The sequence below is a fragment of the Pongo abelii genome, chromosome 12 (assembly GCF_028885655.2).
Source record: "Pongo abelii isolate AG06213 chromosome 12, NHGRI_mPonAbe1-v2.0_pri, whole genome shotgun sequence".
NCBI lineage: Eukaryota > Metazoa > Chordata > Mammalia > Primates > Hominidae > Pongo > Pongo abelii.
Genome location: NC_071997.2, coordinates 39,300,963 through 39,372,442, shown reverse-complemented (window position 1 = coordinate 39,372,442; position 71,480 = coordinate 39,300,963). Strand labels below are relative to the sequence as shown.

General features: G+C 48.3%; 1 protein-coding gene across 1 annotated transcript; it reads left to right on the top strand.

Moving 5' to 3' along the window:
* Positions 1-33,571: 33,571 nt before the first annotated feature.
* EDAR (ectodysplasin A receptor) lies at positions 33,572-70,252 on the top strand. Its single transcript, XM_002811754.3, has 11 exons — positions 33,572-33,622; positions 34,336-34,458; positions 35,198-35,379; positions 41,193-41,278; positions 51,944-52,030; positions 53,641-53,766; positions 53,863-53,937; positions 54,181-54,253; positions 56,707-56,866; positions 58,359-58,419; positions 67,497-70,252. Exons 1-11 carry the CDS (start codon positions 33,572-33,574, stop codon positions 67,817-67,819), a joined length of 1,347 nt encoding a protein of 448 aa, XP_002811800.2. The 3' UTR covers positions 67,820-70,252.
* Positions 70,253-71,480: the final 1,228 nt, after the last annotated feature.

Genomic DNA, 71,480 nt, shown 5'->3' with positions numbered 1-71,480 from the left:
GTTAAAAGATTATCCTCATTTCAGTCACTGGTGACTGTGGTTTGGTTGGGTTTTTGGATTTTGTTGGGGTTTTTTCCCCCAAAGTACCTGATTTCCTCTTAGAGTAGGGACTTTTATTTCTCATATTTTGGGTTTCCTCTTCAGTTTAGGGAAAGATGAACACCTCCATAACCTGATCCCTTTTCGTCACAGTTCCCTGTTGGTGGGACTGCTTTGGGGCCGTGGCATCATGTGGCAGAGACTGAGACTTGAACTGGAGTCCAGATGACATGGCAGGGGCTTCTGGCTGTAGCACAGGTCACCAGTGGGACCTCAGAGAAGTCCTGGATCTCTCAGAGTCTCAGTTTTCCCAGGAGTAAATAAAAAACATGCCCCATCTATACAAGCCTGGATGTTTTTAATTAGAACATTTCAGGAGGTGGGAGGGATCTGAAAGACTATCTTCTGTACTGCCCAGTGGGGTAGCCACAGCCATACATGTCTGTTTAAATTTAAATTAAGTAGAATTCATTAACATGAGAAACTCAGTGCTTCAGGGGCACTGGCCACAGTTCAGGCTCGGCAGCCAGAGAGGCCATAGTCCTGGACAGTGCCAGGCTCAGCTGCCTCAGCTGATGGTTGAGGAAAACGGTCCAAGAAGTGAGTCCAGGATTGGCCCATGCTCCAGCCAGAGCCGACCCTACTGGCTCCTCAGTCTATGGTCATCTTCTTCTGAGTGTGTGGGTGTCTCTCCAGCGAGCTCGCACTTTCCTCTTTCTGCCTCATCTTCCCATGAGAAGGCAGAGTCTACAGATGGAAGGGTCCCTCTTTGCGGGTTGCAGGCCCCAGGCCAGGCAGTCCTGTGGTACCCACAGCCTGGGAATTGCCCAGAAATGGCCGCAACATTCTGCAGAGCTCTCAGGTTCATTCTTCTGTTGAAAGGGCTCCTGGCTCTTGCAGATCATGGAGTTTTATAAAACGGAGTCTCTAAAACCCCTCTTGTAATTGTCTTCTATCTTGACTATATTGCTGTCCACACCTGACTACTGTGCTGGTGCCATCATCCTGTAATTTTACAAGACGAAACCATTGGGGTACATTGGGTAACGGGGACATGGGATCTCTCTGTATTATCTCTTACAAGTGCACGTGAATCCACTTTCAAATAGAAAGCTTAATTTTTCTTAAATGTCCTTGTGCAATTTTTACAACTCGAATCTTCTTAAATTTTAGAACGTTAGCTCTAGGCATCCTAGAAACAGATTTTGAAGGGCTCTTGAAAGCAAATTGAATTCTTTTCTCATAGTTGCTATGAACAGTTTAACAGTGTGTGGTGCATGATCATTTTTACTTACGCAGCCGTTTTACATTGGCCACAGAGTTTCAGATAAGAATACATCATGTAAAACTTCAGATGTATTTTCCCAAAACTGGAATGTGTCTCTGCTGTTGAACTCGTGCACACACTCAAGTGGTTGAAGTTAGGGGTGTACAGCAGTTTGCGGCCTCTGCCGGGCTGGACTGGGGACTTACAAGTGACAGTGAGTGACCTTCACTGACGCAGAGCCACCGGATTTTGTTCAGTTCAATTGATCGCTGGTGCAGATGTCCCTGGCAAGGGTAAGACAAGTGCACAGTCAGCCCTCCTGTCCTTGGCATCTCTGTAGCTCTCTCCTTATCCTAGAACAACACTGGGATTGTCTGCAGATCTCTTGTTTGTAGATCTTTGACAAAACCATTGAAGAGTGAGGATCTTTGGATTTGTGCTTTTAATTCAGCGTCACTCTGCTCAGTCTCTTGGACAGAATGGTACTGCAGTTGGTTTTGAAAAGGGTGTGTGTGCCATGGTGTCATGCCAGGAAGAGTTGGCCTTAGCATGGGAGGCCCTTGAATTGCGCTCCTTTTCCTTTCTCTTTTTCTTTTTTTTTTTTTGAGACGGAGTCTCGCTCTGTCGCCCAGGCTAGAGGGCAGTGGTGCGATCTCGGCTCTCCGCAAGCTCCGCCTCCCGGGGTTCATGCCATTCTCCTGCCCCAGCCTCCTGAGTAGCTGGGACCACAGGCGCCCGCCACCATGCCCGGCTAATTTTTTTTGTATTTTTAGTAGAGACGGGGTTTCACTGTGTTCGCCAGGATGGTCTCGATCTCCTGACCTTGTGATCCGCCAGCCTCAGCCCCCCCCAAAGTGCTGGGATTGCAGGCGTGAGCCACCGCGCCTGGCCGATTGTGTTCCTTTTTCATCACTTATTGGTTATTAGAGCTTTGACAATTATCCCAAACTCTTTAACCCTCCATTTCATTATCTGTAAGACACGGACAACACAACCTACCTATTTCATAAGATTTTCCTGCGAATGAACTTTGGTTCACATGTGTGAAAGGCTGTGAGAGTGTCCTAGCATCTCAGCGCAATCTGCAATGCACCATCTGCCATCAGGCAACCCTAAGGAAAGGCTGGGGGGCTGCCTAGACAAGGCGCCACATGCTACCTTACCAGAGTTCACAGTCTCACTTGGACATCTTTGTGGATTTCCTTCTGTGATTTACACAGGGAAAAAAGCCTCTCCAGGATTTTATCCAAACTGTTAGATTCTGGGAGAGGTGTTGGGAGAAACAGCTCATGACTTATCTTACAGCTGCGCTTCCCCTCTTTGATTTCCCTGAACACAACTAGAGTTTTGCTTACAAATATTAACTTGGAAAAATGAGAGCTGGCCCAGCTATGCTTGCTATGGACTCACTGCTTCCATTCATTTCCAGCAGGGGCCATTAGTGTGAAGCAAGGGTCTCTCTCCCCAGGCTCAAGCCATGAGACAGCAACAGCAGGTTAAAAGACCCAACACCTGGGCCTGATCACTTCTCACCTCTTCCAGGAAGCCTCCCCCAGGCTTTTCCGCACCCACCCAAGGCTGAGCTGAGCCCAAGGCCCCTTGCATTAGAATGAATGTGTTCTGACCACGGAGTTTCAGAAAAGAAAACGTAACAATAACACCATCTGCCAATGAGTGTTTTTTTAATGTAAATGTCTGTTTTTGCAGAACGTCTATAACCAAAAGAGCAGTTCAACCTTCAGCACGTAAATCTGATGTAGGCAGCGGGAACCAGGAGCTCTACCTCCCTCTGAAGAGGGCCTGGCTGTGAGCAGGGCAGGGCAGCCAAGGAGGGTGGCTGGTCCCAGAGAAGCTGTGCTCCAATGCTGGCTCCTTCCTGCCTGCCTCCACTGGTGGTGGGTGCGCCAGATGCTCCTGAGTGAGTGAGGGGAGGCCAGCCTAGACTGGTGGGTCCTGGGGGGCAGAGGCCCCCAGGCTGCAGTGTGTCTCCCCCTCTTAATTATTTAGGAGGGAAAGGGCTGGCAACTGTTCCCTTTCTTGAATCTGTTTCTTTACCCTTTCATTAAAAATTATGGTCATTCTTCTTTTTCTGTCTGGGCCTCCAAAACCCAGTCAAGTCCAGGCCCAAAGGCTCTGCAGCAGGGGCCACTCTGCAGGGTCTGCTCCAGTGCTGGTGGGGAGGTGGCCGAGCATTTCTGCATCCATGCGTGCTCACCTACCACTCATTTATACGCCTGGCCTCTGACCCAACAGTTCTACCACTGGGACTCTATACTAAGGAAATAATTAGAAGTCTATCCACTGTGTCTTTTATGTACGTTGTGGCATTCATTATAATAGTGAAAAACTTTGAAATAAAGTTGAATGTCCAGCCTTAGGTACATCCACATTGTGGAATACTATACAGCCATGTGCTGTATAGTATTTGAAGAGTATTTCAAATCAAGAGGCTCATTAAATCATTAAGCAAACAGGATACAAAACTCAATATACGATATGACTCCTAATGATGTATCTGTATATCTATACATAATAAAAGGAAATATATCAAAATCTCGATAATGTTTCCATATGGTAGGACCAGCAGTGATTTTTAGTTTTCTTCTTTATACTTTTACATTATTTGAAAACTTCTTTACAATTATTACTGTTTTTACAATCAGGAAAATATGAAAAAAATGTAAAAACCTATCAGTGACTGAGCCAGCGTGGTGGAAATTGTTGTCCACTTTTCTGCTGGCTGACGGGGCAGCAGAGACAGGTGTGCACCCTGCCCTGGCTCTTCATGCCGCCACCTTCCAAACATTCCAGATTATACTCATCCTTTGCCTGCTCTGAGAAATTCTGGTATCCTGTATTTTGGGGGAGCACCACAGGTGAACCCACAGAAGCATTCATCAGCAAGAGCGTCTTAAGAACATAAACCACCCTCCACTAAACATTCTGAGGCAGTGATCACTTTTTTTGTTCAGACAATCTCCTAGGAAAGTGTCAAACCAGCTCCTAAAAACACAGAGTTAAAACCCTGGGAGATCCTCAGTTTGAGGCTCTTGTGGACAAATAGAGAAACTGCAGCCCCGGGAGAACTGGTGGTTGCCAGGACGCCCAGGCCAGACTGAGCCAGGGCTGGGATCCCCACCCCGCTCCTCTTAGCACCCTGTCCTATCAGTGGACCCAGCCACAGGGTGTGCAGGGTGGACAGGCCAGCACCCAGCCTCCCTCTTCGGAGGGCACTGCTTTCTCAGAGCCACCGTGGCCACGTTAGTGCATCGTGACGTTGACTGAGTGGCTGCAGACTAGCATGTTTTAAGTGGAAAGGGACCATGTAGTATAGCACTGTGTAACATGGTCTAGGATGGAGAATGTCGTGTAGGGCAGGTGTTGGTTTCGCTTGGATATGTGTGTGCTTGTATGTATGTGTGAGTATTTTTAGAGAAGGCTTGAGTTTCTTGAGAGACCTGTGGAAAAGCTGGTGTCTCAGAAGACACATCTTTCTCATTTTCAGCCAGCGCTCCTCATCAAGCTCCTGAATCCCCTGCAGACATCTGGCTCTCATACGCTGGGGAAAGGCGAAATCCCCACTGCCCACGGCCCCAGCAGCCATTCACCTGGCATCCAGAGCTGAGTCCCAGGGCACACGCCACATCCAGCGCTGGCCTGGCTGGAGCCCCAAGGGTGTGTGAGGCCCCAGCTCCCCTCAGCCCCATGACTGCTGTGAGAACCAGGTCCCTTGGAAAGCTGACAACCTGAGTCATCTTGGCACAGGTTTTAAGTATCACAGAGAAACAAAGCACTGAAAGATGCAATATTCTCCTCATGAAAGACCCAGGAGGACCTGAACTGGCTTGGATCAGGGAGAACCCCAAGTCACAGCACAGCGTTCCCTGCATTACAGACACTGGGGAGCTCTGATTTCTCTGTTGCATGTCTTGCTCTTTGGGAAAACAAATCTCCAACACCAGGTCATCTCTCCATCCACCAGGCTGTAAGAGTTCCCAGATCCCGGACCATAGGGCTCCATAGGCCATCATCAATCAGCCCCTCTGCACAAACTTGGCCTTGCAATGGCCCCATCAGCTTTACTGAAGCCTTGGCTTCCCTCGGGCCACCTGCCACCAGCATGCCCCATGTACGCTCCATTAGTCACGATTCTAGCTGTTCCAGAGTCAGGAATTCATGGGAAGCCACAGAGAGCTGGTGTTGATACACATGTTTTTCTGGCTCTAACCCACTCTCTAAGCATGATTTTGGGAGCACAGTGTCCTGTTCTTCATGGGTGTCAATTCCAATGGCCTCAGCCACTAGCCATGGAGGCCACTTCTTGAGGACTTGCAGGGAAGTGGCATTCCATGATGTGGATGTGGCTCCCAGGTTCTCTCATGAACTATGTTGTCACCTGCCCCAAACTTGGTGCCTTTTCCCAGCCAGCCATGAGCCTGGAGAGCCCACTATCTCTGGCTGACACTTCCAAGTGGCTGTAAGGTCACAACATTCAACAAAATCAGAAGACTTGCTCTTGAGCTTTAGGTCTCCTGGGCCAGGTATCTTGGGGTATTCCAACAGAAGTCACCTGCAAAGGCCTGAGAGCTGGACTTGGGCCTCTTAACTACAGAGACTGACTCCTGGCTCTGCCATTGCTAAGGGAGCTGGCTGTCCCGAGCAATGGGGCGGCCATGGGGTGCCCTCCCACCGTCCTTCTGCCCTCTGTACTGTGCGTTCTGGGTCCAGGGTCCTGCCGTGCCCCACGGTTCTGCCCCCTGCCTAAGCAAACCCACCCTTGTGAGCCTTCTGCCTCAGCCCATGGAAGGCACTGCCCTGGGGTTTTTTTGTTTTTTATTTTTTGTTTTTTTTTCCTGCTGAAGGAATGACTATTTCATGGTTATTAATGAAAGTGATAGCAATTCCCTGTGTATTTATCTTAGATTATGTGGTCGTTACGAGCTGAAGTACCTCAAGCAGCCAGTCTGCGGTTGATTTGAAACCAGGCGAGTCTCAACAGTGAGCTTAAGGAAAGGTGTCAGGTATAAATCTTGTCTTCAAACAGCCAGGGTGCATTCCAGACTTCAGAGACACTTCTTTGTATAAAGGCCCTTTTTTTCTCTCCCGCCTTTCTTTCTCTTGGGCCTGGAGGAGGATGAAAGTGCAGGGGTGTGTGCGTTCGTTTAGTCTGATAATGAGGGTGAGGCTCACGGGCATGGTAATTTGGCAGCTTTGGCACTTCCTGTAACAGTTTTGATTTTTTTTTAATCCAAAGGGCTGCTTAAAGACAAACATTTTTTGTTAAACTGCTGGTAGTTCATTTTCTGCAGGAACTGTGCAATTAATCTTGTTTATATTAAAGAGACAGGTTGCTTTTGTCAGCTTTCCTGCGCTATAATTAATGAAGATCAAAAACATTACAAAAACATAATATTTAGCTTAATGCAGATGAGGCTAGGCAACAGCTGCATCAATTAGAGGAGCAAAAGGGGAAAGAAATACCCTTTGCTTTGGAATAACTCGGATGCATTAAAAAACATGGATTGTGAGGCTTCTCACCTCCACTAGCCTCACCTGGTAGGCCCGGTGAAGGATGGGGTTTGGACATCAAATAGTTTGTAAGGCCACATCAATTATGTTGTAGATGCAGTTGGAGGCACCTACACTTAACCCACGTTTATCCAGGTGTGTGGCTGTGGATCAGAAGCATGGAGCCTGAGGATCTCTGCACTGGAGGAGGGTGAAGAAATCGGATGGCAGGCAGAACCTGATAGAACCATCCAGCCCCCTGGGGGGCCTCCATGAGCCCGGGGCGACTTGATTTATAGCCCTCTATTTGAAGGACTGTCATTAGAAACCAAAACAGTGATTAGATATGCCCAAACAGATGTCATTACCTGCCCGTGACTTCCTAAACCAGTGACTAAGACCTTTGGCTTCCACATGAGAGTTCAAACAGGGTCATCTCGTTTCCAGGCTTTCATATGTCTCATGAAGCGAAGGTGAACAGCCACCTGGGAGCCCACCAGAAATTTGGTGGAGATGCAGTGTGAGGGCTGGAACTGGCTGTCAGTGGCACCCAGGCCAGTTGCCTCACTTAGATTTCAAGGAATTGAGGCCTGGGGAAAGTGTAGAAATGCAAGTCCCATAGTTAGAGAGCCTTCGCCTTGGCTGGGCACGGTGGCTCACGCCTGTAATTCCAGCACTTTGGGAGGCCGAGGCAGGCAGATCACCTGAGGTCGGGAGTTTGACACCAGTCTGACCAACATGGAGAAACCCCGTCTCTACTAAAAATACAAAAAATTAGCTGGGCGTGGTGGTAGGTGCCTGTAGTCCCAGCTACTCGGGAGGCTGAGGCAGGAGAATCGCTTGAACCTGGGAGGCAGAGGTTGCGGTGTGCTGAGATCGTGCCATTGCACTCTAGCCTGGGCAACAAGAATGAAACTCCATCTCAAACAAACAAAAAAAAAGAGACTTCGCCTTTCCTGCTGAGCTTCAAAACTTGGGATCCTAATCATAAAAGTCCAGGACAAGGAGGGATATGCAAAATGAATCATAACCCAAATATTTTCAGCAAATTCTGGTGGCATAAGAAGGTGGCTGAGCAGATGGAAGAAACTGCCCATAATCAAGCATCTATGAGGGAAATTTCACTGTCAGTCAACCATCTAACCAGAAAAGCACCCAAGGGAGCCTTATGCCTTGCCAGATTTCAATGCCATGTGTAGTTTCTTGGCTACCCAGAATGGACTGGTAAACATCAGAACCTGCTGATGTGAGAGACTCTTGGTGCAGTGCTAGTGGAGGACATGGAGGGATTTGAGTGGCATCAGGAATGCCAGTATTCTAAACCAAATGGAGTTCCTACCTGAAACCAAACCAAAGTCATCTCCAAGTTTTAGATGACACCTCTACAGGCATCATAACACTCTCGTGCCCTTTAACTTCTATTCTTCAGAATGTATAAAAAGGGTATCTCCAGCCAGGCACAAAGATGTTCATTGCAACTGTATTTATGATAGTGAAAACTGGGAACCAGCCTGAAGGGCAAATATTAGGGGATTGGTTGATTTAATTATGGCTTGTTCATTTGATGGGATACTTTCAATCCGTTAAAAAGGCTGTTGTTAAGAATAATTAAGACAATAGGGAATGAAACAGTCAAACCACAAGTAGCCCGAACAGTGTTTTAATCTAATTTTATTTTATTTTATTTATTTATTTTTTTGAGACGGAGTCTCGCCCTGTTGCCCAGGCTGGAGTACAGTGGCACGATCTCGGCTCACTGCAAGCTCCACCTCCTGGGTTCACGCCATTCTTCTGCCTCAGCCTCCCAAGTAGCTGAGACTACAGGCGCCTGCCACCACGCCCGGCTAATTTTTTGTATTTTTTTGGTACAGACAGTGTTTCGCCGTGTTAGCCAGGATGGTCTCAATCTCCTGACCTCGTGGTCTGCCCACCTTGGCCTCCCAAAGTGCTGGGATTACACGCATGAGCCACCACGCCCTACCTCTAATTTTATTTTATGTTATTGTATTTATTTATTTTTTGAGACAGAGTCTCACTCTGTCACCCAGGCTATAGTGCAGTGGTGTGATCTCGGCTCACTGCAACCTCCGCCTCCTGGGCTCAAGACTCTCCTGCTTCAGTCTCCCAGGTAGCTGGGATTACAGGCATGCACCACCACGCCATGTTGGCCAGGCAGGTCTCAAACCCCTGACCTCAGGTGATCTGCCCACCACAGCCTCCCAAAGTGCTAGGATTACAGGTGTGAGCCACTGCACCTGGCCTAATTTCATTTTAGAAGATATATATGTCTCTACAAATAAGGGACTGAAAGAAAATGCCAAAACCCAAAATTGATGGGTTATGATTTTATTTCTTTATATTTTTCTTTTATTTTACAATTCTTCCATAATTGGAGAATAATTATATTACCTTGCATTCATTAGCATTTACTATTGTAAATACTTTATACACATCATCTCATTTAATTTATCTCATTAATCCTCACATTCTGACCTAGGTTCTATTAATACCATAATTTTACTGATGAGACAACCAAGGCACAGAGACATTTAGATTACTTGCCCAAAGTTGCATAGCTAGTAAATTAAGCCCAAATTTGAACCCAGGAAATCAGACATCAGAGTCCTGTTCTTATAATCACTACCCTTTAATGCTATTATTAAAATTAGTTGTGAGCGCTTCCCTGGGGGAGAAGTGCCAGTCACTCACAGCCTGGTGGGAGTTCCTGTGTAAGATTATCTTCCTGGCCAGGTCCGGTGGCTCATGCATGTAATCCCAGCACTTTGGGAGGCTGAGGCAGACGGATCACCTGAGGTCAGGAGTTCAAGGCCAGCCTGGCCAACGTGGTGAAACCCAGTCTCAATTAAAAATATATATATATACAAAAATTAGCCAGCCATGGTGGTGGGTGCCTATAATACCAGCTACTCAGGAGGCTGAGACAGGAGAATCGCTTGAACCTGGGAGGTGGAGGTTGCAGTGAGCCGAGATCACACCATTGCACTCCAGCCTGGGCAATAGAGCGAGACTCTGTCTCAAAAAAAAAAAAAATTATCTTCCCAGTGACAGATGCTTGAATAAAGGTCACTGAGGGAATGGGACAGAGGAAAGCAGACAGAGACATAGAATTCAGGGACCATACATACCAGGCACAGGGCTGGGTGGGATGAGCATTGACTAAGATGAAAAGAGCAAAGCATGTGGCTCACAATTTTCACAAGGGAGCCTTTTCCAAGGATAGTTTCAGGACTGGTGGCCACATAATGGGATAACCACACCTATCCAAAGTTAGCAGGGCGAGAGAGGGCAGGTTGGCTGCAGAATGTCTGTGAAATTCCTTTAAGTAATGAGCTATTCAAATGATAAACATATACATTAAGATGGGAAAATGGCAGCCCATATATCTTGGGGTATAGGTCTTGATGTGTAGCTATCTGCCCACACACCACAATCTGCTGCTGGTCTCTGGAACAGGATCTCCTGTTCTGAAGAGAAAATGATCTAGGACACAGCATGGAAATGCCATCTATGCTATCTAGGTTGCCATAACTGCAGGATTTTATAAGAAGGTGGTGAGGGAATTGGTGGATAAGGTGCGTTACTTTTCCTCACTGGATTATCTGAGAGACCATAGCAAGAAATCGTAGAGGGGATAGGCTTATACAGAGAGAGGGGCTCCTTTAATTCTCTTTGTCTGACCCTAGAAGACTTACCATGCTTTTCAGGAACAACCTAAGAAGTTTTAGAATCTTGGTAATCTTCAGTGTCTCACTCATAATATGTAGAAAAACATTATTTCAAAGGATATCCATATTCTTGATCCCTCTTACCTGTCTGGTTCAACTTCACTTGACTCTTGGGCACACAAATGGTGTTAAAGAGCAGAGGAAAGCCTCAAAGCCTCAGAACCATTTTCTTCTGCCTAACGGGCCTCTCCACCTGCCAGTTTTCTGGTGCTTCTTTTTTGTTTCCCTCACCACCAGCCTACCTTAGGTCCTTGTTCACATAGCTACCTCCAGTGTCTCATCAGTCACATCCATCCGACAATGACACCACCAAATTAGTCTTCCTAGAAAATCATCTGGTTGTGTCCTGGTCCACCAAAAACAACTATAGAGCCAGACAAGTATGGGAGGTAACTGCAACTGTCATCAGGCATTGGACAACAAACAGCACAGGACCATGAGCCTTAAGAAAAGTAAAATATACCCATTCACCCCGGCTTCCTAGCCAGAGGGAATTTGTAGACTGTAGTGAGGCCAAGCAGGGAGGATGTCTTCATGAGATGAAGAGGCAGAGTTTAGAGATAAAGTATCTACAATTTGTGGAACAGGATACCAGAGAAGAGAGTGCTGCATAGAAGAAAGTCCCAGAAATCAGCATGAAGTTTACCTGTGGGTCTTGGCCAAGACTCGGCACAAGCTAGCAGACAACAGAGAGCAGCTGTTGTGGACAGCAGAGTTCAGATGCCTCACAGGGATAGGCAATTCTGAAGCATCGGCTTAGCCAGAATGCAGAAAGCTCAGCCACCACTTTGAGCTTTCAGTAGAGACTCCAAGAACACAGATGGAATTATTTGTAACACAAAGGATAAATGCTTGAGGGGATGGATACCCCACTTTTCATGATGTGGTTATTACGCATTGCATGCTTATATCAAAATATCTCATGTACCCCATAAATATATACACCTACTACATACACACAAAAATTAAACATTTTTTAAAAAAGACCTCAGAAAGTCTATACTTCAGGAATCAGGAACTAAAAGCAGAAACATAAATAGACCAACCCTAATAAAGAAAAAAGTTAAGCCTGACAGGTTTGGGAGGATCTTCCAGTAATTTGACACTTGCCCAGAGTAAAACTCAGTGCTATTTAAAGTAGATTTCACATATCATTACGATGTCTGGCATATGATAAAACATTACCACACATACGAAGAAATAGGAAAATGTGACCCATAATCCAAAAATAATGAATTCAATAGAAACAGACCCCAGGATAATCCAGATGTTGGAATTAACTAATACTTTAGAATAACTCATATTAATATGTTCAAGGATTTAAAGAAAAAGTTGGATTTAATGAGTGAACAGATGGAGAATCTCAGCAGAGCAAGTGAAAGTATTTTTTAAAAAGGAAATCCTAGAAGTGAAAAGTATATCTGAAATGAAAAATTCATCAGAAGGGCTTAACAATGTATTGGAGGCTGTAGAAGAGAGAAGCAGTGAATTAAAGTCAGATCAATTGAACCTTCCTAATCTGCATAATAGAGTATTTTAAAAATTTCATCGTGTCCTCATTATTCAGAAACCCTCCTCTCCTATCTTGTGTACTTAAAGGAAACAAAATCCTGATATTTAAAGTATTTTGCAATTAGTCACCAAACTACCTTCTACCCAATCTCCCAGTCCCCTTCACATGAACCCATTGTTTCAACCAAATCAATCAACAAGCTGCCCCAGCACCTGTACCTCCCCACCTTGGCCCTTCCACACATGCTCACACCTGAAATTCTCTCCCCTCTTTCAGGTCCTTGAGATGATATCAAATGCCACCATTTCAACCTTCTTCAATGTGCCTAACTAGCAATGTGATTTCTCCCTTTTGACCTTCCATCAAACAAACAAATGAAAAAACAAAGCAGTAACAAGAGAAAAAAACATGCTTTTGCTTCTTTGTGAAAATATTCTTGGTCCTGCCTGCATGGTCCTTTGTCTTGGATCTAAGCCCTCTTATTAGACTCTAAGAGTGTCAAGGGAAAGTCTATGTCTTACTCATCATTGTACACCATTCAGTACCTCAGGAGACCTTGGGAAGATCATAATGTCTGCCGAATTAATTGGAATATAACTGTGATTTGAGAAGATAGTCCATAACACAGGCATTGGTTCTGACATGGTGTTGCCAAGAGCTTTCACTGCATATCCTAGATCTAAGAGAACCTCATGGACTCGCAGAAATGGAAGAACCTTTAGAATGATCTAGTATAAGACCCTCATTTTACAGTTAAAGAAATTGCAGGCTTTAGTGAAGTGTCTTACCCAAGGCCCCATCCTGATCCAGTGCCCTTCCCTGAAACCATATCACCTTTATCCCTGTGCCAATATCTATACAGGATTGCATATAGGATTTGGAACAATAAATTTAAACACACATCTAAATTTTGACAAGAATAAGCCCCTCCCATCAAGCTGTGCTTTATATTAAATTCATTTCAATTTTCCTGGAGTTCAGTACCTACTAGTACAATAATCACATAAGACATCCTGGCCTTTCTGGTCGAATTCTTGTACGACCTTGGACACAATGCTGCCCAGCTAACAGAAATAACTGACGGTTCAGTTCTTTGTGACCATTTGCTAAGTTCAGAGTTTCTTCAATACCTTTACAGTAGTGTGGTCATTGGAATTACATGGCATTGGCCTGGACAAATGCAGGAGACCGATATAGAGACCCTTCAAGACACAGCTGCTATAGGAGAAATTGAGCTCATATAACCAGGAGAAGGGGAAAGATGGGTTTCTGAAAAAAGGCTTCAAGCTACATAGAACCCTCTCAGGATGCTGAGAAACTCCCAGGGCAGGTAGTTATCAGCCTGGTGAGCAAGTGCAAGAAATAACTGGATTATGAGAGGCATGCCTCACAAGTGGCCCCTTCAATACAGAAGCATCAGTGCTCCCAGATGCTGGACAATGGACGGCAGACAAAGGCTGCAGCCGAGTCCCCTACCTGGCAGTTGCCCTTGGGTGAAGAAGCCTGCCTCATGCAAGGTCACACCCCTTCCTGGGGGCCTGGTCAATGTGGATGTGTGAAGGCCTGGATCCCTTGCTCCAGTTCAGGACAGCTCTGTAGGGCCATCACTGTGCTGAGAATGTATTGCCCCTTCTGCCAACAGTGTTGATTTCAAAGCTTTCTGATAAATATCTTGCACTTACATCTCCAGCCCAAGGTCTGTTTCCTGGAGAACTGGACTCATGAAGGGAGCAAGGGCAGGGATGTGGAGAAGGCTGAGGGCAGCTCCAACAGAGCAGAGGGGACAGCATATGGCTGTGTGTCACATCCAGAATGCAGACTTGGAGCCTTGTGGTGTTCAGGATGAGGTCACACACTGTCCAGCTTTCAGCTACATCATGTCAGAATATGAACGAATAAACAATCTCTTGTGCTTCCCTGGTTGATCTGGCCCTGTCTGGCTCATGTGCTGTTAAACACCATCAGCCCTTATAAACAGAAATACAACATGCTCTACATAAAGATATCACATCTAAATTAGCCAGAGACAGTGGCATGCACCTGTAGTCACAGCTACTCTTGAGGCTGGCAGGATCATTCGAGCCCAAAAATTTGATGCTGCAGTGAGCTATGCTTGATTGAGACCCACCTGTCAAAAAAAGAAAAAAAAGAAAGAAAGAAAAATAAAGAAAGAAAAGGGATGGAGGGAGGGAGGGAGGAGGGAGGGAGGAAGGAAGGCAGGGAGGAAGGGAGGGAGGGAAAGAAAGAGAAAAAAGACATGACATCTTAGATGGCTGTCATCTCTTCTGCCTTGTAGGGCTGAACATGTCCCTATGTGTGCTGCATTCACTCTTCAGCCAGCAGGCCCCTCCTGGGGTCATAAGTGCCCCTCCCCATGGCACCATGCCCAGGCCGCACTCAGTGAATAAACCATCTGACGATTGATTTGTCCAGTTTGCTGCACCCAATCTCCACAGTTCCCCCTACTCCTATATACATTTGTTACTTCAAAAACCTCAGAAAGTGAGGGCATTGGCCTCCATGAGCTCATAGAATCTTTGATTTGGAAGGGACATATTACTCAGAGGTTATTTTCCAGTCACATCTGCTTCTAGGGCACCATGAAGACCTAGCCCATGATAAATCACTGGCTACATACATCATCATCTTAACTGAGTCACTCTTTCTCTTTGGAGTTTGAGAAGAAATAAGGACATGCATGTTCCATATGGCACACAGGACTGGGGTTCAGTGGCCTCTCTGGTTGGGTGATTAGTTCCTGCAGCCCCAAACCAATCCTCCAACCTCAGATGATTATCTTTTATGAGCAAGAGGGAGACATCTCATCACATTTTTAGGAAAAAAAAGATTTTATGATGCAATTAATTGCAAGTCATGCACTGGTTTGGATGCTGTTTTCTAAGGCTTGATGGCAGCAGGAAGTGGATGTCCCCATAGAGTTGTGGGATGCAGTAGGCAACATCATTCAGAGCCAACTGGAGGCTCAGGCCAAACAACTGTTTGTCAGCACAAGGTGCCCAAGCCGTATCTTCCCACTGACTGAAAAGCAAAATTATCAGATATTGTGCATGTGACTATTAATGCATTGCTTTTCTCTTTAGAATAATTAATATTTGTATTATTGCTTTTATTAAAAATAGCCTGTTAGCCAGGCTTGGTAGATCACACCTGTAATCCTAGCACTTTGGGAGGGCAAGGCAGGTGGAACACTTGAGCCCAGGAGTACACCACCAGCGTGGGCAACATGGGGAAACCCCATCTCTACAAAAAACTACAAAAAAAATTAGCCAGGCATGGTGTTTCAAGCCTGTAAATCCAGCTACTCAGGAGGCTGAGGTGAGAGAATCACTTGAGCTCTGGAGATTGACACTGCAGTGAAGCCATGATTGTACCACTGCATTCCAGCCTGGGTGACAGAGTGAGACTCTGCCTAAAAACATATATGTGTTTTTAACTAATTTTGTTTAGTTTTTTAGTGATGGAGGTCTCACTATCTTGTCCAGACTGGTCTTGAACTCCTGGCCTCAAGTGATCATCCTGCCTCGGCATCCCAAAGTGCTGGGATTATAGGCATGAGCCACCATGCCCGGCCAACTCTACTTTTTAGCAGATGATGATTTGTCTCTGTGTCCCCAGCCAAATCTCATCTCAAACTGTAATCCCCACATGTCCAGGGAGAGACCTGGTGGGAGGTGGTTGGATCATGGGAGCAGTTTTCCCCATGTTCTTCTCATGATATTGAGTTAGTTCTCACGATATATGGTTGTTTGATAAGTGTCTGGCACTCCCCACTTCACTCTCTCTCTCTCTTCTGCCACCAAGTAAGATGTGCCTTGCTTCCCCTTTGCCTTCTGTGATGACTGTGAGTTTCCTGAGGCCTCCCAACCATTCAGAACTGTGAATCAATTAAATCTCTTTTCTTTATAAATTACCCAGTCTCAGGTAGTATCTTTATAGCAGTGTGAGAATGGACTAATACAGAGATTTGGTACTGGCAGAGTAGGGTACTGCTATAAAGACAACCTGAAAATGTGGAAGCAACTTTGGAACTGAGTAACAGACTGAGGTTGAAACAGTTTGGAAAGCTCAGAAGAAGACAGGAAGATATGGGAACATTTGGAACTTCCTACAGACTTGTTGAATGATTTTGACCAAAATGCCAATAGTGATATGGACAATGAAGTCCAGGCTTAGGTGGTCTCAGATGGAGATGAGGGACTTATTGGGAACTGAAGCAAAGGTCACTCTTGCTATGCTTTAGCAAAGAGACGGGTGGTATTTTGCCCCTGCTCTAGAGATCCGTGGAACTTTGAAATTGAGAGAGATGATTTAGGGCATCTGGCAGAAGAAATTTCTATAGCAAAGCTTTCAAGATGTGACCTGGCTTTTTCTGAAAGCATTCAGTCACGTGCATTCACAAAAAGATGGTTTGAAATTGGAACTTATGTTGAAAAAGGAAGCAGAGCATAAAGGTTTGGAAAATTTGCAGCCTAACCATATGGTAGAAAAGAAAAACCCATTTTCTGGTGAGGCATTCAAGCTGGCTACAGAAATTTGCATAAGTAACAAGGAGCTGAATGTTAATAGTCAAGACAATGGAGGAAATGTCTCCACGGCATGTCGGTGATCTTCACACCAGCCCCTCCCACCACAGACCCAGAGGCCTGGGAGGGAAAAATGGTTTCATGGGCCCTGTGCAGCCCCAGGACTTGGCATCCTGCATCCCAGCCACTCCAGCTCCAGCTGCAGCTAAAAGGGGCCAAGGTACAGCTCAGGCCGTTGCTTCAGAGGGTGCAAGTCCCAAGCCTTGGCAACTTCCACTTGGTGTTGGGACTGCGGGGGTGCAGAAGACAAGATTGAGCTTTGGGAGTCTCCACCTAGATTTCAGAGTATGTATGAAAATGCCTGGATGTCCAGGCAGAAGTCTGCGGCAGGGGTGAAGCTCTCATGGAGAACCTCTACCAAGGCAATGCAGTTGGAGCCCCAACACAGAGTCCCCACTGGGGCACTGCCTAGTGGAGCTGTGAGAAGAGCACCACCATTTTCCAGACCCAAGAATGGTAGATCCACCGACAGCTTGTACCATGCACTTGGAAAATCCACAGGCACTCAACGTCAGCCCATGAAAGCAGTTACAGGAGCTGTACCCTGCAGAGCCACAGAGGCAGAGCTGTCCAAAGCCATGGGAGCCCATCCCTTGCATCAGCATGCCCTGGATGTGAGACATGGAGTCAAGGAAGATTTGGGAGCTTTAAGATTTAATGACTGCCCGACCAGGTTTCAGACTTTTGCATGGTGCCTATGGCCCCTTTGTTTTGGCCAATTTTTCCCATTTTGAATGGAAACTCAATGGCTGTACCTCCATTGTATGTTGGAAGTAACTAACTTGCTTTTGATTTTACAAGCTTATAGGCAGAAGGGATTTGCCTTGTCTCAGATGAGACTTTGGACTTTTGGGTTAATGCTGGAGTCAGTTAAGACTTTGGGAGACTGTTGGGAAGGCATGATTCGTTTTGAAATGTGAAAAAAAAAAAACATGAGATTTGGGAGGGACCAGGGGTGGAATAAGATTTGGCTCTGTGTCCCCACCCAAATCTCATCTCAAATTGTAATTCCCACATGTCAAGGGAGAAACATGGTGAGAGGTGATTGGATCATGGGGCACTTCCCCCATGATGTTCTCATGATAGTGAGTGAGTTCTCATGAGATCTGGTTGTTTGATATGTATCTAGCACTTCCCTCTTCACTCTCTCTCTCTTGCCACTATGTAAGATGTTTTGCTTCCCCTTTGCCTTCTGCTATGACTGTAAGTTTCCTGAGGCCTGCCAGCCATGTGGAACTGTGAGTCAATTAAACCTTCTTTCTTTATAAGTTACCCAGTCTTTATAGCAGTGTGAGAATGGGAGAATGGACTAATATAAGTCCACTTTTTAGTATGTAAAATATGTGTTTGGCCAGAGAGCCAACTTTTTAAGAATTGTTTGGTGCTGTCTATATTCCTGACACCAGTCCCCAAGGGGTTGTCTTTGTGCATAATTCAGCTCTGCAAGTCTTTACCAAGCCCCATGGTGTGCAGGCACAGGGCAATGCTGAACACATTCAGGTATGTGTTGTCCCAGGTCCTACTCTTGTCACTGTCACCCGTAGGTACTGACATGAGTTTGGGGTGTATCTGAAGAGCCTGTGATAAAGTCGGGGGAAGCTGAGTATACCCAGTCATGCCCTGGTGCATTTTGTACCTGACAGCTCCTCACAGCTGCTGGGACACATTCCGAGCACATCTCACAGGGTGTGGAGGACTGCCAGGAGGAGGGGCTGGTGTGTCCTCGGAGTCACTAGAAACTTGGCAGCACTCCCTAATGTCAGATTCCTTCATGTCTGAGGACTAATGCTGCCAGTACTAGTGCAGAGAATGGAGTCAGAAAATGCAATCAAGTCATTAGTTTGCTTGAACTGTCTTTTACTTTGAGGAAGGGTCAGATGGAAGCATAGGATAAAATAGGCATCTTCGTGACAAAGTAACATGTGCCCCTGGCAACCCACATTCTACTTTCCGTCTCTGTGAATCTGACTACTCTGGGGACTTCATACAAGTGGGATCACATGATATTTGTCCTTTTATGACTGGCTTATCTTACTTAGCAAAATGTCCTCAAGGTTCATGCATACTGTAGCATGTGTCAGAAAGTCTTTCCTTTTTAAGGCTAAGTAATATTCCATTGTGTGCATATGCAATACTTTGTTTATCCGTTTGGGATCCATGACATTTAGAAATAAATAGATCTCAAATTTTTAGAAAGTTAGCCGCATTTTTATTTTCCATTCATTTCCAGTCCTTTTTCCTGGCATTCTTGGTGGCTGGCAATTAAAATGCAGGCAGTGCCAACAAGCCCAGCTTATCCATCCTGTCCAGTCCTCTGCTGGCTCCTGTTAAGACCCAGAGACATTGCCCCTTTTAGTAATTTAATAAATTAGTAAGTCTCAAGGCTTTAAAGCAGGTTTTAATTTTATTTTAGTACCAGCATACTCTAGTTCCAAATGCCTTGGCGTTGCTTGGGGGCTCTTGGCATGGGGATAAATAAATAAATGGCCTTGGAACTGCTGGAGTCGTGAAATGTGTAATGAAACACCTAATAAAAGATGTCTTTAAAGATTACATGCTTGGACTCAGTGGCATAGCATCCCATTGGCCCCTGGAATATACAGTGCCCCAGGACGGGGAGCTCGCCCCCACCCAAGCTGGGCTTGGCTGAGTGCCCTATAGCTGTTGCTCCCCACACAGGATCGAGCTTCCTGAGCTGCCTCACGGACAGGCAGCGCCCACATGCATAGTCACAACTGCTTTGCACATTCAAGGGCAGAAAGCACCAGACTGTACAAAGCAAGCCAGACAGCAGGGGGCAACTTTTTCAAATCACCAGGCTGGTATAATATGGTGATCATTGAAACCTTGCCCTTTGCACCACGGGAAACATCCAAGCAGGGACACCCTAGGCCTTCTGCTCATGTCAAAGGGCTCAAAGCACCTCCCCGGCGTCAGTTCCTCTGGGACCTGCAGGTGGCGGCGACCACAGCTCCTGGCCTGGGATTCGAAGCTTGGCCTCTGCGGTCAGCTCTCTGGCTCAGCCTTCTCCCTTGACTGTGACCTCAGGAAGGTCTGAGACCGACTCTGTGCCACAGCTCCCTCCTCTGCACGGTGGGAGTGCTGCAGCCCCTCCCTCCCAAGCCCAGACACCGGGACCCAGGGCCTCTCCTTGTTTTGCTGCCTTTGCCCACCCTATCCCCCACCCCGGCACTTAGCCCAGCAGGGCTTCGTAAGGTCTGCTGAGGGCAGGAATGTGGGCCAGGTCTGCTTGTGAAGGAGGCCATTATCAATCCAGGAGAGCCTGCTTCACCCACAGCCAGATTAACAGCCCCATGTGGTTAGAGGGAACAGCATCAGCTGCATGGCCGTTGTTGCTGCAGCCACAGTCAAACTATTTTAAATTATCTGAAAGAATATACCATTCCTGGGCCGGGCACGGTGATTCATGCCTGTAATCCCAGCACTTTGGGAGGCCGAGGCGGGTGGATTACCTGAGGTCAGGAGTTCAGGACCAGCCCCGCCAACATGGTGAAACCCTGTCTCTACTAAAAATACAAAAATTTGCCGGGCATGTTGGTACAGCCCTGTAATCCCAGCTACTTGGGAGACTGAGGCAGGAGAATTGCCTGAGCCCAGGAGGCAGAGGTTGCAGTGAGCTGAGATCGTGCCACTGCACTCCAGCCTGGCTGACAGAGCGAGACTCTGTCTCAAAAAAAAAAAAAAAAAAAAAAAAAAAGAATATACTGTTCCTGCCGAACAGAGACAGAGGAGACAGGAACAGAGTGTTTGCTCCTACGTGGCTGGATAGCAATTGCCTGTGTACATTCCTGAGAAACCACAATCTACATCAAGGCTTTTACATTCAAAACACTTCCACATGCATTCACCTCAGTTTACCCTCTGAGAAATGAGTGAGCAGGAAAACCTGTCTCCCTGTTTTGGAAGCAAGGTAACTGAGGTGCAGTGGGTGGAAATGGTATGCAAGGTTATAGGCTCAGAGCAATTCTAGTCTCTGCTCAGCCCCCGGCTGGCATCCAGCCCTCTGCCCCAGCCTGGGGTGTGCTGCGGAGCAACACAGAGCATCCTGGAGAAAGGAGGGGTGCTCAGCCCCATGGATTCATCTCCCCCAAACTGGAGAGCAGACACCAGCCACCAACAAAGAGCCAAGAAAGAATGGCTGCCGTTACTCAACACACCAGGCCACAGAAAATACGCAGAGTCTTCACTCTGGACATTTTGCTGTGCTCGGAAGTCAGTCCTCCCAAGCCCGTGGTGACTGCCCCATGTCACACTGGTTCTGGATCATTTGGACTAGTCACCACCTGCCCCAGCAATCTCTTTTCCAAAAAGTTTGTCCAGGGCTTCAGTAGTAACATCAGCTCTTTCACCTTGGAAAAAAAGGCACAGGGTAGAGAGATGAATACGGTGTGACTGCAGTTTAATCTGTATGCCATTAATACATAATTTAACTATATAAAGAATGAGGTGAGCCAGAAATGAAAGGTTTTACTCTGATCCCCAAGCTCTGAGAGACAGAAAGCCTCCCCTCTGTTTCTCCCAGGGTGCAGCAGAGCCCTTTGGAGTCGGAGCAGATCCGTCTCAGGTGCTCCAGCTAGGTGCCTTTGCTAAGCTTGCCCTTCTCAAGGCCTTCCCGTTACTGTACTTGAAAAGGGAATGACGAAAAAACGAATTCTCTTTCAAACCGGTAGAACAAGACCCTGAGTTTGACAGGAAGGATCCAAATTTATGAGTTATTTGCTTCATGCTGGGACTCGAATGTAAGGGAGGGAAAAAAAAGCCCACTCTGAAAGGGACATTTAATGGTTATTTTTAGCCCTGCACCATCCGAGTCACCTGCCTGGTGAAACGCCATCTGTGCCAGTTTACCTCCACGTCAGCGAAGGGACCGGGAAGGCATGGTCTAATCCCAGGATTAGGAGCAGGCAGAAAATCCATCTATTAAATAGTTCAAAACAAACAAACAAACAAAAGTCCTACCCGCTCAAACTTAAAAGACCGGGAGGCTGAAAATGTTTTTGTTGCTGCTGTTGAGTTTTCTTAGCACACCTCCTCCTGAAGTTCTCAGGGCATGAACCTTCATGAGAGTCCAGATGGCCAGGGTTGTGCCTGGGAGCTAAGCTGGCTTCATGGTAAAAGGAGAGGCGGGAACAGGAACGCGCTGGAACCGCAGGGCTCCCGACATCTTGAAAGGCCTCTGGCGTGGAAAGCAGGTGGCGGAATCGCCCGCCCCATGGCCTCACTCAGCGCAGACTCACAAAATGAAGACACCATTTATGTCTTCTAGAACGGGAGGGAGACGGGGACGCTGGCCCCTGCCGTCCCCATGGTTCATCGTGGTTCACCTGGCCTCGCCAGGAACTTTCCAACTGCCACAGGTCCACAGGGGTGGGATGAAACCAAGTCCATGGATCCACGCCCAGGCCCCTTGACTCACTTGGAACCCTTCCTCCCCTCAGCCCCAGCCATCGCCAGCCTTTCTCTTGGCTCCCAGACCTCTGTTCCCAAAGCTGTGTGGAAGTGTCGAAAGTTGAGTAGATCCGGCATTGTGCTCGGCTCTCCCACCTCTGTCTGTGTGACCTTAGCAAGTCGCTCACCCTCTCTGAGCCGCCATTGACTCCATGTGTTAAGTGGGGAGTAGTGAGTGCCTCCCTTGCAATGCTGGGGAGGTTTAGTGACAAGTCTGGTGCTGGATTGGCCCTTCACAAATAGGCTCAGCAGGCTGAGAGATGGGTCCTCTGCCCCCAGCACACACACCTGCAGCTCCACTTCCAAACACAGGCTCTGGAAGAAGCCCGGCAAACTTTCTCTTAGGCATCTGTGGAGTTTCCATCACATAAGGGGCACCTGAAAGGCAGCCGCCTTCCCCAGCCAGCAGGGAACCGTGGCACAGACAGGCCTCTCTGTGCAGCAGAGCTTTGTCGGCTGTGACCTGATAAGCTCCCACCTGCTGTCGGGCACTGGCCTCCTTGGGCATACACGTTCACTGAGGCTGGAAAGAGGCTGCTGGGACCAGGGCAGAAGAGCCCTTGGGCAGTGAGGGCTTCACACATGGCCTGTTTGCTTCTGCTCTGAGCCAATTCTGTGTGCGAGCATAACACACATCCTAGGAGAGAAGGCTTGGGTTGAGGGTGATTATTTATAATGGCAGTCAGGTAAGACACCATCTTTTGGAAGTGACTTTTTGAGAACTAGTCCCTGGGTGCCTCTGGGCCAAGGAGATCGTTTTCCTTCTCCTTCTACCCTTCCCTATTAGCCATGCCCACAGCTGGAGCAGAGGACCCTCAGAGCTGAGTGTAAGTTACCCATGGCAGCTGCCAGCTGGCCAGGAAGGGTCACCAGGAAGCCCCTCAAAGGGAACAGCTCAGGGTAAGCTGTTAGGAAGCTCAGTGCCTCCGCCTTGCCCTGGTGACTGAGAGGAAGGCTGTGAGCTACCAGGACTCTCCTCTAGCCAGAGCAGATTTAGACAAAAGCCAGGGGCAGCCCCTTTGGGAACCTGCCTCATGTTTGAGTCACCGACATCAAAAGCAAGGTCAGGACTGCCCAGGTCCAGAAAACAACCGAAAACAATTTTGCAAATATAGTCTTAGCAAAAACAAATGGAATGGGCAAATGGAGAAACATTGTGGTTTACAAATGCAGTGGAAAACGATTCGGCAATAAAAAGGACTAAAGTCCTAATTCCCACAACACAGATGCATCACAGGTATTATATTCAGTGAAAGAAGCCAGCTGCCCGATTCCATGTATATGAAGATCTAGAACAGGCAAAATCGGTTTAAATTTACAGTGATGACTGGTGACAGCCCAGGTGGGGCAGATTGATGATCAAGGGCACAAGAGATGCTCTGGAAGAGATGGGCTCTGTATCAAGCCACATGGGGTGTATATACGTTATCAAAGTCTCCCACCTGTAACTGGAAAATGTAAAGCTTATTGCAAGTTAATTGCAACTCAGTAAACGTGATTATTTTAAAAACTATCATCTTAGCAATAAGAATACAAAAATCTGTGCCACTAATCAGGACATCAACTTGTAGGTTCTTGGGGAACATGCAGAGTCTGAGAACGCCGCTCTCATGATTTTGCACTGTTGACCCTGGAAGTCTGCCCCATTCAGACCCACATCATCGTGTGGTGTGACGTGTTGTAATTGCGCTTAGTCTTTGCTCAGAAGCTGCTTCTTTGTTATTCTGCACGTGACTCCACGTTCACATTGTGTGATGACTGCACAGGATACTTGATACAGAGGAGGAGCAGAGAGCCTGGCTGCCCTCACCTCTGCCCCATCTGGGGCTCAGGCACGGCCCAGGGGAGCCCAGAGTACACGGGCCACGCACTGAGATTCCCGCTACTCCCTGGGCTCGTAGTGGCTTCAAAGGGGCAGCTGAGGTGAGGAGTGGAGGCAAGGGCTGCAGAGTAGGAGGCACGTGGGCAGGCTCGGCCATGGAGGAGCCACACGTGCTTTGCCAACCCCCATATGTCCTCCCTCCCTGCACCTTCCCCTTCAGACCATCCGAGCCATCCTGGGAGGCTCAGCCTCCACCACCCATGTGGGCGCCTTCTGCATTACCTACAATAGCCAGCCTGAGAGGGGCAGCAAGCCCTCCGCAGGCCCTCGGGACAGGTAATAACGGCAGTCATCTTTACCACCTGTTCACGTCATTGCCTGCGGCAGCTCTGTACTATTTTAGACTCTATTGATTCTGGTGCCAATAGATGGTTCACCTTCTTCAACTTCCTTAACTTAGAGGCTATCATCTCTGTCAAATTGATGTCTTCTTATCTGGCTGACATAGCTTGGGATTCTAGTAGCATGTCTTTCAATGATTAAGGATTACTTTCTTGTTTTGCTTTTGTTGTGAAGCAGAATCAGTGTCACTGAGACACGTTCATGCAGGAGGCCTTGTCTCCATCACACCACAAATATTTTAAGGTGCCAACTTTCTGTTCTCTAGTGGAGTCCAGATCCAACAGGAATGGCTGGGTCTGGGGGAGGCAGGGCGGGCTGAAAGTATTGCTTTCCAAATATCTCTGAGCTGATGAGAGCAAAGAAATGAAGACAAGAGCTGAGGGAGGACCCAGCACAGTAGCCCATTGGCAGAAAACAAGAAAGAGTTCTTGGTTTTATCAGAATGCAGTTCAGGAAATAACTCATTCATCTATTGCTGAGAGAAGAGGGTATAGCAATGGCCTTACAGGGGATACACTGTGACTGCATTTCCTAATGGGACATGTTCTCCTTCTCCCAGCCTTCACTCACGCTGTTCCCTCTTTCTCTCTACTTTTCCATTGTGATTCCTGGCTAACTCCTAGCCATCATCTCTTCTTGGGACTTGGGACAGTCCTCCTGACCTCCCCACCTGGTAATCTGTCATTAGCACCCATTTTCACATACACATACTCTGCACTAGACACTTGAAGTCAGGAGTTCAAGACCAGCCTTGCCAACATGGTGAAACCCCATCTCTACTAAAAATACAAAAATTAGCCAAGTGTGGTAGCGCACGCCTGTAGTCCCAGCTACTACGGAAGCTGAGGCAGGAGAATCACTTGAACCTGGGAGGCGGAGGTTGCGGAGGTTGCAATGAGCTGAGATCGCGCCACTTTACTCTAGCCTGGGTGACAGAGCAAGACTCCATCTCAAAAACAACAACAACAACAACAACAAATGGAAGGATGAGTGGCATGTGTATTAAAGTGCTGAAGAGTGGCTCCTATCATGTTTCAAGAAAACTTCATGTTACTGTGCTTATATAAGAGTCCTAGAGTGGCCAGGCACGGTGGCTCATGCCTGTAATCCCAGCACTTTGGGAGGCTGAGGTGGGCAGATCATGAGGTCAGGAGTTCGAGACAAGCCTGACCAACATGGTGAAACCCCGTCTCTACTAAAAATACAAAAATTAGCTGGGTGTGGTGGCGGGCGCCTGTAGTCGCAGCTACTCGAGAGGCTGAGGCAGGAGAATTGCTTGAACCCAGGAGGTGGAGGTTGCAGTGAGCCAAGATCGTGCCACTGCCAGCCTGGGCTACAGAGCAAGACTCGGCGGGGGGGGGGGTGGTGCGGGGGAAGAAGAAGTCCTAGAAAAACTTGCATTTTGTAATTTAAAGCAATGCGTCAGTTATGATAACTTTTCTGATTTCACCCTGAAAATGCTTTCCCTCAATTTTGATAAGGCAAAAAAGTAGGGATTTTTTTTTCAAAACTTCTCCAAGCTTGTCAGTTCAACAAGATCCTTTCAGCTCTGAGGCATTCAATGAAACAGAAATGAAATTGTGAACACATATCTTTACAGCAGGACATTGGGATGAGGATAAGTGCTCTCCCTCTGAACTTCTGCATGGATATTTGCAAGCCACGTTATTTTCGTGAGCAACCCTCCAAGAGTGCAGAGCACCCGAGCACCGCAAACTGCGGGAAATGCAGAGAGAGCTTCCTTCCTCTTTGGGATGCCAGCCCCAGTTCTGTGTACAAGTGCACACACACCTGCTTCATAATATAATTAGCATTCTGAGAAGCCCAAACCTAGTCTGATAAGCAGCAATAACCATGTTGGTGTTCAGAAATGTTTTTAGGCCACGACTGTTTACCGCACTTCAGAAATTATCATCGTCACTGGTTTATATGTAGGAAAATAAAGACTAGTGGAAAAAGTTGAGTCAAATAGAAAGATGAGATGTGAACAGATGTGTCCAAAATACTGATTTTCCATGCTTCTTCCTGCCTCTGTGGGTTCTGCTGAAGAGTCAGTGATGCACAGAGAGTTCTGAAGAATTGGACATGCTTATTTGTATTAGTAGTGATCCTTCAGAAGAAAATCTAGAAGTAAATAAGTGTTTCATGCATTATATTTATTATTCTATGTGTGCAAGAATATCTGTTTTCTGAGTATAATCTCAATTCAAATTAACAAAGGAAACTTGGGAACTTGGATTTTAAACTTTCAACTCAAACCAACCTCTGTCCACGTCTTTTGGGAAGGCCCCAGCCGAGGGCTCAGGGCCACTTGGTTTGCCCTCATCTGTGCCTCTCCCCACAGGTCCACTGTGCATGGGGCCTGTCTGGGTTTGCCACATACACACACATACATTCACACACATACATTCATATGCATACACTCATACACAGATACACACACACGTACACACACACTCACACACATACACATCGCATACACATATACTCACACATATAAACACACACACATACACACACACTCACACACACACATCGCATACACATATACTCACACATATAAACATACACATATACACACACACAAACATACACATACACATACAGACACCCACACACATATACACACACACTCATATACAAATACACTTACACACACACATAAGCATACTCACACACACATAACATTCACACACTCACACATATACACTCACCTACACTTACACATGCATACATTCATACACACACATACACATACTCTTATGCACACATACACTCACATATACACATGCATACACACATCCTCACATATACACATACACTCACACATATGTGCTCACAGATACACATACACTCACGTGTATGCACACACTCATACCCACATGTTTGGGGTGGGCAACACCCTTGAGAGACTTAGGGCTTGAGAGAATGCAGGGACACAGCCCACCGCCTTTGAGGGGCTGCCAAAGGTCAGTTTGCCCCTCATAGCCCTGAAATCTTCACCAGGGAGTTTGCGAATGAAAGGTTTTCAGTGCAGTGATAAAGAAGAGTGGCTGCTTGTAAACCCCCGTGTGATGCTGTTTGAAACTCTGGGGCCTGCCAGTGTGCTCTGTTGCCAGTCACTTCTGTTTCAACGTCACCCTCCGCTCCAGCCTTGGGAAGGACGGTGCTTGTGGTCTTGACAAGACGTTTGGCCTGTGCTCTGCAGGTCTGTTCCCTGGCACAGCACTAGGGGGCCTCCCCTGCCTGGCCAGAGAGGCTGGGAACAGGACCAGCTATTTAATTTGTGGGGCCCAGTGCAAAATGGAAATGGGTCAGAAATCACTGAGGACTTCAGGGTGGCAAGGCCAGCAGGACACTAAGTGCGGCATGGGGCAGGAGGGACTCTCAGGCTACCTTCTCTGTCTTCCTCCTGCTCCAGTGAAACTGATCCGACTAAAGCAGAAGTGGAAAGAGAATGCATCCCTCTCCTCCCAATCTAATATTAATTAGCACTACTCAGCTGAGACAGGGAAGATTCAGAGCCGTAAATCACATCAAATGGAAGTGTTTTCAGCTGCTCTGATGGTGACCATGTGGGCTCCCCACAGCGAAGGGAGGTCTGTGTGGGTTGATGGGAAGCGGGGGCCTCAGGGAGGCTGAGGAGCACTGAATCCTGCTGGGTGTGGGGAGGAGGCCACCAGCAGCCTCCCCTCGGGTCTTCCTGGAGGAAGGAGAGCGTGGGAGGCCCGGGAAGGAGAGTAGCGCTGGTGGGCAGGGAGCCGCAGCCAGCACTGTGGCCGCCTCCCAGACACAGGCAGCTGCCAGTACCTTGCCTCCCGCCGTGGAAGAGCTTGTGCCCATGGAGCTGAGTGGGCCGGCCACAGCCTCTCCCCTCCCTGTCCGTGATGCGGTCAACCCAGGCGTGGCAAGCCCTGCTGGGCCAGGCCAGGTGAGCACGCTGGAGGGATGGAAAGGGGCCACAGACAAAAGGGATATCCGCCCTACAGACTTTAAAAGGTAACTCCGAACCATCAGGCCTGCCAAGGCTTCCCACAGCTACCTGGCCTCAGCTGCTTCCCATAGATATGAGGTGTGGCCCTTTCAGGGAGAAGCTTTTGGAAGAGGTAGCACCATCACCGTCAAGGGGGGCCCACCTGGGTGAAAGAACGGGAAGTCCCGGAGGCTGGACCATCTGCCAGCTGAGGCAGTGACTCTGCGTCTCCTAAAGGTGGTGACCAGTAGGGAGGATGGCCACCTTCTTCCTGCTGTGGACACTGTCTGTGCTCTGGAGGCAGCCGTGATGACAAGTGTAGACAGTCAAAGCCACACCTCCAAGGGTGAAGGCCATTCCAAGAGGCGAGCAGCTCAGAGAGGAGACTGAGTCTAGGGGAGGGCAGCTAGGAAAGGGGGCCAAACTTGTATATAATGACGTCTTCCATGTCTGGCTCCCTAGACAGATAAAGGCCCAATAGAGCAGGGACCCTATCTGTCTGGCATCGTCCGTAAGGCCTATAAGATTGCCACATAGTAGCAGCTCCACAGCTCTTTGTTGAATAAATGAATGAACTCTAACAAGATTAAGGGAATCAGTGTCTAGTGCAGAGTCTGTGTGTGTGTGTGTGTGTGTGTGTGAGAAAAGGGGTGCTAATGACGGCATTTGTTCTTTGGAAGAAGGCCAGAACTTAAAGAGGGAGAGACCCAGCCAAGGCTTTCTTCCTGGGCTCCCAGAGGGAATTAAACATTAATTAAACATTAAACGTTCTCTCCCCACCTCAGCAAGATGTTGCTAGGAGATCGCCTAGACCAGTGCTTCTCAAACTCTAATGTGCACACAGACCACCTGCAGATCTGGTGGTCTGCAGATCCCAGACAGCAGGTCTGGGCGGGGCTGAGATTCTGCATTTCTAATGAGCTCCCAGCTGATGCTAGTGCTGCTGGTCCAGGGGCCCCACTTTGAGCAACAAAGTGGCAATGGTGAGGATTAAGCCATGCTAGTGCCTGGCTGGGGTCTGAGCTCAGCAGTCATAAGCTGATGTGATTACAGCTATGTCATCATTCTAGATGGGAATTGAGGAAGGAAGGGCCAAAGGCAGAGAAAGAGCGAGCAGGTCAGGGAAGAGAAGCTGTCAATTCAGGCAGGAGTGGGCAGACCTTTTCCATAAAGGGCCAGATTTGAGATATTCTAGACTTACCTGGTCATGGGGTCTCTTATATCATGAAATGCCTACAGGCACTAGGTAACCAACAGGTGAGGCTTGACTCCAAAAGAGTGTGTTTACAGAACCTGCTGGGTGGCTACTGGCTTCACAACCCCTGAACTAGATCACTAGCCAATTAACTGGTTAGTTCCACAAGTTAAGCAGCAGCCTTGTCTGCCTCGGATGGGAAGAGACATTTCCACGCTGCTTTGGTTTGAATGTTTTCCCCACAGTTTATGTATTAAAAACTTAATCCCTTAATCCTCAGTGAACAGGTTTGAAAGGTGGGGAGGTGATGAGGTCATGAGGCTCTGCCCTCATGAATGACTTAATGTCATCATCGTGGGAGTGGGTTCGTTATCTCGAGAGTGGGCTGTTTATAACAGTGAGTTGGCCCTGCTTGCACTCTCTCACCATGTGATGCCCTCTGCCATATTATGACATGGAAAGAAGGCTCTCACCAGATGCAGCCACTCGCTCTTGGACTTCCCAGCCCCAGAACCCCAAATAAACTTCAGTTCATTAGCCAGTCTGTGGTATTCTGTTCTAGCAGCACAAAACAGACTAAGACAGGTGCTCCCTCTCCCCATCACTGTCACAAATATGGGAGCTCAGTGTGCACGAGGCTGGAGCCCCACCTCAGTTAGCTCCTTGGTCTTATACCCCAGCAGCATTGCCAGGCACTGATGGAGATTGGGGATCCCCAAAGTAAAACAAACAGGAGATCACGACTGGGAGCAGTCGGCCCCCCAGTGCCCAGTGGCCCACCTCCTGCCTGCATCTGCAGTCTGAGAAGTGGGATCCAAACCACAGGCTGCCCTGTGCTCCCCTCCCCCAGACCCCACTCACCCTCTCAGAGAATTGGTAACAATAATGAAACACATCTAAGGCCACAGACTTTTAGCTCTGCTTTGTTTATCTATTTATTTGTTTTTCTTTTCTCTCTGCTTGGGTTTACCTGGGAACGTTTTAATTGTGCCTTTCGATAAGTGCTCCTGGTTGACACTAAGGTGCGGCAGGCCCAGCCCTTCTCAGTTATTCAGGGAAGCCCTCCGAGGCTCAGCTATAATTAGAAGTCAATTAAATTAGAAACCATTCATATGGTTCTTGGAAGGCCTCCAGCCCTGCTGAGAGCCTCTGGCCCTATCCACAGACTCAGTGGAAACCTATTTCTGCTAACCCCACCATCCTGAAGCCAAGTCCAGGGCTGCTGGGAGGAGGAACAGGCTCCTATCAGTTCCCCTTCAGGCCTTTGCTTGCACCCAACCCTCCCCCACCTGGCGGGCTGCAGGTCGCCCTTGCCTCCCTGCCACCCCGAACTCCCGTCGCTGCCTGCCCCAGCTTGCTCTGTTGCTAGAAGGAAAACACCCAGCGAGTTCACCACTGGGGTGGCTGGCTCCTCAATCTTGCCTCAGTCCATTTAGTGTTTTCCAAATGGTAAATGCAGCACTGAAGTGCAGGCAGTGTGTGGGAAAACGCAGTTTTTGAACCTCATCAAGAGGGTCTGGAGACAGAACCCTTCCTTCCCCAAAGCCACCTGGAGGTCTCCACCAAGTGAGACACCTCCAAGGTGACTGGGCCAACAGCTGAGACCCAAGGAAAGACCCAGGACCACTGCTGTGCTTTGCCAGTGACCCTAGTCAGGTCTGTCCTCTGGGATCTCCCCTGGGACCCCCTTCCCCCGCCTATTCTTAGAGCAGCCAGGGACACATGCTTTTTCCTTTATCACAGAATTCATACTCTCTCTTCTAGACCACTCAGACAATACAGACCTGCATAAAATAAAAAGTGAATGTTCCCCGGAATACTCCCTCAGTCTTTGGTCACCCCCACCCGATTGCAGTTACTGCCAAAAAAATCTTTGCTGGAAGTTCAGCAGGCATTGCTCCAGACCTGCTTTCATGCATTTAGAAACTTTACAAATACACCCGGAGGCATTCTTCTATATCACTTCTTTCTCACCCAACAACAGGTGTTACAGCCCTGCTTGGTGTTCCAGGAAACTGAAGTTCCTTTGGATTTTTTGTGGGTGTTTATTTGTTGCAATGATAAACAAGCATACTATCTTAAGGCCCTGCCAAGATTCTGCCCACCCCCTTCGTATGGGAGCAAGGGCATGTGCTGTTGTACTCGGGAGGCAGGACAGGCATGCTCCTCAGGGATCTCTGGAAGGCCAGCAGACTGGAAGCTCCCTAGCAGCCAATTAACTGATTAGTTCCACAAGTTAAGCAGCAGCCTTGTCTGCCTCGGATGGGAAGAGACACTTCCACGCTGCTATGGTTTGAATGTTTTCCCCACAGTTTATGTGTTAAAAACACATACGTACTTGGCATTGGGTGCATCCCCTAAAGGACCATTCTCTTTCCAGAAATCTCAATGAACAAGCCCTTAAGTCCTGGGGGATTTGGAAAAGAAGATTGTGCATGTCGGTCCCCACTGACAGGGCCCCTGGTCTTTTACTCTTCTCCACCGTTCCCTGACTCCTGACTTACACAGCTCCCACCTCCTTCTCCAACTTAATTTCTTTTTTTTTTTGAGATGGAGTCTCGCTCTGTCACCCAGCCTGGAGTGCAGTGGCACAATCTCGGCTCACTGTAAGCTCCGCCTCCCGGGTTCACGCCATTCTCCTGCCTCAGCCTCCCGAGTAGCTGGGACTGCAGGCGCCCACTAATTTTTTTGTATTTTTAGTAGAGACGGGGTTTCACCGTGTTAGCCAGGATGGTCTTGATCTCCTGACCTCGTGATCCACCCGTCTTGGCCTCCCAAAGTGTTGGGATTACAGGCGTGAGCCACCACGCCCAGCCTCTCCAATTTAATTTCTTTATTTCCAATAAATAATCTTTGGCTACTTTTCTCCCTAATGCCTTTAGGATGTTGCAGGACTTTTCCAAAAGAAAGAAAGAAAAGGAGGAAGGGAGGGAAGGTTCCTATGCATCATGGCATATGTTCATCACGGTATTTTTGTGTGTGGTATTGGGAATTAATTGGTTTTCATGACCAATGATGGCTTGCTAAGGACAAGAGAATTCTGAGGGTGAAAGGTCTTGGGGAGTTTGGGTTCCATGGCCCAGCTGGTCTTCTGGTCTGAGTCAGTGGTTGATTCTGGAAGGTTCCTCACACAACCCAGCATCTAGAAGAGTACTTGCTGTTTTGTCGTGGCAAGAGGACAGCGAACCAGAGTGTGGCCACTGGGAAACTTAGGCGACCACAAGAGCACATTATCTCTCTTTGTAGAGCCAGGCTAATTAATACCCAGACTATCAAGTAAAATTGCTTTGAGTCAGAAACACAGGTCTCCATTCAGAAAGTGAAAAAACAAGCAAAAACAAACAAACAAACAAAACAAAAAAAACCCACCTCCTCCTTCAAGGGAGTGCATCCATGTAATATTAATAGTTGGTGAAAAGTATCTGAACACCTCAGCTGCAGCCACGCTCAGTCCCTTAAGTAGCTGTGTGACCTGGGGCAAGTCACTTAACCTTTCTGGGCTCCCACTATCTCAACTGTAAAGTTAGGTTATTGGACTTGTCCACTTTGATGGACAACCTGTTCTTAACAGAGAGAGGGAAGAACATTAAGGTGGGGCTGGGAGAGCATCCAGAGGGGCAAAGACCAGAATCTAATTCCTGGCAGTCTCTCCAGGGGTCCTCCTGTGTCCTGGAGCCCAAAGGCCAGGACTGGCCTGGAGGACTCCAGACTTAAAGCTCATGTAAGGCTAGGTTTCTCCAAACCCTCTGAGCACAAGAAACACAGTCACTAACCTCGGGTTTAACCATGGGCCCTCCATGTGCTCCCAGCTTCCTCTCAGGCTCCCTCCCAGGCATGGCTGCGAGGCTGGGAAGGCCCCAGCGTCAGCCCAAGTGGCATGGGTACAGCTTCAGCTTCATGTCTGCCTTTTCTTTTAAGATGTATAGTTTGCTGGAAGGCACCTTATATCCAGTGGAGTTGGATCCCCGGTTGGGGGGCTACTGCCAGTGCCCAGCTAATGATGCGTGTCTTTCAGGTGAGCCCTTGGGAGAGGATGGCCCATGTGGGGGACTGCACGCAGACGCCCTGGCTTCCCATCCTGGTGGTAAGTGGTCTGAGCCCCTCACCCCCACAGAGCCCTCATCCTGGTGATGATTGGACCGTTTCTTAGCCTCTTCAGCTGTAAAATGGGAAAGCTGATCATAGTCTCTCCTTCACAGGGTTCTTCTGAGGGTGAAATGAAACCAGGCCTGCAAAGCACAGAACTCTGCCCCAGGCTGAAGTTAGATTTCGTTGGTAGCTCCCTTCATAGGGTCTCGTGGATATAAACGTTCTTGAGTGCTTGTTTGTGGTGTGATACACACAGCCCCGTGTCTATGTGATGAGCTCATGCTTGGGGGCCGCACAGCTAAGAAAGACTTGGAAGACTCAGACCCCACCCCCATCCTCCTGGACGCGCCGACATTCTGAGGAGCCGCTGTATTAGAGGCTTAGTGGGGGACGGGGGGGCCTCCTCCGTGACCTTGGCAAGTGCGTTGATGAGAATTCAGAGCAGGCCTTGATGGTGGGATGGGGCTTGGCCAGCAGGGGTGAGGCAGGGTGGTTCTGGTGGGGGCTGGCTGTGCCCAGGGGATCAACCAGGAGCCACTGGAGACTTAGCAGCAGTGAGCACTCACAAGCGGGCACCTTCCCAGACAGAGCCCCCAGCAGAGCCCCCACCGCAGGGCACCCGCTTCGTACGTCAACCTTGGGGTCTTGGGGGAGTCACACGTGTTTCTAAGGAGGTACGGAGGCCACAACACCCCTCTTTGTTGGCAGGTGTCTCTGATGTGCTCGGCCCAAGCGGAATACTCAAACTGCGGCGAGAACGAGTACTACAACCAGACTACGGGGCTGTGCCAGGAGTGCCCCCCGTGCGGGCCGGGAGAGGAGCCCTACCTGGTAAGGACCCAGCCCTCCTGGGGCCTGCTGCGCTCTCAGGGGAGGCCTCCTGCTTATGGCATTGTTGCCCTGAGCCTGCATTGCTGTGTGAGGGGACGCCAGGGTATATCAAACCAGCCGGTCACACTCCCTGGACGTTGAGATTGATGGTGAGAGCGGCCGTGAGCCCAGGAATGGCACTCACCAGCTGAGCATTCGTAAACAGATTTTTCAGGAGTTCTGAAATGTTTTTAATGGATCACTTTCCCACTCTACCCTGATTAAATGAGCGTCAGATCATCTGATTGGAAGCAGGATTGAAACGTTCTCCAGTACTAGCACATTTTTCCTGAGTGCTGCATCTCCCTCCGCCTCTGGGCAAGCTAAGCCTGGCTGTTCTGTTAAGCACTAAGGGAAACCTCCAGGGTTTCAGTGTCCGGTTTTTGTAGCGAGCTGAGGAAAGTCAGACGCCAAGTGCTACCTGCACTGCCCAGGCATTCCAGCAGCTCGCTGAATTCATCTCAGGGAGGCTCAGAAAAGGGGCAGCATCTGGAGCCCGAGAGTGGCGAGGAGAGGGGCAAGCCCAGAGCATGAGCTGGTTCCTGGGGGGCTTTGCAGTTAGGACAAGTCAGGAAACCAAGGCCCGGCAAGAGTAGCTTCTGGAGACAGCTGGCACGTCACTGCCCAAGGACCGTGGGCCGAGCCCGTATGGTTTGGCTGCTGCACTCACCTGTGTCCCCTGTCCTCTTTCCCTGGACAGTCCTGTGGCTACGGCACCAAAGACGAGGACTACGGCTGCGTCCCCTGCCCGGCGGAGAAATTTTCCAAAGGAGGCTACCAGATATGCAGGCGCCACAAAGACTGTGAGGGCTTCTTCCGGGCCACCGTGCTGACACCGGGGGACATGGAGAACGACGCTGAGTGTGGCCCTTGCCTCCCTGGGTAAGCACAGGCCCTTCTGGCAAACCCTGGGATGCTTTCTGCAGAAAACCCCGAGGGGCGACGGGCAAGGACCTTGGGAACCGGGGGTCATGGATACTGCAGGCCTCGGTGCAGCCGCACACCTGGCCTTGGTCCCGTCCCACAAGGAGCAGCCTCCAGGACGGAGAGTCCTGGCCCCTCTGGTGGACAGGCAGCCCATCAGGCTCTGCCTCTGTGTCTCCTAAGTGGCCATTAACCATCATAATATCTTCTGACCACCAAAAGGAAACAAATTGCTTGAATACTTACAGTGCAGTAACACATGTGAAACACTTTGGGAAAAAGAAAACTAAAATTTCATACAAAAGCAGTATTTTTAGTATTCTAGGAACACTGTGGGGAAGCTACTAATAAAAATATTTGAGTCATATGATACCTATAATCCCACCAAAATGATTATGCATCAGAAGTCTTCAAAAAGCTGAAAATGCAATTAGCCTGAAAGAGAGAAAGATAAAATCTTCCTTTTTCCAGGCATGACACCTCAGCAAGTTCTGCCAGGGACCAGGAAAATACAGACTCTCAATCCCCAGAAAATCCTGAGCCATGATCATTGCTGCTTCCTCCCCCTAGTGGCCACAACACATAATGCTTTGCAAGGGCTACAAATAGAGACTAAAAATAAAAGCAGTGGTTGTGTCCCTGGTACAGCTGGTACAGGTGGGAGAGGTGACGGCAGTGATGAGGCTGGTGGGGACGGGGGAGGTGACCACAGCTTAGTGCATAAGGCACACTCAGAGTGTCCTAGGAGTTGCAGAAGGACCTCTCACCTCATGGCTGGGGAGGTAGTGTCAGCAGAGGTCTTGGGGGATTTGTGGAGGTGATGCCTGGATGAGTTAGGCTAAGAAGTAGGACTAGGACGGAGGCCTGCAAGTGGAGATGCCGACGCCAGAGCTCAGAGGGCTGAGCAGCTGAGCAGTGCCTGGGGCTCTGATTGGGTCCCTGTGGCCAGAGCAAGAGTTGTACACCTGGAGGTGTGGACAAGCTGGGCAGGAGGACAGGGAGCAGATGGAACCAGGCTCTGGAAACCACTGCTGAAGGTGGAACCACCGCTGAAGGCAGGGAGCAGATGGAACCAGGCTCTGGAAACCACCGGAAGGCTTGAGCCTTCCGCTTGAAGCTGATGCAGGTCAACACGCAGACTGCTGAGCCAGATAGGACACAGCAGGACGTCCTTCCGGCAGCAGCAAGGGACATGGTTGAGCACGGAAAGCCTGGAGCCCCGGGACCAGGGATGCTGTGGGCAGGGAGAGAGGGCTGGAGCAGAGGCACCGGGGGTGGAGGAGAGGAAGAATCTGAGAGCCCCCTGAAAGACAGCACTGACCAGGGGTGCAGATGGCACTCAGAAGGGGAAAGAGATTCAGAAGAGGATACTCAGGTGTCTCCATGACTGGCCATGTGGAAATAGTGCCATTTGTCAGTTGCAGAAGACAGGAGCAAAAGGGTGCTTGGTGGGGAGGTGGAGGGAGGATAGAGGCTGTGTATGTGGAATTTGAGGGGACTATGGGACATCCAGACCTAGATAGCTAACCCAGAGATGGCCTGAAGCTCCAGGCAGAGATCCAGGGCTGGGAAGTCAGCTGTGCACTCAGGGTGCTGGGAGCTGCTGTAGTAGAAGGGTTCCCCATGAGGCAAATTCCTACTGCAGGGAGAGGGTGGGTACACCACAGAACCTCGCCGACCTATGCTGCTGGCTCTGGCCTGGCTATGGTTCAGACCCGAGAAGGTGTCCATCAGTACTCGAAGGCCAGGACTGACTCTGTGGCCTGAAGACAACGTGTTTGGTTCTGATACATTTACCAGAAAGTGTGTAATTGCTAAAGAAGTTGGACACTGGAAGGGTAGTGAGCTCCCTGCCTCTAGAAGGATTCAGGCGAATGTGGACGGCCATCTGCAGAATTAGTGGGCAGGCTGCTCTCTGGGCTTTTGAACATTCTTTCCAGTGCTGGAATCTTGATGCCTCCCGCCCTGTTCCATGGGACAGTGATGTGCTCAGTCCACACCACTCTCAGCACCCAGGACATAGCAAGGCCCAGCACACCTGCTGGGCAGGCAAGGGACCCTGTGCAAAGATACCCTCAGCACACGCCTCAGAGTGCCTTCGCACTGCTCCACAGGGGTGCAGACGATGGGGACAGTTTCCAGGTTGGCTCCACGATGTGCTGTGTCTGCTCAAAGCATCACTGCCAGTCCCAACGCCACCAAAATTGAAGGCCCCCACCTCACCTCTGAATCCCAGCCCCTCTCAGGGGCTCATGCCACCCCCTCTACTGCAGACAAGGCTTCCCCAGGGTAGGACCCTGGAGGCCCCACTTCCTCTTACGAGGCTGTCACGCTGTGTCACAGAGGAGGATCACAGGAGTCTTGGCAGGCCAGTGAGACTAGCTCTATGAAAGGCTGCGTTCATTCCTGAATCCGAGTGGCTGTCAGGCTACGGAGGCAGACTGCCTCGTCCCAGTCTCTCCTGGGCCCTGGCCCCTGCCTGCGGTTTGGCAGGTGCTCCTCCTGATGCTCCGCCCTCCCCACTGTGTGGCCAGGACACTTGCTGAACAATGAGCAGCACCCGAGGCTTTCCTGTTGGGAGAGGTTGTGTGGGAGGACCTGGGAACCAAAACAGGAGGAAAGGGGGAGAGAGAGGTTACGCTTCCCCACCTCTCCAGGGCACCGGCTCACCCCGGAGGAGCTCCGCCACCCCACGATTCTGGATGGCGGGGACAGGGGGCAGGACACAGCGGCTCTGCACTGGTTCTGCACACCAACACGGTTGGAGGAAAATGAACATCTGGGAATCTGCGGCGTCCCTTACAGGCATGAGAGTCCTGAAGAAAGGAACTTTCTGGGAAAATCTACACCTATTGACTGAGAGAAAGTCAGTCCTTCAACAACAGATCCCAGGGGACCCATTTAAACTGACTCTTGTCCTGGGCTATACACCTTAGTCAACCCATGTAGAACAGGGGTTGGGGGACCTAGGGAGAAAGTCAAATATAGATCAAAAAGTAGGAAATTAGACCTTTCCAGAAAGACGAAGGGACCGGACACTCTGTAGCTGGGCCAGAGATCCCTAAATGAACACCTGATTTCGGGTTGGTGACAAGCCCAGGCAGAAAAAGACAGGCACATGTTCTTTGTTGCTGTGCAGCCCAGGATGAGAGACCCAGGTGTAAGCCAGGCCGTGAGGAGTTTAGCCTAGTCCTACAGAGAGAACCTAACATTTAGAAATGTTGTGTGCAGCAATACGTGCTAGAAAACGGTGGCTTCTCCTTGTCAGGAGGCTCTGAACACTTACAAGGTGAGGAAGGACAGTTTCATAACAGCCTCTTGGAGCCAATGTGTTTTTAAAAGTTTATCACCGGCCAGGCACGGTGGCTCAGGCCTGTAATCCCAACACTTTGGGAGGCCAAGGCAGGTGGATCACTTGAGGTCAGGAGTTCGAGACCAGCCTGGCCAACTGGTGAAACCCCATCTCTATTAAAATACAAAAATTAGCCAGGGGTCGTGGTGCATTCCTGTAATCCCAGCTACTTGGGAGGCTGAGGCAGGAGAATTGTTTGCACCTGGGAGGCGGAAGTTGCAGTGAGCCAAGATTGCTCCTCTGTACTCCAGCGTGGGCAACAGAAGGAAACTCTGTTTCAGGGAAAAAAAAAAAAAAAAAAGTGTATCACCTTTCAATATTCCTTAACTGAGTGACTTGATAGGTTGCATAGGTTGACCCATACACATGACCCCCACAGATGAGGGTGGCCAGCCTGTGACAGAAGGTGCCTCGTGCCCAGGACAAGTCAAAGACAGAGTCGTGGGACACAGCCACCACCCTGCCCATGCTCAGAATGTAGTGGCCCCTTTGGGCACCCATCATAAAGCCAGGTGTTCCGCATCCACCGTGTAGCCTTGGAGCTTTATCCATGACAGAGACCAAGCCCGGCACCTGGGGTGTGAACCAGGATGGACAGAGAGGCCTTTTGGGGCCTCTGTCCACCTCAGCATCAAAGTTCCACGGAGAAGAACTTGGTGTCATTCATTCATTCAACCAATGTTTACAGACAACCATCCTTCCTCAGTACGTAGCACAAGATCCAAGGAATATAGACGTGAACAAGGCTTGCCCTGGAGGGCCTCCCAGTCTAGGAGTGGGACCAGTCCCCCTAGGCGGGAGAGAGAATGCGTGGAGGTAGAGTGAGAAAAGGTGGAGGAGGCAAGGGATGAGAAGTTGAGGCATGGAGGAGGTGAGATGGGGAGCAGGTGGCCACCTAGGAGCCTGAGATGTTTCTCAGAAGTGTCAGCGTGGGCCAGGGACGTTAGAAAGCTGCAGGTTGACCTGGTCTGGCCCACATGCCCGTGAGCTCACAAGGCCACGTGGCAGACACGTGCCTTGGCCTGCCTCATAGAAAGAAGTGGCTTCTGGAGGGCAGAAGGTAGATTTGCGAGAGGCTTAGCTGTAAAACTGGCTGTCATGGCTTCTCTGGGAGGTGTTTTGAGATTGGTTAATTAATGTTTACAAGATACACAGGGATCTGAGGATAAAGGGCTTTGAGGGAGAGCAGGCAATTATGGTCCTAACATTACTGGTAACAGTCCAGGCTCAGGAAGGCAGGAGCCCACAGACCCCCGCGCCAGGCTGCTGCTTAGCACTACCGTCAGCAGGGCCCTCCATGGGGCCTGGCTAATAAAAAAGAGATTAGAAAACAGCCATGGAAATACTCCTTCTCATCCCAGTTCTTGAATCGCAATAGGGAAAGCATTGGCACCGTTCACGTTATTTAATCGACTTCTCACAGTGTGACAAATGGCTCCATGCTCTCCGCTGAGCATTTGTTTATGGAAAATGGGCCCAGACTAGGGTAGAAGCCAGAGCCTGAAGAGGAAAGGCGCCCGAGCTGGGAGCCCCAAGGAGAGGGTGGTGCCAGCAGGGGTTGTGCCTGGGAGCGGGACAGCTGCAGGGAGCACAGCCACAGGGCAGACCCCTGAGAGCAGGACCTGAGCAGTCATATAGCCACGGGGCTGGCACTGTGACACTGGGGAGCTGAAAGACATAATGGAACATCACTGGGAGCTGAAGGACTTCAAACGGAGCTACTGTGAATGATTTGTCCCCTGCACTGTTTGTGCAACCCCGGCATAAAGGCTTGCACTTCCAAGGGTGTCTTCTGTCAAGTGCTTCCTGAGAAGGAGGCACTTACAACCTGGGTGTGTTGCCAACTATCATGAGGGCCACCTGCATTGACCTCTCTGGACAGCACAACCGTCTGTCTCCTGCAGCTGCACTCTGGTGGCATTCAGCAGCAGTAAAGACAGCCTGGGAGTTCCAAGTGCCCCAGAGGCACACTGATGCCTATAATCCCACCAGGCTTCAGGCTCTGGGGAGGGTGCTCACGGAGGGCATGTTCCTCCTCCAGGAGGGTCTGGCCTTGGTTGGTGTGACCCCTTGGGGGCTAAGCAGGGCCTACGTGTGGGGGCACAGGGATATTTCTGGTGGATGATGGTGATGGCACACACACTAAACACAGCCACCAGAGAGAGGAACCAGAAAGGGGCTGAGATTAAAAGAAAGGCCCACATTGGCAGCTCAATATTGTTAAAAGAATGCTCCATTTCAAGACAGGCTGAAACCCCAAGGAAACTGAGTGGACAGAGCAGGTGGCTGACTGGGCGTGGCCTCATGCCTGGACTTGGATTGTGGGCCTGCAGACTGGCCTCCATGCTCTCTGCTCCAGTCCCTGCCTGTGTGCTGTCCAGCTCACCTGTCTCTGTTTTGTCTTGTCTCTCCCCCGTAGCTACTACATGCTGGAGAACAGACCGAGGAACATCTATGGCATGGTCTGCTACTCCTGCCTCCTGGCGCCCCCCAACACCAAGGAATGTGAGTGTCTTTGTCCTTCCACCAGCACGGTATTTGTTCAGCACGGATCTCTTTCACTACAGAGGGTGTAGGAAAGAGCCGATCCTGGCACCTGGACAAGGTGAATCACAGTAACAGCATTAGTGAAAGTGCCCCTGTGGCCTGTCCAGGCAGGTCTATGAAGGGAGGGAGGTTTGCCACAGCTGAGCCTTGAGTCAGAGGCTGAGGTTCTAGTTCAGGTCGGCCATCAGCTACCTGACAAGTCACTTAACCTCTATGAGCCTCGGTTTTCTCATCGGTAATATGGGGGTACTAACATCTGACCTTCCCATCTCTCATGGTTATTGTAAAAACAAAGGAGATCACAGAGGCAAAGTACTACTATTTTGCAAAGTACTACAAAGTGCTAGGTGATAGTGAGGCCAAGGAAAACATAAATGTGATCACAATTAATGAAACAGATTCCACAAAGCACATGTAAACAGTCTCAGGAGTTTATAATCTTGCCTTGGGGTGTTTCTTTCCTGTTATCCTTTCTGGCTTTCATGGGCATCTGTTTATGAGGAAGGGCCAGGTACCTCTGCCTCAGAGGAATGTGCTGTGTAGACTCCTGGATGTGTGGTCTGGGGAGAGACGAAGGCAGGTAGGACAGGCAGCTGGGAGGAAGCTGGGAGGAAGCTGGGTGTCTGGTCCTGGGCTGCAGGAGCACTTGCCACCCTGTGGCTCCTTCAAGGGTGGAGGAGGAGCTGACCCTGGGACCCTGCCTCTCTTTGCTCTCCATAAGACCCCACTACCCCCATGTCTCATAATAATGTTGTCCAGGAGAAGAAGGAGGGCCTGCACCTTATCACGCTGGAAGGAAGGGGAGGAGCAGGAATGGGGCGCAGCATCTCCTCTCTCCTTTTGGTCAAGCCAGGAGGAGGGTTCTGTGCTGTGGGCTGTGCTGCAGGAGGAGCCATTCTCTCCCTTCCAAATCACTCAAGTGCATGAGCCCTGCACCAGTGGGTTTGCTCATCTTCCAAGCCATTTTCCTGGCCAGCCATATGCTAATTAATTCACAAATTAGAGGAGGCCGCAGCTCGGCTGCCAGCCTGACTCATGGTGAAGCCAGCTGCCATGGCCCACATGTCCTCTAGGATCTAGGCTGATTCAAGGCCAGATCATTCTGGGATGAAGAACCAGTCTGGAAAGATGTCAGACAATCCCCACCTATTCAGAAAAGCGTCTTTGCCTGTGGAACCTGGGAGAGGAGCAGCCCTCCTCAGGGGCTTTTCTGTTCGAGAATTCTCACGTGGCACAGCCTTCAATGTTCAATGTCTGGCAGCCAGAACAGACTTGAGTCACGGCAGGGGTGCCACTCTAAGTCCAGCAATGAGGTCTATCACATGTGGAAAGCAAGCAAAGTCCCCTGAGTCCTCAAGATTTTAAAGATGAGCGCACCCTACTCCCACCCCCAGCCCTTGCCTGCTTTACTGAAAGCCGGCTCCCAGGAAGGCCTTGGGGTAGGGCCTTAGAATCCAGCCCTGAAGGAGGTCAGCAGAGAGATAGACAGTCCTGCTGTGTTCTTATTAGAGGCCCCTTGGGCAAGGCCCCAGGCCTCGGCTTGCCCATCTGGGAAATGGGGAGATGCGGCCAGATAGGCCTTGGAGTAGATGGAGCCCTCTGGGTCAGGGCCTCAGTGTGAATGCCAAACAGAGTGATGCCCTCCACCCCTGGGCCTGCAGTGGTCTCAATCCAGAGATCTTTTTACACAGAGCACCTGCCCAGCCGTCAGCAAAAATGTCAGAGCTAGAAAGCCCCGTGGAGTCACTAAGACCCACACACACAGGACTGCCATCAGCAGCCCCACCCTGGACAGCAAACATTTCATCAGGAGCCCGAAGTTGCCAACTGGCTGCCCAGGTCCAGCAGGCCCTGTCTTTGCCAAACCCACAGTTGTGGTCAAGAGCACCTCTTCCTCCCCTCTGTTTTCTTGATTTACCTGAGCCCTCGCCAAATGAAATTCACATCCTTGGTACTCTGCAGCAGCAAATGGTAAATTACACAAACCACCGTCAGACTTGCCGAGGGCCCCTGGCCAAGGATGACACCCACCTAGGAGAGCTGCAGCAGACAATGGGTCGCAGCTGCAGGGGAGACACCAGCCAGGAGTGGGCCCAGGTCAGTGCCAGGGTCTCCCCAGCCTAGGAGTGCCCACAGCTCTGCCCCACACCTCCCGGGCTCGAACCCCATGCTCAGGCACCTGTGCAGTACAATCACCTCCTATCCTTAAAGAGAAGGCAGCTTCTCTGCACCTCTGTGAAGCAGAGGGTTTCAGGGAGGTGATTCTCAGGGGAGCACCCTGGGGGTTTCTTATGACTTGAATTGCTGGACCCACCCCTGATTCATCAGGTCTGAATGAGCCAGAGAATGTGCATTTTTAACAACTTTGGGAACCACTAGGGTAGGTTATGAGCCTGCTCTGGAACTTCACTGCCTGAGTTAGACGAGTTATTTCACCTTCCAGAGCCTCATGTCCTCTCCTGCCCAGGGCAGCTCCCAGTGGTACCCACTGCCCAGGCTCCTATGTGGCTCAGGCACAATTTTGCCCACCAAATCCTCCCAGAAGCACATCGTGAGTGCCCCAGGGTGTTAATTAATGTGATGCAGCCCCTCAAATAACCCTGAGGAGAAATGAAAAAGCAACATATATTTTCCTTTAAAATGGAATAAAATCATTCCGGTTTTCTGGGGTTGCCAAGTAATGAGAGGGAAACCAAAGAGGACAGGCGTCAGATTGCAGATCAGTCCTGGCTGTGGATTGGTTGTCACCTTGGATTAGAACATACTCACCCCCAGCTCTGAGCCTGTACTCAGTGACTGCAATACTGTGGAGCCCTGTAGCCTGGTGAAAAGAGATGAAAAGGCCTTCGGTTATTTTTCAGTTAAATTAAAGAGCAAGAGGTACTTGGGGTGACCAGAGCTTTCTGGTTTTCTTTTTTCCCTGCACCATCCTGCATAAAGGGATCTGTGATTTAATGACAGTGGTAGCAGGGAGGTCAGCGTTGCCCTGGTGTAATAGAGAGGAAGATAGGGTCCAGCCTTAGGCTTGGCTTTCATTACAAGTTATCACCCCTGGGAAAGTTTCCTCATCTGCAAAATGGGGACATGATTGTTGGGAGGAAGGATGTGATGACGTGCGCGATGCATGTGGAGTGCTCCCTCCAGTGCCAGGCGCCAGGCACTGACCAGAGATGAAGCATCCCAGCCCAGCAGGCGGCATGGCTCCACGCCACGTGAGCTGGCCTGCGCTTCCCTCACTGACCGGGGGTGCGGACGGCACACAGAAGGGGAAAGAGATTCAGAAGAGGACACTCAGGTGTCTCTGTGACTGGCCATGTGGACATGGTGCCACTTGCTCAGTTGCAGAAGGCAGAGGCAAGAGGGTGCTTGGTGGGGAGGTAGACGGAGGATAGAGGCTGTGTGTGTGGAATTTGAGGGGACTGTGGGACATCCAGACCAAGATAGCTAACCCAGAGATGGCCTGAAGCTCCAGGCAGAGATTCAGGGCTGGGAAGTCAGCTACGCACTCAGGGTGCCGGGAGCCGCTGAGCAGAAGGGCTCCCCATGAGGCAGCTTCGTAGTTCAGGGAGAGGGCGGGTGCACCACGGAGCCTCGCTGACCTACACTGCCGGCTCTGGTCCGGTTACGGTTCAGACCCGAGAAGGCACCCCAGGGCCTGGGACACTGGGCAGCAGAAATCCCTCCCTAGAAAGAGCGGTCAGGGCCGGGTGCAGTAGCTCACACCTGAAATCTCAGCACTTTGGGAGGCCTAAGTGGGCGGATCACGTAAGGTTGGAAGTTCAAGATCAGCCTGGCCAACATGGAGAAAACCCGTCTCTACTAAAAATACAAAATTAGCTGGGCGTGGTGGCGCATGCCTGTAATCCCAGCTACTCGGGAGGCTGAGGCAGGAGAATCGCTTGAACCTGGGAGGTGGAGGTTGCGGTGAACTGAGATTGCGCCATTGCACTCCAGCCTGGGCAACAAGAGCAAAACTCCATTTCTAAATAAATAAATAAAAAGCGATCAGAGGGTTAATGAAAGAATGCAATAGCCTGGCAGCTGTTTTCTTATCATCAGTGATGAAGTCCCCTCAGGCAAATCCAGAGCAGGCTGGCCTTTTGGAGAAATCTCTGCTACTCTGCGTACTCCCGTGGTTTCCGTCTCTTGTGCCTGGATGCTCTTCTGTGATGCTAAACAGCAAGCACTGCCCCTCAGGTGTGAAGCGGGCCTCCCAGCCTCCCAGACACCGGCATTCAGCTGCTCCTGGCTCAGAGCCTCTCAGACCTGACTGCACACACATCTCCAGGGACCCGCTGAGCAATGGATTCTGACACAGCAGGTCCCAGCGGGCCCGAGACTCAGCATTTCTAGCAGGTTCCCAGGGGACCCCACTTTGAGCAGCTAGGGAGTCTCTTCTGAGTCTGCCCACAGTTCAGAATCTGCCACTAGGGGGTACACAGCCAGTGCCACAGTCTGGGATCCCTTGTTGACAGCTCTAAGAATCAATAAACAGATCATTCCTAAAAATCCAATCTTTTACCCTCTGCAGAGAATCCCAGCCAGCCTCTAATGCATACTGGTGAGATTCTAAATTGTGTGGATTAACAGACCTCAAAGACTCCCATATGAGCTATTGTGGCTGTGAATGGAGGCGTAGCTCCCTCCAGCTGTGTGCTTCTGTCTCACTGAGCATTCCTGGGGAAGGGGAACACAGTGCCCGGCAGGACCCTCCCTGGAGTCACCGCTGCCTCGAACTCCACGCGAGCTAGGCAGAACAAGTCCCCACTCATTTTCACTTTAATATAGGCCTTGTGAGGACATTTTTGCCTGTTTTCTGGGACTGCAGTTCATACCAGCTTTTATCAAACACCCCAGCCTTGCTTATTTGAAACTCGGGTGCACACGGAAGTGTACAAGGGGAGATGGACCCGCAGCTGGCCACCCAACAGAAACCCACCTGGAGCACCTTGCACTTAACAAGCATCCCAAGAGGCAGATGAGCCGAAACACACAGCACACAGTGGACCGGGGGGAAACCTCCAGACACTGTATATTTGGTTAGTGCGGAGTTAATCCTCAGTAGACAGGCATAGACCCTGGCCCAGGAGAACTTGGGTGCAGGTACAGGGGGTGCCGGTGCCTGTCCTGGGGGCTGCACCAGGGCTGCATCTCCACCAGGGCTCACGCCCCACCCTGGTTTGTCTGTGGACCCCCAGCTGGTGACAGTGGAAGGAGTGGACATGGTGGGACGAGGATCAGCCCAGACCGCTCTCTTTTCCTTTTAATATGCTGGGTTTTGCCCAAACCTCTTTTAGACATCACGTGCATTCAACATGATGCTGGTGCGCTAATAATATAAAAATGCATACTTGTATGATTCTGGGATGGATTTTTTCAAGCATTTAGGGGTAATGCAGAGTAGGTGCTTGTTTCCCATGGCGATTTTTCTGACTCACCTGAAAAACAGCAGAACCACCCAGGGTTGATTATCCAACCCCTGCTTCAGGCTCTGCAGTTGCCTTCATTAGCAGCCCTCAAACCACACCCATTGCTGCCCAAGGTTGGCACTTTGGGACCAGATCTGCCCACCTGTTCTTGTGGGTTATATGTGTAGTGACAGTGGCAGCAAGCAGAGGTGAGAGACTTGTGCTGCGGGGGGCTGACCTCACCCTCATGAGATCAGCCCTGCAGCCAGGGATGGCAAGGCCCACCACCTCCCGTTTGATCCCCCCTCTAGTCTTAGCACACCTTCTGTCTTGCCCAGGGGCAGAGGCACTGAATTGTGGACAAAACAGACGAAGTAAGCTAGATGTTGGTTCTTCTTTCAATTGGCACATAATAATTGTGCATGTTTACGGGGTACAGAGTGAGATTTCCATACACGTATACGGTGTCATGATCTGATCAGGGTAATTATGATATCCATGACCTCAAACATTTATCACTTCTTTGTGTTGGGAACATTCCAAATCTTCTCTTGTAGCTGTGAGAAATATACAATGCATTATTGTCCGCTGTAGTCACCCTGCAGTGTGCCAGAGCTCAGAACAACTCCTCCTGCCCAGCTGGACTTTTGTATTTGTTAACCAGCCTCTCCTTCCCCACTTCTGTTCTGCTCCACTTCTATGAGATCCACTTGGCTTCCACACAATCCACGCATTGCGTTTATGAAACAGCTGTGCTTGGGGCAGATCCATTTCCTTTTTTGCCACAAGCACACTCCCTCGCCTGTCGGCCACGGAGCTGTGACTGGAAATTCTGGCGCACCCTTGCCTTTATTTGTGGTTTGAGGGTCTTTGCTCCTCTCCCTTCTGCTGAAAGGGCAGCTCCATTCCTTGTTGCCGAGCTCCGAGCGCAGGGAAGAGGCCCATTCAGGAAGTGAGCTGCTGCCCTTTGGTGGCCTGGGTGGCCTGTGGGCAAGTCTGAATCCCCATGTCCTCCTGCTCCTTGGGCAATGATCTAGTGACTGTGATTCTCCTGACCAGTCTTGTGAGAAGTGTCTCCCTGCAGATGCTCTAGTGGCCCTGGGAACTTTGGAACGTGAGGAGGCTTGTGGGGTCTGGCTGATTGGGTGCTGGCTTTCAGCTCCAGTCCTGACATGAGAGGCTGAGCTCTAGAGAAATGTCAGGGTCCACCATCCCATCCACCTTGCCCCCACCTCCTCAGCTGCGCACACGTGCTCAGAGCAAGCATTTCTCTCACCAACTCAGGGATCCCTGCACACCAGGGAGCACCCAGCCTACACCTGCAGCCTGGCACAGTCAGGGACTGTTTAGTTGGTGCCAGCTGGAGGTGTTTGGAGGGAACCATCCGGTGATCAGGATAGAGGCACAGCTGGCCGAGGGCAGGTGGGCGCCTGTGGGTGCAGGAAGATGTCACATCTGCAGGCATTGTTTGGGGACGTCATTGTGTAACCAGCGCTGCAGGGCTGCAGAGGCATCCCACAAGTCTGTGTGCTCGCTAGGCTGCATTTATTGCCCCACTCTAGACCACAGGCCTGGGCATATTTGTGTCCCCATCCCCAACCCTGTCACCTGAAGCAGCCTGCGAGCCCCGACAGGAAGGGACAAGAAGAGACGAAGATGACAAACATTCACAGACAGCCCACGGCTGTTCTTTTGCTCTGACAGTGTATCTTAAGCTCCCTTGAGCGCCTTACTGAACAGATAGATCAGCTTCTTTTCAATGTCCTGTTTGCTCTTATAAAGGAAATTAGGTCATGCTGGAAACTATGCCATGATGCCCCTATGCTCACTCACCTGATGAAGTGTGGGAGGCTACCCCCCAGCAAACAGAAATGGGCACACAATCTGAAGCCTCCTTATCACGCTGGAGACTTCCAGAGCAACTTCAGTAAGGTCTGTGAGGGGGAACACTCTGTTGTTTGACATGGGTTTGTGGCTTTCAGCCAAGGGCACGCAACTCTCCACCAGCTCTTTTTTTATTTTTATTTATTTTTTATTTTTTTGAGATGGAATTTCACTCTTGTTGCTCAGCCTGGAGTGCAATGGTGTGGTCTCGACTCACTGCAACCTCCGCCTCCCGGGTTCCAGCGATTCTCTTGCCTCAGCCTCCCCAGTAGCTGGGATTACAGGCACCTGCCACCAGGCCCAGCTAATTTTTGTACTTTTAGTAGAGATGGGGTTTCACCATGTTGGCCAGGGTGGTCTCAAACTCCTCTTAGGTGATCCTCCCGCCTCGGCCTCCCAAAGTGCTGGGATTATAGGCATGAGCCACCGTGCCTGGCCAGCTCTTTCCCTAATAAGAACACTGGTTCTGAGGCCAAGTAAGAGGCTAAATTAAGAAAGCAAAGATTTATTGTAAGTTTGAGGCCCAGGAGGAAAAAAGCCTCCATTCATCATCAAGAAACACAAGGAAACATCATTTGCCCCTCAGTGGGCAGGTGATGTTTCTTACATACCCTATGACAGTCCCAGGCACTCTTAGCTGCCCTGGGCCCTCCCAAGCCCAATGTTTCATGGGCCAAGCTGCCAATTTGCTTTACAAGGTGTGAGGACAGAGAAGCATCCAGCCCGTTCTCCTGTGGCCCCGCTCCATTTAGGGCAGACACGAGTGGATAGCTCAGCTGGTCACTAAGCTCCTGGGCTGCCCCCACTCACAGAACAAGAGTGTGCGTTTCTCCTGAGAACTTCCTACTAAAGAAAACAGCCAGCCCAGGTATGGATTACTGGCTCACACCTGTAATCCCAGCACTTTGGGAGGCCAAGGCAGGTGGATCACTTGAGGTCAGGAGTTCAAGACCAGCCTGGCCAACGTGTATTTTTCTCTATTAAAAATACAAAAATTAGGTGTGGTGGCACACACCTGTACTCCCAGCATCTCAGGAGGCTGAGGTGGGAGGATCACTTGAGCCCAGGAGGCAGAGGTTGCAGTGAGCCAAGATCATGCCACCGTACTCCAGCCTGGGTGACAGAGTGAGACCTTGTCTCAAACAAAACAGAAAAACAGTCCAACTAGGAAGCTTGCTTCTCCCGGAAGCCTTGCTGCATGGGCTGACCAGGCACAGTGCTGGGCCATTCCTCTGGGCTGGGCCAGGCTGGGGAGGTACCTTGATTTGGGGATGGCAGCTGGCCTTGTCCTTGACCCAGGGGCTGCTTTTCTGTAGACCAAGTGCACTTCACGGATTTCTTCAGAACTGGTAGAGACAAAAGCGAGAGAGTGGGAGATGCATTTGAAGCATGTTGGCTTTATTATTTGCAAAACTGAAGTCTGGCCTAAAAGAAGGTTGATCTTCTTTTAGGAGGTCTGGAACAGGACGTGGTCTCTTCTGTGGTGGAATGTTTCTGTTTTGGCTGAATGGTTGTTTCTTAGTGACTTGACTGAGAGCAAAATCAGCTTACATTTTATCCCCGCTAAGTGACACTTTTTCCATAGAAGGGGAGTTTTAGGAAGCATAGCTTTAAGGGAAGGCAAAGCACAACTTGCTTTGAAACTCTTTGGTCACAACTATGTAAAAACATGTCTGAGGAAAAATCCTAGGGAGAAATACAGCAAAAGTCCACTTAGCCAAGGAGGCCATGGGTAGTTCTTTTCCTCCTTTTTTGTGTTCTTATTTTTCCAGATTTTTATTTTTATTTTATTTTATTTTATTTTTATTTTTATTTTTTTGAGATGGAGTTTCACGCTTGTTGCCCAGGCTAGAGTGCAGTGGTGTGATCTCGGCTCACTGCAACCCCCACCTCCTGGGTTCAAGCGATTCACCTACCTCAGCCTCCTAAGTAGCTGGGATTACAGGCATGCACCACCATGCCCGGCTAATTTTTTGTATTTAGTAGAGACGCGGTTTCACCATGTTGGCCAGGCTAGTCTCGAACTCCTGACCTCAAGTGATCCACCCACCTTGGCCTCCCAAAGTGCTGGGATTACAGGCGTGAGCTACCGCACCGGCCCCTTTTCTAGATTTTTTTTCTTTTTTCTTTTTTTTGAGACAGAGTCACTGTGTCGCCCAGGCTGGAGTGCAATGGCGCAATCTCGGCTCACTGCAAGCTCCGTCTCCCGGATTCACGCCATTCTCCTGCCTCAGCCTCCTGAGTAGCTGGGACTACAGGCACCCGACACCATGCCCGGCTAATTTTTTGTATTTTTGGTGGAGACAGGGTTTCACTATGTTAGCCAGGATGATCTTGATCTCCTGACCTCGTGATCCGCCACCTCTTGTTCTTCTAACAAGAAGAACTCATACCCATACTACGTAAAGATAGCTATCGCATACACTTTTTCACCAGCCTCCTTCCCACAACAATATTTATATATATAAATCAAGAAGCTGTTATTTCAAACTGATGCTGAACAACAGTCCAAACCCAAAGTGCTGGGATTACAGGCGTGAGCCACCATGCCCGGCCCCCTTTTCTAGATTTTTAATAGTAAGCATGTATTACTTTTATGACTGGAGAAAGTATTAACACATTCCTACTCTATGTAATTGAAGGAATTAGTCAAGTATTATATCACCCTAATAGTACTTCCATATACGCGCTCTATGTTGCTTATTTGACGGATTTCATATACTTTGTCTCCATGCATAGGAAAATTGAGTTGGTGAGGCTTGCAAAACTCCCCAACCCATACTGTTTAGTTTTAGCAGACTTATCACATGAGTGTTTTTATTTAAAGAACAATAACCGGCCAGGCGTGGTGGCTGACGCCTGTAATCCCAGCACTTTGGGAAGCCAAGGTGGGCAGATCACAAGGTCAGGAGATCGAGACCATCCTGGCTAACATGGTGAAACCCCGTCTCTACTAAAAATACAAAAAAATTAGCTGGGCGTGGTGGCGGGCGCCTGTAGTCCCAGTTACTTGGGAGGCTGAGACAGGAGAATGGCGTCAACCCGGGAGGCGGAGCTTGCAGTGAGCAGAGATCTCGGCACTGCACTCCAGCCTGGGCAACAGAGCAAGACTCCGTCTCACCAAAAAAAAAAAAAAAAAAAAAAAAAGAACAATAACGATGACTCTTTAGGGTTCATTAAACACTCTAAGAAATACAAATATTTAGCTCCCCTCGGCCATCACTGCCTCAAGCCCATTCATGATCGTGAATCCAGATCCATGAGCTCTGTGGCAGTGTCTTTGAAGGTGGAGCTTCTCTGGATCATCTGAGGGACTCTATTTTCCTTGCAGGTGTGGGAGCCACTTCAGGAGCTTCTGCCAACTTCCCTGGCACCTCGGGCAGCAGCACCCTGTCTCCCTTCCAGCACGCCCACAAAGGTGAGGAGGGTGCTCAGGTATCGATCACCTGGATTTAGGTGGTGCTCGGATGAAAGCTCAGAAGAAGAGAGGAAATGATTATGAGTAATGATTATGGTGCGCTTCCCCACCTGTCCTCACCTCCTTAATGTAATTGAATGACATGTTGCCCCCCGTGCAGGAAGTCATTATCTCTGCAATGAGCGGAGCTGATCCCTCCATGGGTGCCCTGGGCCTGCTGGGAGGTGCTGGTGATGAAGGCGGGGGCAGAGCGGCAGGTGGGCAGCACAGGCAGCTGCAAGCCTGGCCAGGAGGAGAGACCAGGCGTCCCGGGCTTTGGTTTGGCCGGGAGTCAACAGCAATTCTATCACTGGTTTTCATATAAACCTGCTGACCATAGCACTTTAATATTAACTTGCAGAATGTACATTTCATTCTCCCTAACCAGGGAAGAAGGGATTGAGGAAGACCCCAAAGTTTAACATGTCTCTCAAGAGTCAGCCCTCCAGCTGGCTTGGCCTTTCTCTCTCACTGGTTTAGTGCCAGCCCGTTATTGAAGCACGTTTCGGGCCCAGGTCTCAGTGAGCCGTGAGGTACCTTCCAGAGCCCTCAGAGCGCCCAGCTTGTCAGCCTCATCACTGGGCCTCCCACGCGCTAATGCAGAGCAAAAGGCAGGACTGCTGGGCGAGGATATATGAATCTCATTTGCACAGGCGCCGGGGGGGAGTAGCCCAAAACACGGAGAATATTAAAACACTTATGTCATCCAGACCTGGCATGCTAACGCTATTACAGGTATTCCCCAGATGATGCTGGGAGGCTGGTTTTCCTGCAGATGCACCCACAGGGGAGGCTCAGCGCCCACATGCGGGGTTCTCAGCTCTGGCACTACCTCCCCCGAGATGATTTGGGAGCTTCAGATGCTTGTCTCCTGTCTATTTGGGTGGTGGCAAATCTGGATCTTAGTTCAAGAGAATCAGAGTCCTGTTTGGTTATTTTAGAGAATGAGAACGAGCTTCAGGGCATTTTATGCATCCAGGGTCGACATTAACCTGGGAACTGAGCAAAATCCCCTGGGGTGACTGAGGGACTGCCTGGTGGAGGCAGCAGAGCAGTTGGAATAGGTGGCCCAGCCCAGGCACCCCCTGTGCCCTGGAGCTCTTACAATGACACTTAGGTTGAAATTGCATGAGGTGCAAGATGGAGCCAAACCCGGAATCCAGAGCTGACTTTTGCATCCTGACTTTTGTTTGGAAATGCCCAAACTTGAATTGTGCTGCCTTCCAGACACTCTTGTTCACTGGCCTTTCTTCCTCTCCACACCAAACCCTGCCCTCAGGTTGCCAAAGTAGTAGAAGCAAGAGCAAACTCCCTAGGAACAATCAGGTGACCCCAGAGAAGTCTGGAGAGGCCAGTCTGAGGGCAGCAAGCAGGGCTGTGGGCAGTCCTGGTCTGGCAGCCAAAACCAACGCGGAGGACTTGGTTCTCAGTCTAAGTAAGCACCTCAGATTTCAGGGTTCCCTGAAAGCATCCCAGGGGCAGGGCCATTGCTTCCAGGGGCCGTAGTCCTGGAGGGAAGACCAGCAGGGATCCTGAGCTCTGGGTCACTCATGCCTTCTCTCCACCCACAGAACTCTCAGGCCAAGGACACCTGGCCACTGCCCTGATCATTGCAATGTCCACTATCTTCATCATGGCCATCGCCATCGTCCTCATCATCATGTTCTACATCCTGAAGACAAAGCCCTCTGCCCCAGGTGACGGCCCCCATGCGCCGGTGCCCTGCCTCCTGGACTCTCCGTCAACTCCCCCTGTCGGAGAGCCTGGCTGCTCACTCCCTCCTCTCTCCCCAGCCTGTTGCACCAGCCACCCGGGGAAGAGCGTGGAGGCCCAAGTGAGCAAGGACGAGGAGAAGAAAGAGGCCCCAGGTCTGTGAACTAGGGCTTCCACACCCCATGTGCATGGTGCCCATCTCTGGGTGGAGGGCGTTCCTGGAAGCAGCCTACTCGCTGCTTCTGCTCTCACATGCTGAACCATACTGTGCTTACCGTGGGGTGGTGCCACACAGACACAGGGCAGCTCTGCCCAACAGGAAGAGCAGGGTTAGGCTGAGCGCAGAGCCATGAGCCAATTCTAACTCCTGTCTCCCCAACCTCCCCATTTCCCTGCAGACAACGTGGTGATGTTCTCTGAGAAGGATGAATTTGAGAAGCTGACAGCAACTCCAGCAAAGCCCACCAAGAGGTATGTGGAAGCCCCCAGCGCCAAACTGAAGCTGGGGTCCTGTGGATCCTGAGCAGGGAGGGGAACCAGGGTGCAGCTGAGTGAACTGACAAGCTAGCCTGGGACACCATGGGGACGTTTGGCGACAGACAGTCCCCACCACCTCTTTGCTGACTGGCAGGGGTCAGGTGGTGTGAGGAGCCTGTGGGAATAGCTGCCTGCTGCTCTCGGGTCAGGCCCCTGTCCCTGCATCCTGCCAAATTCCCTGGGCCTTCCCCCTTAACATCCAACTTCCTCATGCCCCTTCTCCAGACTGGGAGGGCAGAACATAAAGCCAAGGATGCATGCAGCAGCCCCTATGACTGCTGCTGCGGCCAACACACCAGTACCACTCATGCTGGTGCCAGTACTGCTGCCACCGTAATGCTAGTAACAACCGTGGTGACGATGGCTAACAGCATTTGGTGCCTACTGCCCACCAGGTGCTGAGCTAGGGCTGTGAACACATCCTTCCTCCACAGCCCAGGAGCAAGGTGCTTGTATCATCCCAGTTTATAGGATACCACACTGAGGTGTGGAAGTTGTCACTCGCCCAAGGTCACACACTAGTGAACAGCAGGGCTGGGGTCCGAGTCCAGGCTCTCAAGGAGCTACGTGGTGTAAAGAGGCCTCTGGAGGAGGAGATTTGGCAGGTGAAGACCTTCCCGTTTTTACCACACATGAAGGTGCGGAACCAGCCCCTGCTCCAAAATCGAGGGTAGAGGGAAGTCAATATTTTATTCATCCAGTGGGATGGTCATTTGGACTTGGTCCTGCGTAGCTTCCAAAAATCAACCCCACAGCATCAGCTCCCCGCCAGGCAATGTGCTTGGACCCCCCTGCCAGGCTTCTGCCCGACAGCCATTGCAGGCTGTGCCTAGAAGGACACCCCCGCAACAGTGCCTCCCTTGGTAGACGGGGCACAGAGGTCACCAGAAGGTCACCAAACTGGCTACAGGAAGAGCAGAGGTTAAGCCCTCCTCTCCTGCCCCCACCCCATGATCTTCCTATGATTCACCTTGCAAAGCTATTCCAATCGATCCAGCATCTGTGTGGAGATCCTGTGTGCCAGATCCAAGCTGCTGCTCCCAGGACCAAGGGCAGGACCTGGTCACCCTGCATGGAACTCTTAAATAGGGCCTCCCTAGAGACTGAATTTGCTCCTCAGCCTCCAGCCCAGCCTTAGCTCATTCTGTCTCAGCCTCTCCCTTCTGATATTCAGGCTTTACTTAGTCCCAGAAATCAAAAGGGCAGAGACATGCCCCATGACTTGAGTTGCAGTTGAAGACGGAAAATTTGGAGGCCCTATTGGGAAAAAATATATACTTCTTTCATACACGAGTATTAAATACAAATTGAACCCTGACACTTGCATGTTAAAAGACAGCAAGGCACTGAGCTTTTGTCCCTGCTGTTTGTCCTTGGGTCTCAGAGACAGGACCTGGGGTGCCACCTCACCTGCTCCACCTCACCTTCTCTCAAGTGGGGACAGGGATGGGTCCTACCACCTCCTTGTGAGGCCCTGAAGCCTGATGAGGAAGTGGGTCCCACTTGGGCTTCATGATGGTTCTCATTGTCTTTGTATTACCCCGTCTCTAGGGTTGTGTTTGCATATGGGCTTCACTGCTGTAGCCTAGTTACTAACAAATATAATCCTTTTTTTAAGAAAAAAAGGTCTTCAGCCAAACCACAGGAAGCAAGCAGGATGCCTCTAAAAAAGAATATTGTTTTTCATATACTTGGAATGGTTTTAAGAGAGTTTAAGCTCCAACCCACATGTGCCTAGGGCAGACCCTGGGTTCTTTGTGGGCTGTGAGCCACAGGGCGGCATGAACCTGGGCTTGGTGCGTCCGACCGCCCACCCAGCTCACCCGCTGGGGCTTGCTGTGCCACCCGCTGCAATGCACACAGGTCAGCCAGGTCACCCCCCTAGTCAAGAGGGGGCTTTCCAGGCACAAGGCTCCATTCAGCTCCCTTTTCAATGACTCCAGAGAGCCAGCATGGATTCAGTGCCAGCCACATCAATCTATTTGCTTAACATGAAGATACCAGTTGAACTTGGGGCTTACTGGGATTAAATACAGAGATCTAGGACATGTTCAATGAACCTTCATGGAGCATCCACTGTGTGTCAGATAGCAGGGAAGGAGAGGCCCGTGGATGCCTCCCACCCGCAGTGGCGGCCCCAGCCCCTTAGACGCCTGCAGGTCACCCACCACGGACTTGTTTGTTTGGAAAGAAGCAGGAAGCCAGCGGTGTATCTGTCTCATCTCATGTCCCCTGGTCCCGTGCCCACAAGGTGCCCAGTAAACACTTGAAAAACAAGTCATTGCCCCCCACTGTGCACAGCTGGGCAATGGACAAGTTCACTACAGAACTTGTCAGGGCTGCAGCCCCCCAGGCACTGCTAATGACCATCGCTCTTGTTTTTGCAGTGAGAACGATGCCTCGTCCGAGAATGAGCAGCTGCTGAGCCGGAGCGTGGACAGTGACGAGGAGCCCGCCCCTGACAAGCAGGGCTCCCCGGAGCTGTGCCTGCTGTCACTGGTTCACCTGGCCAGGGAGAAGTCTGCCACCAGCAACAAGTCAGCCGGGGTGAGGCTCCTGCAGATGCCATGATGAGCTGTGAGATGTGGCTCCCTCACAGTCGGAAGACTAAAACTTTCTTATTGAATCAGCTCTCCTGATTCAAGACGGGGTGTTTCTCCCAAAAGTCCAAGATAGGAGACCTGGACAGTGACAGGTTCACAGCAAGATAGTCAAAAGGGAAAAAAAAAACCTTTCTTTTTTGGGTTTCTTTTTTTTTTTTTGGAGATGGGAGTCTCGCTCTGTCACCCAGCCTGGAGTGCAGTGGTGCAATCTCGGCTCACTGCAGCCTCCGCCTCCTGGGTTCAAGCAATTCTCCTGTCTCAGCCTCCCAATTAGCTAGGACTACAGGCGCACGCTGCCACACCCAGCTGATTTTTTTTGTATTTTAGTAGAAACAAGTTTTCACTGTGTTGCCCAGGCTGGTCTCAAACTCCTGAGTTCAGGCAATCCACCCGCCTCGGCCTCCCAAAGCACTAGGATTACAGGTGTGAGCTACCACACGCAGCCACTTTGTTTTTATTATATAGCTTCATACACAAAAATGAAAAATAATAAGCAAAGAGAAAAAAGGTAAAATCACTTGGAATGCCAGAGGGCAGAAAAAGACCCTTGTAAATATACTGGGTTTTATCCAACCAGACAGTTTTCTAGACACACACACACAACATTTTTCTTCTATGCATTTTTAAAAATATAAAAACAGGCTCACATGTAGAAGCTGTCCCCAGGGTTTTATCACCTACCGCCCTGTAATGTGCTGTGGCCAGGAGCAGGGCAAGGGTAAGGGCAAAGGTGGCCAGAGCCCTCTTGGGCTCCCTGAGGACCTGGCCTGTGGTCATCCCTCTAGCCTGTGCCCCTGGCTGCAGGCCCCAGCCGCAGGACAGCTGTGTTGCTAGGCAACATCACTGATGGCAAAAATGCCCAGTTGGGATCCTGGCTTCGGCCTGGTCCTGATAGGATGCCAAGCTCTGCCTGCCCCGAGTTCAGTGACCTCTGTAATGGGGCTGCCACTTGCAGAGACCCTGGAAGCCTGTGGGGTTGTTACAAGAGAGATAGGTGGCCGTGACCCCAGGACTCCAGCCAGGGCCACTGAGCACCTGTGCACCCTGGGCCTGGTCTCCTGGCACTAGCCACATGATCCTGGATGGGAGCCCCGCATGGCTCTTCCGCAGCACAGGTGTCCTGAGGGCAAGTGGGGGTCCCCATAGTCATCTTTTCAAACAGACTGATGCCAGGGGTGTCCCCAAGTATTTTACGAGTCTGACCACCCAGCTGAGCCTAAGAAGCACCCATGGTGGACCCCAAAGATGTCTGAGTAGGAAAACCTGAAGAAGGCCCTCCTCCCTGTGTGTCAGGGCTGGGCTGCTGACACGGGGGCTGTGTGCAGCATCTCTGGTGTTGGGCATAGCTGCTGCCTGCCCCTGCTGACATGGAGGATTTGCCTCCTTACTATTGTTGCCCCTTTCTGGAGATGAAAATTCTCGACTCTTTTTCACAGATTCAAAGCCGGAGGAAAAAGATCCTGGATGTGTATGCCAACGTGTGTGGAGTCGTGGAAGGTAAGCTGAAAAAAAGCCTGGGAGAGGTGGTGCCCACCCTACCGACATGAAAGGCTGGGCCCGGAGCCCTGAGGCTCCTGTGAGGGAAACTGAGGGAAGCCGCCCATCGAGTTGCCGCGCTCTGGTCAGAATGGCCGCTGGAACCGACTTCAGGTGTGGGGAAACGGAATCTTGCTCCCAGATATGAGAAGGCATCTCCGAGTGCTTCCAAGGGCCTTCCCCTCATGGGGCAGGAGACAGCCTGGTGCAGGCACCCACTGCAGGGAAACGCAGGGTCGGTGAGCAGCAGCCATGGAGCCCCAGACCTCCTGTGTCCCCAGTGCCCGTCTCCACACTGGCATCATCATCTGGGAAACATGATCAGTCATTTATCCTAGACTTAGCCACCCTCTCCCTGCCCTCGAGCATCCCCGATGTCTGATAGTCCTGGGAGTCTCCAGCCTCCCCTCCCAGCGGCCTTCTGAGCTAAGTCAGGCTGTCTCCCCATAACCTGGGCTTGAGTGTGAGCAAGTAAGAGGCAACAGGATAGGATCATCAGTGCTGCAATCTGAAATCATAATCCTCAGCTTCCAGTTCCTGCAAGATCCACTTTCTAAATTACCTTCTTATTAACCCCAAAGATAAACCCCTCATGGCTGAGGTCAGGGGTTTTCCTGCTGCTGGCCTCGCTGGCCTCCCTCCTCGGACTCCTTTATCTGGCTGGGCAGCGGGAGTGGAGCCTGGTGCACGCTGGGCAGCTCACCAATGCCCCCATTACCCCTCCTCCCACCCCCACACCCCACCATAGGCCAAATGCAGCCCCTTGTGCCCTGGAAGGCTTTCTGATCCAGTGCTTTGTTGGCCAGAAATAACTATACTGTGGGTGAGTTCCAGGGCCAAGAATTCTTGGCTGCCGCTGAAATGTGGCATCTCTCCATAAACACATGCCCCAGGTCAGCCTGCCTGATCTCACCTGGCATGGCCTGGGGCTGTCAGCTGCCCAGGGGAGGATGGTCTAGGACTCACCTTCCATCCACCAGGAAGCTCTTCTCTGTTCCAAAAAATGTTGAGTTCACATCCCTGGGACAGGGTTTTCAAACCTCAGCCAGGGCTGAGAACCTGTGCTCTGTGCCCAGCTCTGATGAACATTAGAGTCACCTGCAGGTCTTAACACCATCTCTGCCCATCCAGCCTACCCAATCTGCCCCAACACCCTGATGTAATTAGTCAGGGGTGAATCCCAGGCATCTGTGTCTCTTTGTTTTTTGTTTTGTTTTGTTTTTAATTAAACTTTTTATTTTGAGATACATCTTACCATGCAGTGGTAAGAGATAATACAGAGAGCTCCTACATGCCCTTTACCCAGTTTCTCCTAATGATAACATCTTGCAAAACTATACACAGAAGTCACAACCAGGACACTGATATTGACACAGTGATATCGACTCAGCTCCCATACAAAAACTCCTCCTGTTGCCCTTTTATAGCCACAGCCAATTTCCACCCATCCCACCCTCACCTAGGCCCCTGGAAACCAGTAATCTGTTCTCCATTCCTATAATTTTGTCATTTCAAGAGCGTTATAAAAGTGGAATCACAAGGTATGTACCCGTTGGTGAATGGCTTTTTTCACTCAGCATAATTCACTGGCGGTCCATCCAGGTTGTTGCATCATCAATAGTCCATTCCTCTCTCTTGCTGAGTAGTAGTCTGTGGCATAAATGGACCACAGTTGGTTTAACCATTCACTTGTTGAAGGACATCAGGGTTATTTCCACTTAAGGGCTATTTTGAATAAAGGTGCTATAAATATTTGTGTATAGGTTTTTGTGTGGACATCAGTCGTGATTTATCTGGGATAAAGACCCAGGAGTACATTTGTTGGGTTGTATGATAGTTGCATGGTTGATTATTTTTAAAAACTGCCAAACTGTTTTCCAAAGTTATTGTACCATTTTACATTCCTACTAGCAGTGTGGGAACGGTCTAGTTTCTCCACATCCTTGCCAGCATTTGGTGGTGTTACTATGTTTTGTTTTAGCTATTCTGAGAAGTGTGTTATGATATCTTATTGTGGTCTTAATTTGCATGTTCCCATTGTTTAAATATCTTTTCTTGTGTTTATTTTTCATCTGTATGTCCTCTTCAGTAAAATGAATGTTTCTTCATGTCTTTTGCCCATTTTTCAATGGTATTGTATGATTTTTTTTTGCGTCGAGTTTTGAGGGTTTTTAAAAATATATTCTAGACACTAGTCCTATGATGGATATGTGGTTTCATAAATGTTTTCTCCATTCTATAGTTTAGCTTATCTTTTCAGTCTCTTAACAGGGTCTTTCATAGAATGATGTTTTAAATTTTTATGAGTCAAATTTATGAAACTAATTATAAAGTTTTCCTTTTATGGATGATGCTTTTTGTGTCAAATCTAAGATCTCTCTTGCCTAGTCCTAGATCCCAGAGATTTGCTCCCACAATTTTTTCTAGAAGCTTTATAGCTTTAATGTTTTACATTTAAGTTCACATAGTTTTATATTTTGCATTTAAGTTTGAGTTGATTTTTATAGAAGATATGAAACTTGGGTCAAAGTTCATTTTTTTGTCTATGGATGTCCAATTGCTCCAGCACTGTTTTTTTGAAAAAGTGTCTTTCCTCCATTGAATTGCTTTTCAAACTTTGTCAAAAATCAGTTTGGCATATTTGTATAGGTCTATTTTCTGGGGTTGCTGTTCTGTTGCATTTATCTGCATGTCTGTCCCTCTGATAATGCCTTGATTCTTGTATAAATTATATAATAACATAAAAGTCTTGAAATCAAATGGACTGCTCCCATTTTATTTTTTTTCAAAAATCTTTTAGCTATTCTAGTTCCTTTGCCTTTCCATATAAGTTTTATAATAATCTTCCCTATAAGTACAAAATGCCTCGCTGGGATTTTAATGACAGTTTCTTGCAACAAAACTGTATATCAATCTGGGAAGATTTGGCATCTTTATTATGTCGAGTCTTCTGAGCCATGGGCATGGTATATCTCTTCATTTATTTAGCACAACTTTAATTTGTTTTCATCTGCATTGTGTAGTTTCCAAAATACAAGTTCTGTGCATATTTTGCTAGATTTACACCATAAGTATATCATTTATTTTTTGAGCAATTGTAAATGACAATTTAAATTCAGTAGCCATACATTCATTGTTAGTTATATAGAAATACAATTGATTTTTGTATGTTTATCCTGTATCCTGTGACCTTGCTGAATTCACTTATAAGATCTGGGAGTTTTCTTGTAGATGCCTTGGGATTTTCTACATAGATAATCACATCTGCAAATGGGACCGTTTTATTTCTTCCTTTCTAATCTGTGTACCTTTTCTTTCCTTTTCTCATTTTATTGCACTGGCTATACCTTCCAGCACTACAGTGAATATAAGTTATGAAGCAGAAGCAGAAATCCTTGCCTTATTTCTGATCTTAAAAGCATTCCATTTTTCACCATTAAGTATAATATTAGCTCTAGGCTTTTTATAAATTGTTGACATTAATTTTTTGAGTGGATTATAATAATTTTTAAATATTGAACCAGCCTTGCCTCCCTGGAATAAGCCATACCTGATGTGGTACAATTCTTTTTTATGGTTGCATTCTATTTGCTAATATTTTGTTAAGGATTTTGCATTTATATTCATGAGAGATATTGGTCTGTGGTTTGTGGTTTGTTTTTTGTCTTTGTCTGGTTTTGGTATCCAGTTTATACTACCCTCATAGAATAAGTTAGGATGTGTTTCTTCCTTTTCTATGTCTAGAAAAGATCTTGTGGAATTGCTATTAATTCTTAAACATTTTGTAGAATTCTTCAGTGAAATCATGTGGACCTAGAGATTTCTTCTGGGGAGTTTTTTTTTTTTTTTTTGAGACAGGGTCTCACTATGGCACCCAGGCTGGAGTGCAGTGGCACGATCCTGGCTCACTGCAACCTCTGCCTCTCAAGTTCAAGTGATTCTCCTGCCTCAGCCTCCCAAGTAGCTGGGATTACAGGCACATGCCACCATGGCCCAGCTAATTTTTTCTTTCTCTTTTTTTTTTTTTTTGAGACAGAGTCTCACTCTGTCCCAGGCTGGCAACCTCCACCTCCCAGGTTTAAGTGATTCTCCTTCCTCAGCCTCCTGGGTAGCTGGGATTACATGTGTGTGCCACCATGCCCAGCTAATTTTTGTATTTTTAGTACAGACAGGGTTTCACCATGTTGGCCAGGCTGGTCTTGAACTCCTGACCTCGTGATCCACCTGCTTTGGCCTGCCAAAGTGCTGGGATTACAGGCTTGAGCCACCGTGCCCAGCCCTAATTTTTGTATTTTAGTAGAAATGAGGTTTCACCATCTTGGCCAGACTGGTCTTGTACTCCTGACCTCAAGCAATATACCCACCCCAGCCTCCCAAAGTGCTGGGATTACAGGCGTGAGCCACCGTGTTTGGCTGGAGATTTTTACAGTTACAAATTCACCTTCCTTAATAGTTATAAGTCTGTTCAAATGATCTATTTTATATTGGGTAAGTTGTGATAGTTTATGTTTTTTGAGGAATTGTTTATTTTCATCTAAGTTATCAAATTTACATGTGCAGAGTTAAAGTTGCATAGTTTTCTCTTATTATCTGTTTGATATCTATGGTGTCTGTAGTGATATCTCCTGCTTCATTCTTGATATTGGTAATTTGTGTCTTCTCTATTTTTTCCTTGTCAGTTATATTGATCTTTTCAAATAACTGTCTCTTTTCATATTGATCTCTTTTACTTTACTGTTTTCAATTTCATTGATTACTGCTCTTATTTCTAAATTACTTATTTCCTTCTGTGTATATTTGGTTTATTTTGTTAATCTTTTTCTAAGTGCTTGAGATGGGAGCTTAGATTACTAACTTAAGAGATTTCCTCCTTTGCATGTATCTGTCCTATAAATTTCCCTCTCAGTACTACTTTAGCTGTGTCTCACAAATATTGACATCTTGTATTTTTATTTTCATTCATTTTTAAATTTTATTTGAGACTTCCTCTTTGACCTGTGGATTATTTAGAAGACTGTTATCTAGTTTTCAAATGTGTGAAGATTTTTCTGTTACAGATTTATATTCTAATTCTATTGTGGTAGGAGAATATACTTTGTATAATTTCAATTCTTTTCATTTGTTGAGGTTTAAGGCCAATAATTATAAAGAATGTGTATTCTGCTGTTGTTGAATGGAGTGTTCTATAAATGTTGATTAGATCGTGTTGGTTGATGATGTTGGTAAGTTCTATATTCTTGCTGATTTTTTTTCTAATTGTTCTATCATTTACTGAGGGAGGAATGTTAAAGTCTTCAACTATAATTGTGGACTTATCTCTTCTTTCGGGTCTACCAGTTTTTGTTTCACATATTTTGGAGCTCTGTTGTTTGGTGCATATTCGTTTAGGATTGCTATGTCTTCTTGGATTGACCTTTTAATCATTATTAAATGTCACTTTCTGGAAATTTTTTCCTCTGAAGTCTACTTTAACTGTTGTCATAGCCACTCTGCCTTCTTGTTATTGAAGTTTGCATGATATGTATTTTTCCATCCTTTCACTTCCAACGCCTCTCTTATTATATTGAAGTGAGTTTCTTGTAGACAGCATATAACTGGGTAAATTTTTAAGTCCACTCTACCAAGCTCTACCTTTTAGTTTTTTTGTTTTGTTTTGGTTTGGTTTGGGATTTTTTTTTTTTTTTTTTTTTTTTGGAGTTTCCACTCCTGTTGCCCCAGCTGGAGTGCAATGGCGTGATCTTGGCTCACTGCAACCTCCGCCTCCCGGGTTCAAGTGGTTCTCCTGCCTCAGCCTCCCAAGTAGTTGGGATCACAGGCATGTGCCACCACACCGGCTAATTTTGCATATTTAGTAGAAACAGGGTTTCACCATGTTGGCCAGGCTGGTCTAGAACTCCTGACCTCAGCTGATCCACCTGCCTTGGCCTCCCAAAGTGCTGGGATTACAGGCATGAGCCACCGCGCCCAGTCTTTAGTTGGTATTTAAACCATTTACATTAAATGTAGTCATTGTTAGGGCTTAAGTCTGCTATTTTATATTTTGTTTACTGTTTGTTGTCTCTGTTTTTCATTTCTGTGTTTTTTTATTCCTGCTTTACTGTGGGTCACTTGAACATATTTCAGAATTCGATTTTGGTGTTTTTTGAGCGATATGTTTTGATTTTATCTTTTTCCATAGTTATTTTAGTAGTTTCTCTAGACATTGCATTTACACATATAACTTATCAGTCTACTGGTGTTATTATTATTATTATTATTATTTTTGACATGGAGTCTTACTCTGTCGCCCAGGTTGGAGAGCAGTGGCACAATGTCGGCTCACTGCAACCTCCACCTCCCAGGTTCAAGCTATTCTCCTGCCTCAGCCACCCGAGTAGCTGGGATTACAGGTGTGCACTACCACGCCAATGTATTTTTTGTGTTTTTAGTAGAGCTGGGGTTTCACCATGTTGGCCAGGCTAGCCTTGAACTCCTGACCTCAGGTGAACTGCCCACCTTGGCTTCCCAAAGTGCTTGGATTACAGGTGTGAGCCACCATGCCCAGCCTTACTGGTGTTATTATTTTGCCAGTTTGAATGAAGTATAAAAACCTTACCTTTCTCTATGTCCCTTTACCTTCTCTGTTTATAGTAGTTGTAAATATTTCCTCTACATATATTTAGAACCACATAAATTGCTTCAACTGCCTAATGTAATTCAGAAAACTTAAAAAGAGAAGGAAAGTCTATTGTATGTGCCCGTATTTTTGCTCACTATGTTCTTTTCTGTCTTTTCTGATGTCTCAAGTTTCATTCTTTTACTATTTCCTTTCTGTTTATAGAATTTCCTTTTGCTTCTTTTAGGGTAGGTCTCCTGGTGAAAAATTCTTAATTTTTCTTTGGCTTGGAATGTCTTGATATTCTCATGCATTCCTGAAGGATATTTTCACTCGGCTCACTGCAACCTGGTATGCCACTCTGGGCTGAAAGTTCTCTTCTTTCAGTACTTGGAAATACTGTGCTACTTCTCTCTGGTCTCCAGGTTTCTGATTATAAGTCTACTGTCATTCTAATTCTTTTCCTTCTCTAGGTCAGGCGTTGTTTTTCTTTGGCTGTTTCTAAGACTTTGTCTTTAGTTTTCAGAAGTTCATTTATGATTTATCTTGACATGAATATATTTAGGTTTATCCTGTTTGGGATTTGCTTATCTTCTTGAATCTGTAGACTTATGTCTCTTTACAAATTTGGGGAGTTCTAAACCATCATTTATTTAAGTACTTATTTAGTCCCACTCTCTTCTCCTCTCCTTCTGAAACTTCTTGACACAAATGTTAGCTCTTTTGTTATAACTCCACAGTTCCCTAAGGCTCTGTGTTTTTCAGTTTATTTTCTCTGATTGAGTAATTTCCACTTCTAGTTTCCATTATCCATTCTCACTGATTCTTTCCTCTGTCTTACTCTGTCATTGAGCACATCTACTGAGCTTTTTATTGTGGTTATTGTACTTTTTTAGTTCTAATATTTTCATTTCTTTTTTACATTTTCTATTATTTTTGCTGAGGATTTCTATTTTTGCATTTAAGCATGTTCATAATTGCTTGTTGAAGCACTTTTATTATGAATTCTTTAAAACCTTTTTCAGATTACCTAACATCTGTCATCTCATTGTTAGCATCTATTGATTTTCTTTTTTTACTCATTTGACATCTTCTTGGTTCTTGGTATGATGAGTGAATTCACTTTGAAACCTGTGTAGTTTTACGTCCTGATATGAAACTCTGGGTCTTATTTAAGCCTTCTATTTTAGCTGGCTCCTTTTGATAGCCCTGTGGCAGGAGAATGAGGGTGCTGTCTTGCTACTGTTAGGTGAAGGTAGACATCCAAATTCCCCACTCAACCTTCACTAACATTCAAGGGGGATTCCTTTTTTACTGCTACTTGGGGTTTGGGAGTATGCCTCCCGACATGGTCACCACAGGGGCAGGGGAGTTGTTACCAGCTGGTTGATGAGAAAGCCCCAGCTCCCTACATGGCCTTTCCTGACACCACCTGGCACAGTGTTACAGCCTGGTGAGGGTGGAAGTCTAGGCTCCCCACTCAGCCTTTGCTACCCTGGATAGAGTGGGGACACAGTTTTTCTGTGGTGTTTGGCTGGAATACAGCAATTATTGTCTAAATGTTTTATGCTTGCTAGGCTGCTCTTTTCCTAGTGCTCTGACTAGAGACAGAAGACTTTTGTTGGGGCTGTTTTTGTCTGTGGTTGCTATTATTTCTGGATTTTTGGACTTTTCTGCCCCATGTCTGGAATTTATGAGGCAAAAGAAAACCCAGGGAACTTACCACCATCACCATCCTAAGGTATCGAGGTCCCTAGTTGGTCTGTCTTCTTTTCTCCACTTTTCAGAGACTTCTTGTATTTGTTTTATACAGAATGTCCAGGGCTTTTAGCTGTACTTAGTGGGAGGATTAGGGAAAATTCTATCTACTCTTATCTTCCAGAAGCAGCAATATCAAGTTTTTAAATGCGCCTAGGTGAGTCTAATGTACAGTAAAGCCCAAGAACCATCAGACCACTGAGTTGGCAGTGACTTGGTTCAGATAACCCCAATCTGGGGCTATCATTGAGAGCACTCATCACAAAGTTGACTACTATTCCCTAAAGAGACATGATACCGTCCCTCTGACCCCTTCCTCAGCCCAGCCCCATGGGAGACAGGGTTACCCAACTAAGGATAACTTGTCTTGAAGTCTTTGAGAACTGCTAAAAATGGTCATGAGGGAATTATTATCATAGTCAATATAGCAGTCATTTTCCTAGTGGGGAAGGGGCTATTAACCAGGGTTAGGGTGCATGAACAGCCCTCTCTTGTGGCTGACAGTGTTCTAGGTGTCATTTGCCTTAAGTTATGCATTTGTTTTAGGTGGCTTTCTGCATGTTTTGTTTTATAATATTTTTTATTTTTTTCAAATAATTTTTATTTCATTAAATAATTTTTCGTAGTGTTGACCTTCTATTGACTGTGACTTGCAACATCTAACTGTGGCCATTGGTGTCTGTAGGTCTTAGCCCCACAGAGCTGCCATTTGATTGCCTTGAGAAGACTAGCCGAATGCTCAGCTCCACGTACAACTCTGAGAAAGCTGTTGTGAAAACGTGGCGCCACCTCGCTGAGAGCTTCGGCCTGAAGAGGGATGAGATTGGGGGCATGACAGACGGCATGCAGCTCTTTGACCGCATCAGCACGGCAGGCTACAGCATCCCTGAGCTGCTCACAAAACTGGTGCAGATTGAGCGGCTGGATGCTGTGGAGTCCTTGTGTGCAGACATACTGGAGTGGGCGGGGGTTGTGCCACCTGCCTCCCAGCCACATGCTGCATCCTGAAAAGCATGCCTGTGGGCTGTCCTCCCAGGACAAGCCAAGGATCCAACGAGGGCTCTGAAGCTGTGAGTGGTGCCAAAAGACTGCCAAGAATCAAGGCTTTTGTGATATGTCACTGTATGCCTTAGGATGTTCAAGGAGCCAGACGAAATAAGGCCTGTCTTCCAATTTAACCAAAGATAAAGGACTAGAGCCGGGATACTTTCAGATGCTCACCTATACCTCACCAGGCAGAGTAAATATCTACTCACTCATACAGCCAGCCCACCAGCCCACCATTAACTCATTGAACAGTGAGATAATGTTGAGGACTCAAGTGAACCAAACCCCGTGGGAATGACAGAAGTGAAGAATCTGGTCCCTGTCTTTAAGGAGTTTGCACTCCAGTAGAAGACAGAAGGAACGTATGTTTACAAACCACTTCACTGGAAGACATCAAACAAGCTGAATGAAGGGGCGCTTAGAAAACGTTAATAGAAGTTCTAAGCGGGAGATGACTCCCTACTGGGATGATGAAGGATGGCATCCTAGTGAAGAAGCAGCTCAAACATTTTGATAAAATGGCGACAAAATGCAGATACCCTGCTCCAGGTATTATTTCAGGTTTAGTACAAGTCTGTTAATACCCTATGTGGTTTCATTAGGATAACTTTACTTATCCTTGAGGTCATCCATATTCTTACAGGCCTTCCAGTCAATAATGGAAGAGCTCACTCTATACAAAACCAATATGCAAGGCATGTGTTTGTCCAAGCAATTGGATGTGTGCAGTAGCCAATTTCATTTACTGCATTAATCTTTGGCCTGAGAACCCTGTGGTTTGCATTACATGTGAATGGCCTTCCACTCTCAGTCTTAGGCAGATTTGACCTTTTAGGGGCAGCAATGCTCAAGGACACAACAATTTAAATTATAATGTGTCAGGTTGTTTTCGCTTCAAACATATATGAGTAGTCAACTGTAATTAGAAAGAGAAATGATGACTTCCTAAGAGTTCAGCCACGCGTAATTCTAGATTTCAAGAGCATCTGAGACTTGTGGATTAGCCTCATGGCATGAGAGTTTCAGACTCAGCCTTCTGAGCCAGTCAGGGAAAGTGAAGTTCTGCAGTGCAAATGAGAGCCTGGGCTTGGAGTCCAGGGAGCTGGCTTCTAGTTGTGCCACCTTGGGCCTTGTCTTTTCCTCTCTCAGCCTCAGTTTCTCATCTGCAAATGAGATGTTAGTTAATGATTCTATAATTGGGGCAGGTAGGGTTCAGGTGAGCAAAAAGAAAGTGGAGCTATAGGAAATGCCAGGCCTTTGAGGTGCTCTATGGAAGTGAACACAGTGTAGTTTGTCCATTTAAATGGGAATAAAAACAGAAAAACTCAGACTTGGCATTTCCACAGTAACTGCAATGGTTTGACATAACATTTATAGGCAGAAAGTTAATAAACTGGCATTGCTCTTGGCAGATTATCATACTATCCCTGTAACTGCCAAGAGCTCAGGAGCCAGGCTAGTGATCACACCAGGGGTTAGAGTTCACTGCTGAGCTCCCTGATGGCAGGTCTGACTGTGTTTATTACTAAATTAAAACAAAGTCTCTGACTTAAAAAGCGAGGTTGTAAAAATTACAAGTTGCATGACTGAAAAAATGCTTTAGGGGGAAAATCAGTCATATCTTTAACATCAACAAGCAATCTCCCACCAACGAATGTAGTACATACTGTGAGAGGATCATAATGAGGTCCTGAATATTTAATATCATCATTTACTGTCTGTTTGCTGCTGTTTTTCAGAACCTATTTGGTTTATCCTGCAAGCTAAATACTCCACGGCAGAGCTTAATTATCCTTTTAATTCCTCTTTGAAATCCTGTGGTGCCCCCTTCCCCCGCCTTGTGATGATGATGAGAGTCTCCCCTTAATTAGATGCAAATGTCACTTGTGATGAGTATCCCGTTCCAGGATAACAGCTTGTACCCTCCTCAGAATGTTTTCAGTGAAGGAGTGGGGTGGCTGTTCTCTGCTCCTGGTGCTTTGGCCTCATTTCACACTATTAGAATTCTGGGGCTGTAAGGCCAGCCAGTGTCAGCTCATGTTCCATTGGCTCTCCACCTGCCATTTTTAGGAAGCTATTCCTTATATAGTTACACATTCCCTTGTCATTTACTTATTTGGAAACATGGGATTTACTCTGACAAGATTTAGCCTATGTTATGGGATTCAGAACAATGAGATCATAATAATTCTCACTGACCAAAGCTGGGACTCCATCCTGCCATTTTTGTGTGGAGATATTCATAATTTTGCAATACTTTAAAACATTTAGAAAACACCCCAGGGTAGGTCTGTGGCCCTTAGACAGTGAAGTCTTAATTGTCAATATTTTTGTCTAATTCTGTATATATATAACTTATTATATTTTGTAATCTCAATAAACACATTAATAAGATTTATAGACTACTGTAATGTGAGCTCTCTTTGTATTTGGGGTGGTGGGTCAGGGGGTGAGTGGAGAAGGTTCTGATTGCTCTGTTCCTAGTTATTGCCCTATGTATGATGAGACTGTAGGATTGCAACCAGCTATAAATAAAGTGCCTAAAATGTTATGGCCTGGGACATTCACTAGGCAGAAGCAAACATTACAAGGAGATCATGTAAAAACCACCTGCAGCATTGCTTTCCAAGTTGCCATCATTAGCTCATAAGGCATTGTATCACTTATCTATTTATGTGTAACAAACTGTCTTAAAATTCAATGGCTTAAAGCAACAGTCATTTATTATCATAGCTCGGGGGTTAGTAGGGGGTCAGTCAGCTGACTTAGGTTGGGCTCAGTTGAATGTGGGTCAACTGGGGCCTCTGCCTGTTGGAAAACCTTAACTGGGGCAGCTCTACTCCATCATTTCTGTCAATCTAGATAACAGAGAGAGGCTCTCTAAAAGAAAATGATGATACGTATTGGGGAATAGGGCATTGCAATGGGAATACATGTGCCATAGTAAACTATGTGTGTTTTTGAAGAGGTAAAGGAAGACAATGGTTCTTAGAGGAAAATAAGGAGGATTACATAATTATTTTGAGACAATTATCCTTGGCTACAAGGATCAATAATAAGGGTGGTGCCAGTCCAGGGTTGGACAGGGAGTTGCTGGGCAGAGGTCCTTGCAGGAGTCTTTGTGTGTGTTTAAGATTGTAATGGCCTTTGTGCAAGGTTTTCATTTTTTCAGTCTTGTGCTGGCTCTTGTTATCAGTGATTTATGCAGAAGAACCCTTCTTTCATGGCCTTCCATGGCTCTATTTGTCAGGTTTTTTTTTTTGTTTTTTGTTTTTAATTTTTTATTTAGCACAAGTGACTCCTTTATAATTCTGACAACTTCCACATTTCCCCCACTTGATCAAGATCTTTATCAGAAAGCATCCCCAATGAGTCATCCCACAGTTAGGTTTTGATTATTCCTTCGTGCCAGGATAGACCTGTCCTAGGTGGCTGGTCTGGTCTCACATTGGAGGGATTTGATGGTGACTAGGAGTCAGTGTCAAAACCCTTTAGCCATGTTTGAGCAAAAGGGAAGTTTGGAGAGAGTGGCTCTCAGGCTAGGTCTACTTGAAGTCTATTGTTAAGTTTGATTTTGTCTGTTCTGTAAACATTTGCTATCATCTCAAAATGCAGGGCCAGT

Coding starts and splice junctions, on each gene's coding strand:
- EDAR (XM_002811754.3), top strand. CDS start 33,572: ATGGCCCATGTGGGGGACTGCACGCAGACGCCCTGGCTTCCCATCCTG. Junction 41,279..51,943: donor GCCCCCCAACACCAAGGAAT/GTGAGTGTCTTT, acceptor TTTTCCTTGCAG/GTGTGGGAGCCACTTCAGGA. Junction 53,938..54,180: donor GGAGAAGAAAGAGGCCCCAG/GTCTGTGAACTA, acceptor ATTTCCCTGCAG/ACAACGTGGTGATGTTCTCT.